Source organism: Eretmochelys imbricata, chromosome 3, assembly GCF_965152235.1.
Source record: "Eretmochelys imbricata isolate rEreImb1 chromosome 3, rEreImb1.hap1, whole genome shotgun sequence".
NCBI classification, from domain to species: domain Eukaryota; kingdom Metazoa; phylum Chordata; order Testudines; family Cheloniidae; genus Eretmochelys; species Eretmochelys imbricata.
The window spans coordinates 110,358,925-110,429,514 of NC_135574.1; the positions used below are offsets into that span (position 1 = coordinate 110,358,925).

Below are 70,590 nucleotides of genomic sequence, written 5' to 3' on the forward strand. Positions count from 1 at the left end.
CCACTCTAGGGCTCTGGCTTAATACATGGGGGTCCTTTCCCCAGTAACACTTGAGAGGCTGTGCTGTAGCAGCTCTGCAGAACAGCCATTTCTGTCTGACAACAAAGAGTGCAGCCAGCCACACACATTCTGATGCTTCCATTTGTTTAGGCATACGTTTGGAAGTGCCTTTCCCACCTACTTACCCTATTCTGAAACACAATCCCACACATCATGTTTAGGATCAAAACACCTATTCCTGGGGCTTGACTTTATTAAACAAGTTGATTTTAATGCTCAAAAAAATCACCACCTGCAAAGTGCATTCACATCCAGCACCTACCATGCAGGGTATTGCTATTGACTTTTAAGATTTGCTTTCTGTGGCTAAACTTGAGAATAAAACTTGTTCAGAAGTAATACATATCATGACGATCGCACTGACAGTGATGTCAATGGGAGTTTTGCCATTGACATCAAGAGGAATGGGTTCAAGTAATCCCTTTATAAATACTATGCTCAAAACTATGCCCCCCAAAATAGTGCCTTTTCCTGAGGAGTACCAGAGAAAAGAAAAAAGAAAAACAAATTCCCTTAGCTGAATATGTTAAAAAATACAGTTCTGTTCATTTACCCATGAGAACAGAAATGCTGAGAGTTAGAAACTCTTACCCAAGTTTTGCTCTCAGCTACATGGATGCAATTCCTATTAAGCAGACTTTTGTCCATTTCCATTTTAAAGGCTGATATCTGCTTGCCAGATATGTGCTTTCTCTACAGTCCTTATGCTTTTACTTATATATTCATGATTTCCCATTACATAGCTCCGCTGTTTTTTTGATTAGTGGAATGGGGTTATTTTGCTTTAAATTCTTCATTAGCTTTGAAACATCTCACTGCAATTTAGTGAGAAGGAATAAAAGGAGAGAGGAACAGAGGTTTTATGGCAATTTTCTTTTTACTATATCAAATCAACAATTTTCCCAATTCCAGAACAGTAAAGTCAGTGTGTAATCCTGTAAAGTAGAGATGAAAAAACCCTACAGTGGTAGGTGCTAAAGTCCATTCTTTTGTCAGGGAAAGAGTATTCCCTACAGTACCTTTCCTAGTGCTTGTGCTTCTTCTGAGATTGGGTTTCTACCAGTTCCCTTGGCATTGTATTCCAGACACACAAAGGTCTCACATTTCCCAGCACCATGCACCACGAACATCACTGTTTTCCTGGGCACCTGGCTCCCACCAGGGGTTTTATTGCATGAGGAGTGTGTGCAGGTGTCTGATTGTAAGCTCTTGAGGGCAGGGACTGTGTTTCTTTGGTAACTTTTGCAGTACATAGAACACAGTTTGAAAAAACTAACGAGATGTTGAAACTAGATGTATTTGTTACGACTTAATTGCAGTAGCACCTAGAGGCCCCAGCCAAGATCACGGCCCCATTCTGAGCTATACAAACATAGAGTGATCCCCGAGGAGCTTACATTCTTAACAGGTAAGACAGACAAAGGGTGGCAAAGGAAGCAGCAGTAGGGAATTTATTTACCAGTGGTCACACAACCTGTCTGCAACAGAGCCAAGAATAGAATACAGAGCTCCTGACATCCAGTCCCCTATTCACTAGACCACGCTGCCAATTAACTTTGTTAGTTAGTGTTCCCTATTTCTTCCTTGGTCACATTTTTTGGTCTCAGAAGGAAAACTATTCGTGAAGTCACAAAGCACAGGCACATTAAGCAAGTCCCTCTGAGGGGCTGAATGCCTCTTACAAAGATATTGAGGGGAGTTCAGAGCACTTGGGGTCTTGCAATATTTGGCCATAGGAATAAATATGTGTATTAGTATCTATCCTAATATTAATATTGAGATATCATTATTAACCTGAAGTTGTAAATGGCCCAGGTTCATTCAGCAAATTCCATTTGCTTCTTCAACTAAACTAGATAAAATAATACGAGGGCTTTATTTCTACCTGGGCATCAAATACTTGATGTGCCAATTCTAACTGACGTCTGTTTTCCCCAATGATACCTTCCAGTGATGATGGCCTATATGAGCTTTTGCATTGGTTTTCCCTCTTTGTCCTTGTACACTACTTTGATTTATTTTGCCCACTTTAAAATAACTACTGCAGTTTATCAATTCTTAATTCCCTTCTTAGGAGTTATTCTCTTCTAAATATAGTCTAGCCATAAAGGTGTTACTATCAAGAGGAAATATACAAGCATATTAACAGCAGCAATGCCCTCATCCTTTCACCCAAATTGCATAAACAGTTTAGTTGTGGAAATGGCCGATGATCCAATCAGCACAAGAACACATTTCAAATTAGAATTTTAATAGGTAAGCATTAGATACAGGCTTATCATGTCATTATGCAGCTGGGAAAATGGAATATTTTGAAACCTTTGCTTTCTTGTCGCTGTAGCCTTTTGCAATGGGCTCTTTATTATTTAAATGTCTGGTGCTTACTAATTGCATTTGACAGGCAGGACTTTCAATTAGTGTTACCTAGTAGAGTGCCTTTCAATAAGGAGGCAGGAATCAATGCTCTGGGGACAATATGACAACTGGGTATGTTACAGATTATGTACTGTGGGTCTACAACCCCGGGGAACTCTTCGTGCCATTTACTAGTACATTTTTGGCAGGCTGGTTTCATCTATCTAATCTATTTACGTAATCCACCTACTATATGTCCCCATCACTACTGCATGTGAGTGTCTCATCAGTATTTAAAAATACTTGCCTGGGTCAGCAAGAGGTAGAGAATGGGTGGGGGAGCAGCAAAGAATTGACCCACTTCTCTTACTCACTGGACACCATAGCTAAGCCAGCATGGGTAGGTTGTAATTTACTGCTGGTATAGGCCAGTGGCAAATAACTACCTCCTAAGAGCAAATGAGAAGAAGAGGAGGAATTAGGAATCAGGTATGAGTTACTGCAATATGGTGTCTCCCCAGGGCTGTGCCTAAAGTCACATTCTAGCCTTAAGCATATGCCCCTAGCTGAGTTGCATTATGGCATACTCTTGTGCTCCTTGAGTAGGATGGGCATCATCAACACCCTTTAGTTCACAAGGTCAGGCACATAGATAGAAAACCCATTCTTGTTCCAGTCAGACCACGGGAGACTAGAAATAAACAATTATGGTTCCAATGGCTACTGTCCGCTCTTAAGTACAAATAACAAACATGTGAGCAAAACTTATGGAAGTGTCATAAGGCTTTTATTTAACATCGGGCTATAGTTTCATCCTGTATCTAACTGGTGACATACATTATTTCAAAACAAAAATCTGAAATAAAGTGATGATCAAATACATACATTTAAAATAACTTCCAGTGGCTTCTTCACATCTGAGGGCATCTGAGGGGTAGAAGATAAAGCAAAATATATTATGATGGACATTCTCTGTGAACAGTGCCCAGCATATTGTAACAGTGAGATCGCTAACAAGTCTCCAGTAGTAGGATTTCCTTATAATTAAGGTCACATGTGTCTCTCAACACCTCTTTATCATGGAATAAATCTCTATATAGACAAATCGTTTTTCTAAAAATAACTGGAAAAGGGATTTAGCTCAGCCATCTGCCTCTAGAAATTAGTTTCTTAATTTTTGTGTCCTCAACAAGCGACTCTCCCACCCAATCAGACCCTCAGTGGAGGAATTTCTCCACTTCCTCCCCTCAAGGTCATGAGTTGCAGCACCTATTTTTGGCTGAGTGGGGCATGTTTGGACTCTGGAGCCTAGTGGCGTCCTTCCCAGTTTTAGCTAATGGGACAGCAATGTCTGAGCAGCAGTGGAAGCACTTGTCTTCCACAGGAGCAAGAGACAGCTGGTATTGCAGAACTTCCAGGCAACGCCAAATAGGGGAATGAGATGGACACTGCACCTGGGGACTCTAAACTGGGCAAGAGCCTGCATATAGGCTCACCAGGCCAGCTCCCATATCTTCTGCTTTAACTCAATTTTCCTTATTGTTATTTATCTTGCCGAGGCACCAAGAGGCCCTAATCAAGGATTGTGGCAGTGTTAGGCACTGTACAGACAAGGAAAACAAAAACAGTTCCTGCACCAGAAATCTTACAATCTAGGATAATCTAATAAACCAGGAGTTCTGCCTTGCAGTAGATTAAATATGTATAAGTGGAACTTTTCCCCACCTTTATGCACAGCATCTAGAGTACACTCAGCACCATAACAAAGTACAGCAGTAAATTTTACTAAATGACATTAACTATAAACCTAAACGAGAGAGAAAGGGCAGCTCTTGCCTAATTAATTGAATTTAACTTGCTGTTTGTTACAAAAACAGAACTGCAAAAATCAATTTCCTTCTTCTTTTTCTCAGTCAGACCATTTCATTATAAACGTCTTTGTAAACACACCAAAACAGAAGGCTCTACCTGAAATGGTCAAACAACCCTGACTACCCAAGCCAGAAAAAAACCAAAAACCACACTGTTGACTTTTATTTCTTTATATAGCACTTCTGAATTGCTCCACCTTCTTCTTACCACAGTCTTGCCATCTTGCATGGCTGTATCTTGTGATATTTGTCCCAGCTCCTGGAGTCACATGAGTATCTCACCTTTCACTTTGCAAAGTAAGTTCCTAGCCCTCCTGGTTGCAGTGAAAAGTTTGAAAACAAGAACCCCAAAGGCTAAAAAACAGAAGGCAAATAAAAATTAACTAAATTAATTATTGTTTTTAAAGCTCATGATTTCCCACACACTCTCTCTCTCTCACTCACACACGAATTTGGGGGGCCTGACTTATGAATTTTGAATGCTTGGGGTTGGCAACTCTGTGATGAATCTCTCCCCTCCTCCAATCAGCTTTTCAACCACTAAGGTTTGCATGAGCAGCGAAGAGGCCCAAATTTCTGATAGAAATCATCTTCGGCACGAACCAGAGCTTCCTCATCTATGTAGACAGCTGGTCTCCTGGAGGCCACAAAGTACTGCACTTTCCTCAGGTTCCATCCCATCACATACTTTAACCAGCCACAGATGGCAGCTGTGGACCTGCCCACACCAGCATTGCAATGCACGTAGACGATATGTCCATTCTCTAGCAGCCCGTGCAGGAGACAGACAGCCTGAGGCAACATCTGTATTCTTCCTAGGATTAAAAACAAGGCACATTCCCATGAACACAAGGGAGGATCACTGTTAACAATATGTTTCTCTATTCTGCTGTACTGTGAAGTCATAGTGGCAGGCAAAGAGAAATCTATTAAAGCTAGTTTCTCTTCTTTCTCTGGTAAGAGAATATAAATGTCTACATAGGTTTTCTGGACTGTCAGAAATTAAGTACCCTTTTGCACAGGCTAGGCCTAAGATTCCCAAAAGTGAATAGTGATTTTGGGTGTCCACATTGAGATACCTTACAAAGGCTCAATTTTAAAAGGGTGAATGCGAAGCACTTCCTAAAAATCTGGCCTACATGTGAAACTGTAGTGTCAGTTTTCCCAAATGACCTTCAACCCTCACATTTTGCTAAGTAATAGGTCCAGGTAATACGAAAGTCCACATAACTTGGATCCAGGACCTATTTGGCAACAAATGGTGATCTGCACTAAAATGTGTGTAATAAATCAGTGGTTCTCAACCTTTCTAGACTACTGTATCCCTTTCAGGAGTCTGATTTGTCTTGCGTACCCCAAGTTTCACCTCACTTAAAAACTACTTGCTTACAAAATCAGACAAAAATTCAGAAGTGGCACAGCACACTATTACTGAAAAATTGCTTACTTTCTCATTTTACCATATAATTATAAAATAAATTGATTGGAATATAAATATTGTACTTACATTTCAGTGTGATACTTGCGCCTGTTCTTCATTTGTGAGCCTTGTCTGAAGCCCGAGCCCCACCACCCCGGGCTGATGCAGGTAACTTAGCTTTGTGGGGGCCCCCTGTGGCCTGGAACCCCAGGCAATTGCCTTACTTGCCACCTCCCTAATGCTGGCCCTGCACCTGCACCACCCCCATACCTGTCCCATGCCCCCCTGGGGGTTGCAACCCCCAGGTTGAGAAACACTGATCTAGATGAGTTGAGTACCCCCTGGAAGACCTCTGCATACCCACAGAGATATACATACCCTGGTTGTGAACCACCAAAGATTACTTTTATATGGCCCACTGTCCCATACAGACTGAGTTGAGACAACCAATTTTATTTCACAGACCACCATAGATTATGTTAAAACAGTGGAGCCAGAAGTGAAATGCTTTAGTCATACAGTGTTTGCGAAGCCATCCAGATTCTCTTTCATTTCATGTCTCATACAAAGAATAATAAAAAAAAATAGCAACTTATATGAGAAGTATAAATGTTTCAACCAATTTAGAGGCAGAATCGGTCCACAGAGGCATAAGGAAAATAGGTACTAACTTGATTTATGTAATAGTAGGGTTACTTTAGATGAAATATACTTTAATTAATGTATTCAATTAATTCATTGTCAAATTGAATTCAGTGCCAAAGATGGTGTTTGTCATCAGTTCAGATATGGAGGCTGTATAGTATTTAATCTGAACACTGTTTCCTCCCCGCAAAAATCAACTTTTAACTGACCTATAAATGTATTCTTATATTTCCAATTTCAAACAAGAATATGGAAAGAACACTTCACATTTTATCCAAAACGATGGGGACAAGAGCATCTCCATAAACCCATGTCTCAGTCTCAATTTTAGAAATGTGCAAAATTAGCAGCTGCGGTAAATTAAGCCTTCCCAAGTCTCTCCTATGAAAATGCTATATTTTGCCATCATAGTACATTAGCAATCTATTGGAACATTCTGTGTAGAGCACAGACATACCTTTCGTATCATGTTCAATTCTGAACATTAAGTAACAAAGAAATCCTCCTAATCACACACCTCTCTCTACTTATATGTTTTTAGGGCCTATAAATGGCAAAACTTCTACTGGCAAATTAGAGTGTATGCGGGCGGGGGAGGGGGTGGATTTGGTACTGCTGGAACCATGAGCTTCTCAGGACCCATTTTCTTCAATTATGTGCATATGCTGGCATCTCCTATAGCCCTCTGTTGAGGGTCACTAGGTCTTTAGGCAAGGAGGACTAGATGGGATTTCCTTTGAAACTCATCAACATTGCCCTTTAATTTCTATCAAGCACATGGTTATGCAATGCAAAACAATCTTTTCCCCTCAAGGGTTGAGAAATCCCAGTCCCTATCAGTCCAAGGAGTGAGACTGCAAGAATCAAACCCTCGCTTTTCCCCCTGGCATAGCTGAGCATTAACACAAAGCCAATCCATATTTTTTATTTCATTTTTCTTCCAAGTCTCCTGCCTCTCTTGATGCATATAACTGACATGACAGTTCTCTCTCTGTGACACCAATATTTCACTATAATTAAAAATTATCCTATATATTTTCCAGTATTGCAAACCACTCAAGTTTTCCAACCTCCTGCTTATCCATGGTTTCTTATCACTTAATCTATTTTTTAATCAATGTACCAAGGATTGTAACAGCCAAATAACATATCCTAATTTACGTTACAATTTGGCGTGCTATGCGTATCCTATATGATTACAAATTATTATATGTGACAATACAGTGGCTCGATAGACTGGCACACAACTGCAAAGAGAGTGGTGTACTAAGGGAACCAGAGTAGGTTACCTAGCACTGCTTATTTGGTTAAAACCAGCAGTTATGGCAATTTCATTTTCTTGATGTGCAAGCCAATGGTCATCAACCTGATGAATTTGCATTCTCACTAAATCAGTGCTGAAAGAAAAGGTTTTCAAACAGTCACCAATTTTCGGAGGGGGATGGGGATATACCGAGAGAGGAAGATATAGATCAGAAATCGTTTGGATGACCTCTCTGCATATGACAAAGTGTACAGAATTCATTAGGGACAACACACCAAAGTTACCAATTACAATCACAGTAATAATAAACAAAAGTTATTCAGAAAACAACAACACTAAAGCAATGTCATCATGTCATTGAGAGGTTTTGCTATTATTTATCCAGTTGTAAGACAGGTCTGAACATTACCTTCAGTGCTCATGTCTGGGGTTGGCATCCAGACATAAGCGAGACCTTCCTCTTTATACAGTTTCATAAGCACCTCTGGGCTCATGGGTTCTGGATAGCGGTTACAGCCCCAGGAATTCTGAACAACATCCCACTCGGTCTGGAAGTTCATTACAGCCGTAACACCCAATTCGTGTTTTAGCTTGATGGTCACATGCTCCACGTGCCGAGGGCAACTTCCCAGCCAGATGTTTGGCAGAATCCTAGCATTGAAAAAAATTGTAGCGTAGCTCATTAAGCACTTTCAACAAAAGAACTCCCCCACCCCTGCACAAAACTCACATTTTCTGTCAGCTGAAAAGGCATTCCGGTTCAAAACATCAGCACGTGAGATACATTGTTAAACACACCCGTTTTGTGTCCGGTGATAAACAGCTTCTCGTTTCATTACCATTTAACGAGTAATGTACTTTAAGAACCGAACTCTAAACCCAGTGCATGCAGCCAAATTCACTTCACCTGTGTAGACTGCAGCCCTAGCAAAACCATGGCCTAATTAGCAGCACAGGTCTCAAAGACACCACTCATTCAATCCTGCAGCTGAAGCTTACTAGCAGCGTTGATGAGAATAAGGGAACTCAGAAGACTCACACAATCTCTATACAGAAAGAAACCCAACAGGCTCACAAAATTCAGATGTTACAGTAACAAATTGTAAGCCATATAACTATTGTTGTTTTATAGCTACTGCCATCGCAGCGGGCAAATCAGATCAGGTTAAGTCACCACCAGCCTAAGCCATATTTTCTGTGGTCGTCAAAAGAGTTTGGATTACTTCGTCCCCACGTGCCTCTGCAATTCTGGAGTCCAGGCAGGACCAGCTACAGAAATGTGAACTATGTTTGGGCTCCCTGGAAGAACCAGAAGAACCTCAAGAGGATTGGATAATTTGTATAAATAGCCACACGTTTTGGTACTTAGACAAACCAAACCTCCAAACCTTCTGTGGTTTTCCCATCTCTAATGATCATAAAAACTATTATATGCCTTAGCAAGCTTTGGTACATAAACAAACTGAAACACAGAAGTGGGTGCCTAATTTACACATGCAATTAATGTGATTGCATTCCCAATAGAGTATTTATATTTTTAAATCATCAGCTACACATCTACCTGGCCTCTGGCACGTACAAATATCCTATTTGCACAGGCAGTTACAGTAACCACACATGCAAAATAGGCACACAGTTGCACATGTAATTTTGCAAATCAGGCCCTTAATTATTCACAGGAAAAAATATGGCATCTTTAAGAGTCAGCTTCCATGACTCCTTTCAATCTATGATAAAAGTAAGTATAGCCCACTGTGAGTGTGTGTTACAAGTCCCACTTTGCACCAATCCACAGCAGATATGAATGGTTACAGCTCCCACCTAGAGAGCCTTGGCCCTTTAGTTCAAGCTATAGCCACTCATGCTTTCAGCTCTGGTTTCATCCCCAGTGTGTTGGCCAAGACAGCAGCTGTCACATAAGTACTTCAAAAATGAAATAGGCCAAGGATGTACTGCCCACAGCTTTTTGCAAATTCTAAGCATTTGGGGTCAGACTGTAGAGTCCTTGCTCCCCCAAAGAGCATATATTCACATGAGTAGTCTCATTAAATTCTAATGCGAATACCCCCCAGCCCCTAAATTTGATGGTGCTACCCTCAGGAATAAATGGTCACTAATAGGAGTAAAGGCTCTGCAAATGGACTTTTGATCATGATTACATCCATCAGACTAGCCAAATTCAGTGTCAGCAGTTTGTTTTCCTTATAATTGTATTGCGCTAGCACCCACAATATGCTAGGTACCCATTAAACACATGGGAACATACAATCCCTGCCTTGAAGAGGTTACAATCAAGGCACCTCTCTTAATATGAAGATGAAGAGTGTGATTTTAAAATTCTGTATTTACAGCAGGGCCCCATCTCCCCAGTTTACAGAGAACTAATAAAAACGGTTCATTGGGGCACATTTATTAGGCAGGTTTCAGAGTGGTACCCGTGTTAGTCTATACCAGCAAAAAAAAATAAGGAGTACTTGTGGCACCTTAGAGACTAACAAATTTATTTGGGCATAAGCTTTGGTGGGCTAAAACCCACTTCATCAGATGCATGCAGTGGAAAATACAGTAGGAATATATATACACACAGAGAACATGAAAAAAGTGGGGGTTGCCATACCAACTGTAACAAGACTAATCAATTAAGGTGGGCTATTATCAGCTGGAGAAAAAAAACTTTTGTAGTGATAATTAGGATGGCCCATTTCAAACAGTTGACAAGAAGATGTGAGTAACAGTAGGGGGAAAATTAGCATGGGGAAATAGTTTTTACTTTGTGTAATGACCCATTCACTCCCAGTCAATGCCCCTCTGCCATGTACATTGGCCAAACCAGACAATCTCTACGCAAAAGAATAAATGGACACAAATCAGATGTCAAAAATTATAACATTCAAAAACCAGTCGGAGAACACTTCAACCTCCCTGGTCACTCATTTAAGACCTAAAAGTTGCAATTTTCCAACAAAAAAAACTTCAAAAACAGACTCCAACAAGAAACTGCAGAATTGGAATTAATTTGCAAACTGGACACCATTAAATTCGGCTTGAATAAAGACTGGGAGTGGATGGGTCATTACACAAAGTAAAAACTATTTCCCCATGCTAATTTTTCCCCTACTGTTACTCACGCCTTCTTGTCAACTGTTTGAAATGGGCCATCCTGATTATCATTACAAAAGTTTTCATTTCTCCTGCTGATAATAGCCCACCTTAATTGATTAGTCTCGGTACAGTTGGTATGGCAACACCCATGGTCAGGATTACAGTCCTTTAATTTCTAAAACTACACAAACCTACCATAGTCACTGCTACACCACCCCACCTTCCACTCACATAAGAGATATTGTATAGAAAAGGGGGCCTGGTCAGGACTTGCTTACACATTCGAGATCTGCCACTATCATCATGGCCCCTTAGGGCCCTTGGTTATCAGTATAAATTGAAGCAGCTAATTTTCACTGAGGACCAGATCAGTGCCTGGATGACCCCACGATTGGGAGAGCAAAATAGTGGTTTAATGCCACCTCTGTGGCTCCTCTCCCTATACCAAGCTGCGCTGAGTGCCCGTTGGCCACAGCGTTTCATGGTACAGGATGAGAAGCCAACTGTGTTCTCTGAGGACAAGAGCACCTTGTATTTTTCTTCACAGTTTTCCTGAGAGTTCAGTATATTCATATAATAAACCCCCAATGTTTTATGATTTGGGAATCAACTAACGTACAGAGTTATCATCTCTTCCAAGGGACAGAAGTGTAGATTCTAGCAGATGATTTAACCAGGAGGGACTAGAGTCCTTAGACCAATAATGCAATACAAAAATTGGGCTACAGAGAAAACACTACCTTAGAGATCGTTTCCTATGCTTATCCAGCATACATGCAGATGAAAATCTGTGGGTGCAACATATTCTGTATCCAGATTATCTACTAGGTGCTTTGAGACTGTCCACCAGAACTTTTGGACCTTCTAGAGTCCCCATTGTACTTCAGTTCACAATTAGTGAATCGTCTGGTGGCTTTACCATTGAACATCATCATATTTCCATTCAATGGAATGGAGGAAAATGGCAGTACACAGAGCAGAATCAAGACTAGGGCTGTCACCTGCCTGGATTTAGACCAAATGACTCTTATAAACTGGTTCCTTGAGACCAGCTCCAGGAGTTTTGCCACTGAAGTCAACAGGATCAGGATTTGCTCTGGTCTTCCCTCTTCTGTTTACCAGTAATGGCCATAAAGCCTTGGTATACAGTGCATGCATTACTTAATTGGGTTTAATTGTTCTTTTATCAGGACGACATTCATTATAGATAACGTGCACTGCACAGTGACACCAAGCAGATTTGTTTATTTAGTCAATTTATTTTAGAGATCTAATTATGATTATTTCATTCTTTGGTGCCTGGGCTTTCATTCAGCTTTATCAAGTTCATTCCTTTATTTTCTCTTCACTTAAAAGAGGGTTTCAGTTCAAATACAATCTGCAGAAATTGATGAACAGTTCAGTAATTGTATTCTATATATTTATGCCAGATATTCCTCACTTATCAACGGTTTCACTGTATGATAGATAATGGAAGTTAAAGAATTGTAATGCTGGGGGTGTAATGCTAGGGGGTGATACTTTCAAATTTTCACTTCCCTTACCAAAAAAGTATGCCCTTTTTAAAAAAAATGAACTTGTTTCCTTCTGGATGTTGCCACTTTATTTCACTAGGTAATCAGGTTTGGACTAGACTAGTACCAGGGGTGAGCAACCTCTTCATTTTCAGCTTTGAGCTGCTCAACAGTTGCTGCCTTCCAGCTCCAGAAGTAATTACTTTTCAATGGTAGATTAAGTAACCTTTCCATATAGTTTGAAAAACATTTACAGATTAAAGGGGATATGTAAATGAAAGATCATTTCAACCATTAATCCCCTTCTCTTCCTAAAAAAGCAATGAGCCAAAAAGAGTATGACACACTGGTTTTTTAAAGTGGAATTATAGGTATAATATGTCAATGTAAAAATGTTGTTTGCCATATTGTCGTAGCTGTGTTGGTACCAGGACATTAGAGAGACCAGGTGGGACAGACAATATCTTTTATTGGACCAACTCCCGTTGGTGGAAGAAACAGGGTCTGTGTCTCATCTCTTTCACCAACAGAAGAGGCTCCAATAAAAGTTATTACCTCACCCACCTTGTCTCTCACTGTAAAAATGGCCCTTTCTTACTCAATGTATCTGTGCACTGTGTGTTATTAAGGCCTGGTCTACACTAGAACTAGGTCAAAGGAAGCTGCCTTAGGTCGACCTGTTAATGTATGGGTCTACACTACTGGGTCCTTTATGTCAACTTAAGTCGCCTCTGATGTTGACTTCTGTAATCCACCTCTGCAGGGCTTAGTTTGATTTTCATGGGCCGACGGCGAGGTAGTATAGATGCAGCGTTTTGTAATTCGACTTAATTGGCCTCCAGGTGGTGTCCCACAATGCTCATCTGTGACTGCTCTGGAGATCATTCTCAACTCTGCTGCACTGCAGCCAGGTACACAGGAAACAGCCCCTCCCCTGCTAAAGCCCCAGGAGTTTTTGATTTCCCATTTCCTGTTTGATCAGCATTGGGAGCATGCCAGCTTGAGCACAGCTGATCATGGAGACTACATGCCCCAAATGTGCTCTGGCCTGGTCTGCACAGGAGGTGATGGATCTCATCGCTGTGTGGGGAGAAGAGACTGTACAGGCAGAGCTCCGATCCAGCAGAAGAAACGCTGACATCTATGCAAAGATCGCTCATGGAATGAGGGAGAAGGGCTACAAGAGAGAGACACAGCAGTGCCATGTGAAAATAAAAGAACTTTGCCAAGCGTACCAGAAGGCAAGGGAGGCGAACAGTTGTTTTGGTGCTGAACCCTACATATGCCAGTTCTACAACGAGCTGCATGCGATTCTCGGGCGTGACCCCCACAAGCAACGTGGACACCTCACAGATGTGTGAGTCTAGGGACAACAAGGAGGATGATATGGTGGATAAGGAAGAGGAGAAGAAGGAGAATGGGAGGCAGGCGAGTGGTGGATCCATTCTCCCCGAAAGCCAGGAAATATTTTTAACCTTGGAGTCTTGTGGGTCGCGGGACATCACAATCGACTTCATTAATTCGGGGGCTTGAGATCAAATTAGATAAAGTTGACTTAATTTTGTAGTGTAGACAAGGGCTAAGACTAAAACATTATATAGGGACTCAGAAGACGTGCTCAAATCCCAGCTCAGACACAGACACCCTGTGTGACTTTGGGCAAGTCACTTAGGGTCCAGTGACTAAGAGCTTGTTTACACGTTACTTCAGGCCACACCAGAGAGGTGTAAATGCTAGTCTGCATGAGCCTGTCATGTACTGACTGGCCTGTGTGGACCCTAAAAGTTCCCCAGTGCATGCCAATGTAGTCCTGTTTCAAAAAGTCTACCTTTGTGTAAACTAAGGAACTTCTAGTGCAGGAATTCTCAAACTTCATTGCACCGTGACCCACAACTGACAACACAAATTACTACATGACCCCAGGAGTGAGGACCAAAGCTTGAGCCCATCCAAGTCCCACCACCCTGGGAAGGAGGGCTGAAGCTCAAGGGCTTCAGACCCAGGCTGGAGGCCTGTAACCTGAGCCCTGCCACCCAGGGCTGAAGCCCTCGGGCTTCAGCTTTGGCCCTGAGCGGTGGGGAGTGGGCTTTGTCTTTGGCCCTGGCAAGTCTAACGCCAGCCCTGGTGACCCCATTCAACCGGGGTCCCAACACACAGTTTGAGAACTGCTGTTCTAGTAGATGGCAGGAGGGTCCACATGGGCCGGTAAGTGCAGGACACACTAGTGAGGACTAACATTAATACCCCCTTGGTGCAGACTAAAGCATCCTTTTGACTTGTAAAATGAGGCAACCAATCTGGAATCATCACTCATAAAAAACAAACATGGAACCTTGTGAAGTCACTTGTACAGTTGCTTTTCTGACTGTCTTCACACTTTAATTATTTTCAATGATGCAAACACATATCGTGCTTGGATGATTCTCCTCCAAGACTCTTTTAGTCTTGATTAATTATGGCTGAAACCACATATTTATTTCATATAATCAATACATATGCAATAGTTTGCTCACCCATACAGCCATACTGTGTCTGGAGCAGTGAAAGATTAGTGTCCTGATACTTTTTTGCAGAGTGGATTGCCACTTTCAAGCTAAAAATATATCCACCAAAGAGCCACACCACTGTGCCTTTCAACCCCAGATCTCTACCTGCAGCCTAAAGCCAATCTAGCATTTCTGGTCTTGTAGAAAACAGCATGATTCAAACCTTCAAGGTCTGCTTATACCTATGGCTGACAGCGTCAGTCAAGGAACAGTACTTTGTCGGAGTCAAAGTACTTCACACAGGTAATTGGCCATAAAGTCACTCTCAACCTGCAATTTGTTTATATTGCTGATCTCATTCAGATCAGTCAGTACATTATTTTGAACACAAGGCAGTGGATTCTTCCTCAGAGGCCCACTCAAGATGTAATCTAATGTAATCAAAACTTGAAATTCACTTCACTTGGCCACTCAGACACTGCACTACCACCTCACATGGATTAAGGAAGATCAAAATAAGAATCCGAGGATGCCAAGAGGAATACTAATATATACAGATAAAAAGGGCATCATCATTCACCTGAGGTGACAAAGAAAACAGTCTTCAGGTTGACCGGCCCTTCCCTCAAGGCTTTTAGTCCCTGAAAGGCTAAGGATGCAGCTCTGAGTGCATTTCTGAATCTTTCCCTGATGATGTTGCAAAACTCTTTCATCCTACCTTTGCCTTCTACCTAGTGATATGTCTTTTCTGTGTTACGTCACATCACAGCAAAGTGCAACATCACCACCACAACATCAACACCCACAGCTATCATCATCTGTGAGCTCCCTCCTTTGCAGTGACCTTCTTTAACACCTATAGGCAGTTGTTCTTATGAACCTTCCTGCCTCCCGCCTGAGTACCTAATTGTTCTTATTGCTTCTGGGCCTTCCGAGCTCCCTCTCCCTGAAAACCTATGTGAGAGTAACAGTAGTTTGCTTGCTAGTGTCCAGATAGGGTCCTTGCATCTTGTCATGATGATGATTATGATGATAAAGGAGAACATATTCAAAGCAATCTAGAAAAAATACTTAGAAAATAACCTAATCTGCTGGGCTATTAGTTTTAACAACTACCTCAGGAACAGCAGAGTTAGGTCAACACTGAGTGCTTTTGAACATCTTATCCTAAAATGTATGGAGCACTCTGTTTTTGCAGGTGTTTCAATCTTTCCAACCCTATACAACTGAGATGCACAAGAAGCTGACAGATTAGTTTCACTTTCTTCTCACAAATTAAATGGCAGATCTCTGGTATATTTTACTCTGTTAATCAAATTGTATTGTAGCACAGTATCTCAGAGATCACAGATGACTTAGACCTACAGTGCTGGATTACAACCTCAGTTACACCTGTGTATAACCTGAGTAACTCTACTACTGTTAATGGAGTTATTACAGATTTACATCAGTGTAGCTAAATCCATTGGGTCTAGTCCATGATCATCTCAATGAAGACTCTCCCCTATGGTATATTACTTCCTACTTTATCCATCTGAGTTTTAAATGATTCTAGTGATTAGGCTTCCACTACTCATCTTCTTCTGTTGTTTGTTTGTTGCAGCTCTATTCCAAAATGTAATTCCGCATACCCAGCAGACTTAGAAAGACTGATTGAGAGGGTATGATGACTGACCTACTTTCTCATAGCTAGATGTCCTCTCCCTCCAATCAAGGACTGAAACACTCTATGCTGTGGTTTGACTTGGAATGCCACTGCCTGCACTACACCTATTCTGTGGATACATGGAGGAATTCAGTCTCCAAGACTCTCAGTCAACATTTTTCACAAGAAAAAGGGGTAAAATCTGCAAAAGACTGAGAATTATTCTGGATAGTCAGGACTAGAGAAGTTTGTTAAGAATTCCACAGGTACCAAACATAGCTGAACAAATAGGCAGAACAGTGGCGGTAATACACCTTGGAATAAATAATATGAACTACTCTAATACATCAATCTGATGAAGTTCAACAAGGACAAGGGCAGAGTCCTGCACTTAGGACGGAAGAATCCCATACACCACTACAGACTAGGGACCGAATGGCTCGGCAGCAGTTCTGCAGAAAAGGACGTAGGGGTTACAGTGGACGAGAAGCTGGATATGAGTCAACAGTGTGCCCTTGTTGCCAAGAAGGCCAATGGCATTTTGGGATGTATATGTAGGGGCATTGCTAGCAGATCGAGGGACGTGATCATTCCCCTCTATTTGACATTGGTGAGGCCTCATCTGGAGTACTGTATCCAGTTTTGGGCCCCACACTATAAGAAGGATGTGGAAAAATTGGAAAATGTCCAGCAGAGGGCAACAAAAATGATTAGGGGACTGGAACACATGATTTATGAGGAGAGGCTGAGGGAACTGGGATTGTTTAATCTGCGGAAGAGAAGAATGAGGGGGGATTTGATAGCTGCTTTCAACTACCTGAAAGGGGGTTCCAAAGAGGATGGATCTAGACTGTTCTCAGAGGTAGCAGATGACAGAACGAGCAGTAATGGTCTCAAGTTGCAGTGGGGGAGGTTTAGGTTGGATATTAGGAAAAACTTTTTCACTAGGAGAGTGGTGAAACACTGGAATGCGTTACCTAGGGAGGTGGTGGAAACTCCTTCCTTAGAAGTTTTTAAGGTCAGGCTTGACAAAGCCCTGGCTGGGATGATTTAGTTGGGGATTGGTCCTGCTTTGAGCAGGGGGTTGGACTAGATGACCTCCGGAGGTCCCTTCCAACCCTGATATTCTCTGATTCTCTGATTCTATGATCAATGGGTTCTAAATAAACTAGAATCAACCAGGAAAGAAAACAATGTGTCACTGTGGATGGCTCAATGAAATCATTATTCCAAGTGGAGGTCAGAAAGCAACATTAGACTATACAAATAACTGCATTTAAAGTAATACTAAAAATATGGTAGCGCCATTATACATATCAATAGTAAACTCACATCTGGAGTCCACCATTCAATCCTGGTCATCCCATTTCTAAAGAGATACAGGAAAAATGGAAAAGGAGATAAAAATGATTGGCATCATGAAAAGATTTCCATATGAGGGAGACTGAAAATAATAGCCCTATTTAGAGGTAGACAGACCATTACATAGAGACAAATAAGAAAGCACGTGGCAGAGGTATATAAAACAATGACTGGAATAGAGAAGGCCAATTGGCAAGGCCTCCGGGGAAGGGAGGGTGAAAGGGACATTTTGCCCTGGGCCCTCCATTTGAGTGGTGCTGCAACCTAGTGCGCAGGGTCACATTGCCACTTGGGTTTGGCCCAAGGGTCTCTCCATCATGATGGAAGGGCAGCCAGACCAAACCCAAATAACCCCGCGCACCTGGTCACAATGTCCTGAACGGGGAACTGGGCCTAGCCCTGTGGGACAGGAGCTGAGCCACCACTGCAGAGTGAATATGGTGCAAACTTGCTCTCCAACTTCCCCTTCCCCCCTCCCTCACTTCTCCTCAGTGATAATTTTTTTGGGGAGAGGAGGGAAGAGGGGCTCAGTTTCAGATTTTGTCTCAGGCCCCTCCAAACCTCTGTGCAGCCCCATCAATTGGATAATCCTATTAATCCTTTCATAATACATGAGGAAAGGGATATTCAATTAAATTGAAAGGCAGCACATTTAAAACAGATAAAAACTTTGGGGGTTTGGGGGGTTGTGCACAGGATAATCAACCTGTGGAACTCATTGCCAAAGGCTAAGAGTTTATCAGGATTCAAAAAAAGGATTAGACAGTTTTATGTAATATACTTGAATCCTCCCATTATACATATAATAAAAATATAAAGGATATAAACATTCATGATTCAGGCATAAACAAACTATTAAGAAGAAGAAAATCCTCTTATATGATGGTTATTTCACATATTTCCTTCCTTTCATCTTCCTCTGAAGTATCTGGTACTGGTCACTGAAGGATACTTCACTATCTGGATCACTGGTCTGATCTGGTGTGAGAATTCCTGTGTAATTTACTTTACATGAAAATAAAAAACAAATCAAAATAACTCCTTATCTGATGAAACAGTGGAGTAGAATTGACAGATTGAGGCCCAGCTTTTTCAAAGCGGCAATTGTTTACTCTGCAGACCTGACCCATTCTGCTGGTGACTTACTGATAAAGTTCTCCCACAGACCAGTCAGATCAAGTTTTACAATGAGAGCCTTGACTTGAATAGGATTGAGCGAACTGATGCACTGAACTACTGACAGCATGAGCAGAAACACTACTGACTGGAGTAAGAGAAGAAGATACAAGGATTTGCCAGCACTATGATCTAATCATTGAAAACTATGATCTAATAGACAGGCATGATAACATCAATTTTATCAATAAAGACACATAGAATGGCCATAACCTGAGCAAAAGCCAACACAGGAAAAAAGCTGATTAATGGGGAAAACATACACTGCTGAAATGACATAGCAGCAACGTTATTAAGGCTACTTACGCTCCAGAACAAAAGTTTACTTTTATCTAATGCCACAAGCAGAAGGAATATAATTTGGTGATTAGAAATTCATCCCAGTTTACTATTAAAGCTGTAAGGTTTATTTTTAAGTATAGAATTCAACTGCAGGTTTTTAAATTAGGAGAATTAAATAGACTACAATATAGTTCCAATGGTTTGGAGCTTTTTCGCTTCTCATTATCTGTGGCACCCTGATGAAAAGTAATTAAGCTCTGGCAAATTTTCTTCTTAGATGTAATTTGGACTACTTATCCGGGATTCTCAGGTGGGAGTAGACTTGGCAACTGAATGGAAACACCTGTTTTTATCACTGCAGAACAACACAGTTTATCAGTCTGCAAAATTTCTGAAGCCCTTGAACACTGGTTGATATGCTTAATAAACGCTTATTTATTCAGTGTTCACAAATTTATTTATGAAATATGGCACCAAAGAGCCTGGTTCACTGATCTGCAAGATGAACAAGGCATTAAGCCAATCAACCTTAAGTTAACAATAGAATCAAATGAAAACAAAGGCTAAGATATAAAAATAATACCGTGCTGATAACTGAGACATGAGGCTATGCTGACATCAAGGTGCTAAGCAACTCATGAAGGTGCAGCGCACCCTCAGCTTATATTGATTTGAAGAGAGGAAGAATATGTTAGAAAATTGCAGAAATGGAAACAAAGTACTTATTCCCGATTACCATTTTAAATGGCATTCACAGGTCAAACCTGCAGCCCCCACTGCACCAATGATACAAAAAGGAAGGAAAACTGCCCTAGCAAGGTTGCTAGGGATTCTCCTTTATACCACTCCCTGATGCATCTCCCAAATATAAGATGTGGAAGGAGGCATGACCAGAGTGCAGTATGCTCCAGTCATCCTGGGTTGATGGAATTACCCCTAAGGGGCAGTTACTGATGGCATGAATTAAAGCATCCCAGTAGCTATACTCTTTTATGTCACAACCTGAATCTGGTTTATCCCAAGGAAAGAGGAAGTGTAAAGGTAGATTTAAGCCAGCTTTGCTCCTCTGCCCCAATCAGAGCTTAGCTGGACCCAAGGATCTGGCCCAATGTTTTTTAAGCCTCTAAAAGCAGAGGGCACACTCCACTGAATTCAATTGAGACATTCCTGCTTGTCAAACCAATTAATTTGGCCCTACAAAATAAGTTAGTAAAATAAAAACATAAATAAACAAAATCAAAACCCTTAGACGGTTTCTTTATATCTCATAAGGCTGTGTTATAAAACGGTATATGGTAGAATAAAACTACTTTGATTCTGTCTTCTTTTCTGGGAATGTCCTAGCACAACTTGCCATGGTCATGCAATACTTTAAGTATGTGACCACCCTCAACTTTGGAAAATTAAGTGTTCTCTTCCACATCACCTGATATGTAAGCTATGTTATGTGAGGCTGCATTTTGCATTTGTGCATTGTGCAATTGTGGAAAATCTTGTTCCAGATGGTTATTTATATACACTCCAGTGTCTTATAGGAGTTGACGTCCAAAGTTAGCCCTGTGAAATTTGCAGTCAAATTTTACCTTCTAACGTGCATGCTCATTGATTCTGAGGAGATGTTTGCATACTATATACAGCAGAAACCAGAATTTGGTCCTGATTTTTCCCTCACTTTCACTGGTATAAACCGTGCGTAACTCCACTGAAGTAAATGGCATGTCACTGGTGAAAAGCCAGGGTGAAAGAAGAATCGGGTCCAGTGAGCTCATGCCAAATGATCTGAGAAGTTAGTCATGAAGATGGCTTCTCATTTGGCTTCAGAGAATTAGTATTTAAATGCTCTGATTACAGAACACTGCTTAGTGCATTGGTTGCCAACAGTTACTTGCTACATATGTCTTCATCACATTGCCAGCATTCAAATTTGTTTTGAATTAGAACTAATAATCATGAATGTGAGGTACAACAGGGGGTGCTTAACTAAGCCAGATAGAAATGAGCCATGAATCTGTTGGCACCAGGAACCAGGTTTTCTAACATTAGTGCTTAACGATGGGACTGATGCCACTACCAGCACCTTTAAAGTTAAAATGCCTTACAAAATTCATCCCCTAAGGGTGAACTTTAAGTAAACAGTTCAGAAGACTCAGGCATTGCTGGTGAAAATGTCTTATTTCATCTTTGTGCTAAGTTAACTTCACAGTGGCTGGTTCGAAATCTGAACTTCCCAAACAATGAGCTACTCCCCAAAATCCTACTGCTGTGATCCATTGGGTACACATTAGAAACAAGCCCTGAAGATGAAAATTGTGTAACTGAAAATTAACTTATTTTGGTTGAGAGTTGGCTTTGTGGGCTACTGCCAGTGTATAAATATGAAGGTGACAAAGTCTCTGCTGGACATGAAGAGCCTGGAGCTCTCTGGAGGAAGCACATTCAGAATTTGTGGTATGTGAAGAGGATGGAAATAGCCCACTTAATAAGAAAAGGGGGACTTGTGGCACCTTAGAGACTAACCAATTTATTTGAGCATAGGCTTTCATGATGCATCCGATGAAGTGAGCTGTAGCTCACGAAAGCTTATGCTCAAATAAATTGGTTAGTCTCTACGGTGCCACAAGTCCTCCTTTTCTTTTCGTGACTAACACGGCTGCTACTCTGAAGCCCGCTTAATGTCACTCAAAGGCAACCCCTCGGACAGGTTTATTTGTAGTTAAAATGTCTTAGAACTGCACAGTGAATTGTAAGAATTGTTAAGAAAGCTAGAGACATGCTAGAGAATTACAGATGGGAGCATTAGGCCTTATAAATACTAATAGAAAAAATCTGAAAAAACTCATCTGACCACAGTGAGAACTCCAAAAAGTTTTAAGACAAGGTAACCCCAAAGCACAATCATAGGGACAATCATAGGGACAAGATGGCAGGACAAGGACAAGGCATAGGGACAAGATGGCAGGACACTTCAATTGTATATAATGTACCAATCAATTGCTACATTATAAACCCAGGAAGAGCAATATTGACAGGGACGGTGTGCTGCCAAAACTTTAACATGGGACTGCCTCAGTCAGCCATACAAGTCATTCTCTGAGTAAATACTCTTCTCTCAACTTTAAATAAACAAACATATTTTATACTTTTAAGCACTAGCTGAGCGACACCTCCAGCACTCATGGGAACACTCACTTTAAGAACTCCATTTTCCAACCTACCACCTAGCCTATCACCAGAGATGACTGGATACCCAACTAGCTATTCCATAGCCAGAGGCCATAAAATGTCCTACATGCCACTACCACCATCACCACTGCAGCTGTCACATAGGGAAGCTACTTACAGGAGCCTCCATGAGGTGCTGGGGAGGGGGAAGCATGGTGGATTAAGAAGTATTGGGCTGGGTTATGTGGGGAGGGACTGGTGGATTTGAGGTGGGGTGGAATTGATGGAGTTGAGTGGTTTTCTCCTGACTCTTAGAGGAGGCCCTCAGGTGGTGTGTGTTGCAGGGAGAAGATGAGTACTTTTGCAGCTGTGAGGATTGGTTTGAGAATAAGGCATCAGGCTCCCTCCCACTACCAGGTCTTGAAACTCTGGTCTAGACAGACAGCAGTGAGGAGAAAGGTGGGCTGCAGGACTCACGCTCAATGCAACAGAAGAGCCCTGTCTCTTCCTTTAAAGAGCTTAGTCTATTTAGCTTAATGAAGAGAAGGTTAAGGAATGACTTGATTACAATCTGTAAGTACCTACGTGAGGAACAAATATTTAATAATGGACTCTTCAGTCTAGCAGAGAAAGCTATAACATGATCCAATGGCTCAAAGTTGAGGCTAGACAAATTCAGACTGGAAGTAAGGTGTAAATTCTTAACAGAGTGTGTGATTAACTTTTGGAACAATTTATGAAGGATCATGTTGTATTCTCAACCACTGATCTAGCCTGAGCTCCTATATAACACAGACCATAGAACTTCTAAGAATTATTTGGGGGAAATTCTATGGTCTGTGTTATACAGGAGGTCAGACTAGATCAGTGGTACTCAACCAGAGGTACATGAACCCTTAGGGGTACACAGAGGTCTTCCAGGGGTACATCAATTCATCTAGATATCTACCTAGTTTTACAACAGGCTATACATAAAATGCACTAGCCAAGTCAGTACAAACTGAAATTTCATAGACAATTATTTGTTTATATTGCTCTATATACTATATACTGACGTGTAAGTACAATATTTATATTCCAATTGATTTATTCTATCATTATATGGTAAAAATGAGAACGTAAGCAATGTTTCAGTAATAGTGTGCTGTGACACTTGTATTTATATGTCTGAATTTGTAAGCAAATAGTTAAGTGAGGTGAAACTTGGGAGTACACAAGACAAATCAGACTCCTGAAAGGGGTGCAGTAGTCTGGAAAGGTTGAGAGCCACTGGACTAGATGATCACAATGGCCTCTTCTGGTCTTGGAATCTATGACTCTCTTCTGGCCCTGGAGCAGTAGGAAGGGAGATAATGTGAGATGTACTCTGAGAGGTGGTATGGGAAGGGAATTTTCCCCAGCAGTAGCAGGAGGCTCAGTCCTAGCTTCAAAGAGGGCTAAGTGCAGTAACGAGTAGAGCTTTTTCCAGTGGCAGAGAGACCTCAAGAGGAGATGTGTCTAGTCTTTTTCAGCCAGGACTGACAATCATACTATGGAGTCCTGAGAAAGCTTTGGAAGTCAAGGAGGGAAAATAATTAGTTTGACTAGAACTTTTAGGAAGCTGGCCTACAGCAGTTTGTTTCTATGGGAGCATAAAGTTAACAAGCACTGGGAAGGGAGGAGTGGTTGTCTGGTTTTTTGAAAACTACTTTTTACTTAAATTTACTTTGTTGCCTAGGATTATGATTTCATCTGCTTTGAAATAGAAACTGTGGGCACTTTGATAAAGGTACTAAAAGTGACCGACTGTAGTTTATGTAAGTACCTCTAGATCCCCTGCCAAACATTATTATGGTAACTCTGTAAAGTGTTACTCAGCCCTGGATAACAGATAGCCTTACTTCCTACACCACAAGTGTAGTAGGGAAACTGGGTTTGTTTGTTATTTTCTCTGTCTCCTGTGGTGGAAATGTTACCAACTGGAGAGTGGTGAAAATGCCTCTCTGGGGCTAACCATAAAGGATATGAGCTGTTACAGCCCACAACTACAGTGCCTTTGATCCATAGCTCAAACTGTGGCAACTGAGGCTTTCAGCTCTAGAGATCCCTGGTTCAATCCCCCATGTGTAGACCAGGAAGTGGACATCACAGAAGCACCTCAGCGTTACGGTAAGTTCAGCAATAAAGGATCTAGCCTTCTTTAGTGCTATGTTGTGCTCATGGTGAAATTCACACAAATGTGAAGGGTCCACATAAGACTTTCCACATCTTTGAAGACTGTTACAGAGGGAGGGGGCACCAAAGGAGCAGCACACTGGGAAACTCTGCACACCCTACCTGGTGAAGAGCGAGGTATTTTCCCACAAAGGCTCTGAATATGCCAGTTTTGGGGTTGGCTAGAGATACACATATCCAGTGGCCCAAAACTGCAGGGCAGAGAGTCAGTTCATGGCCACACTCACCAACAGACTCTATGGATGAATGTGGCTATCTCACTGTTCCTCCTTCCTTCTTCACTCAACACCTGTACAAAGTCCAAATACTTGGGCTGTGTGTTTGAAGGGGTAAATTTCACCCTTAAAGAGCACACTTAAAAAGAACTACAACTACTAACATTTATCACTTTCACAATCTTATTTGCATTTCACTTTTCGCCACATTAAAAATTAAATTCGTGCTTTCATTGCATTTCCTCCCTCTTCTCCGTTTTTTCTCCCTGGATGTTTATAATCATTTTCAAATTATGCAGCCTTACCACAGGAAAAAAAATAAAAATAAAAAAAGTACCCTAAGACATTTCATTCTAATTTGCAACTCTTTTTTGGTCTGGGTTTTTCCCTCCACTAATAAAAAGGATTTGAAATCCATATTTCACATAGATTGGCAACCTGCATGACACTCTGCTCAATTTTTGTCATGGTTCACTGAGGACTTTCACAATAATAAGAGTTATGCACCTAACTCCTTGAATTTGAAATGAAATTTTCCACTGCACAGCATTAAAGCAAAAAATGAAAGATTTTCAGTTAGAGCCCTTTTCCATGTTCTCTAGGAAGACAGCAGCAGTTCATCTGTTTTGTTTTGTTTTCTTCTGCAGAAATAAAACAAAACTCTAGCAAATATAGCAGCAACTCTGTAATATTTATTTATTCTCAGGAAATAAAACAGTAATGTTTCTGAAACTAAACTTCAGGGAAACTAAAGGAGATATTCAGGTTTCATATCTAATAGCTTTTTTGTTTACAGTTAAAATATGATCCTTCACACTTTTTTACACAGAGGAACCTTGTTGAATTCATCTTTCAAACATCAAGGGTTTTTAAGCTGCAAACCTGAATCTATATTTGTTGTCTGTTTTATAAATTCCTAAGGCATGAGGAAAAAGAAAAGGAGTACTTGTGGCACCTTAGAGACTAACCAATTTATTTGAGCATAAGCTTTCGTGATGCATCGGATGCATCCGATGAAGTGAGCTGTAGCTCACGAAAGCTTATGCTCAAATAAATTGGTTAGTCTCTAAGGTGCCACAAGTACTCCTTTTCTTTTTGCAAATACAGACTAACACGGCTGTTACTCTGAAATAAGGCATGAGGGAAATTTTGCAGGTTAGCTGTAGTTCATCAGTTTTTAGAGATATTCTCTACTCTAGTTCTATAGTTACAATAGCTAAGTAATGTTTGCTTATTTTATGTAGGGCATTTTGGGTCAGAACCACAAAGGAACTGAAGTGCCTAAAGCCCAGTTGAAGGTACTATTGAGAGCCACAACACCCCCCCCCCCCATTCAGTTGCTGCCCAATGCTGTAGATGCCTAAACTTATCTTGGCACCTAAATTTTTGCTGTAAAAATTCTGTAGGGGCCTAAGTTTCTACCTCTGAGCATAAGCACTGCTTCCTCCCCCAAGACATCCAGACACCTATCACCTGCCTAAGCCTCAGCATAGTCTACAAACCAGGGAATAACAGGGGTGTTCCCTCCTCCTCTCCCACTGGGCTCTTTTGGATAGAGTTGGGCGTGTGCACAAGAAATGGCTTAGGTGCCTACACAGCTGACTCCAGGAGATCGGCTCCTGGCTGTGATGGAAGCAGAGAGGGGCAGGGTTTAGGATTCACCCCTCTCATCAGCTTGTTAGGTGGCTCCCCATCTAGCATGCTGGCTTTTTTGGATGATTCTTAGATGCCTATCTCTTCCCATTCTTTTTACAGGAAGTCTGGGCACCTAATTCAGGCTTTGCAGATCCCATTTTTTGTTCGAGTCATTTTCTAGGCACTTAAAATTTAAGCATTGCAACGCTGAGTGTTGCAACACCTATTTCCCTTTATGAATCTGGGCTTCTGTAATTTAGAAGATACCTGTTTCAGAAATACAGTATGCACCTAACAAAAACATCATAGCAAAAAAACTAAGTCAGTTTGTAATCATATCAGCTTGTTGATTACGGTCAATCAGTTTCCAAGAAAGAATAGTCCTGCATTCTAGCCTTGAAGCAGTTTCCCCACAGTGCTGGCTGTGAGTGAAAATGACTCCGATTTTGGAATCGTAATCAATTTCATTCACAGCTGGCAATGCAGGCAAACTGCTTCTGTATAGCAGCACAAGGCTACTCTGTCTCTGACAGTTTGGACCTTAAAGAATAAAAATGGCAGTAAAAAGGGAAAAAACAAACAATCAGAAGAAAAATAGAGTGAGGAACAGAGAGACAACTAACAAAGAAAGAGGAAAGTAGAAACTACAAGAGTAATGACCAAACCCAATTTTTCCTCTAACTGTGGTATCTCACCTAATATTTGATTCATTGGACCATCAAGAGTTGCCTTTTGACAGCCCACAGGGTGAAAACAGTGCAAATCAGTTTGTTTACACCTGCAGTTTCCTTGCCAAGAGGGTTCCTGTTCTTGCCTCTGCTTTTTTCCCTGAAGAAATGGTATCAGTGTCTATTTTCCTTAAGAAATAAGGAGATCTTATGCAGCAACACAGCTATGTGAATTTCCATTTCAAAGAGCAGCAATGTTTTTAAGCAACTGTTACGCATTGGCAGCTAATTTAGGAAAATATCCATTTTGACATCACCAGCCAATCTCAGCTCACTGTGGTTTTAGGGAGGGCAGATCATTCTACCCTGCATAGTGACTCACTCACAACCATCTCTCTAAGGCCTTGTCTACACTGCAGAGTTTTGTCAGCAAAAGGCAGCTTTTGGCGACAAAAGAGTGGAGGTGTACACACTGCAGTGTCACTTTTGGCAACAAAACTCTTCACTCTCACAGCGCTTTAACGTGGCTGTGTAGTGTAGTGTAGTGGCTATGGAGTCGTGGCACCAGCATTGGGAGAGAGCTCTCCCAGCGCTGTAAAAAACCCACCCCCATGGGGGGAATAGCTACCAGCTCTAGGAGTGTGGGTTCCAGCGCTGATGCACTGTCTACACTGCCACTTTACAGCGCAGAAACTTGCAGCACTTGGGGGGGTGTTTTTTCACACCCCCTGAGCGAGAAAGTTGCAGCGCTGTAAAGTGGCAGTGTAGACAAGGCCTCTGTCTTTCTCCTCTTGCTCCCAGATCTACAAGATAATAAAAGCTACACTGCCTTTTCAGAGCAAGCCCAAACCAAGCCAATCCCATTTCGGAGGCATCACCTTCTGCCAATCACCAAGCCAAAAACAAGCCACACACTTCAATGACAAAGCTACGTAAAGAAAAGCAACAGGCTACTTAATTTAAATGAATGGGCAATTACATACACAAAAAAGCCAATACAGGCTTGTTAAAACAGAAATTCCCCCTCCCCGCCAGAAAGCCCCAAAACAAGCAACAGGCTACTTAAAGAAATGAATAGGCAATTAGAGTAACAAAGAAGCCAATATACGCTTTGCTGGGAGCTGCCTTTGGCAAGTAAAGATCTAGTAGGATGTCCATGGAACCATGGAATTGAGAAACCTGCATCACGTGACACAGTACCTGCCCCATGAGGCATTGCAAACCCTTCCCAAAGCACCCTGCAGCCAGTTGCACAGTGGGATAGCTACCCACAGTGCACTGCTCTCTGTGTCGACGCAAGAGCTGCTAGTGTGGATGCACTCTGTTGACACAAGGAGCACAGCATGGACATGGAAAAGCAGTTTAATTAAAACGCTTTAACTAAAGTGGCATAACTTTTGGGAACAAAACTCTGCAGTGTAGACATAGCCTAGTTAATCTACTCAATCAGATAGCCAGTTCCCTTTCACACACACATACAGCAGAACAAAATCCAAACAAAAAACAAAACAAAACAGGAAACTACGAGGAGGGGTGCTAAACCTCATCGCTCACTCATTTTACATTTTACATTGTTACTGCCCATTCCCTACTCCTGGGGTTGTAGATTGCGTGGTTAGATTGTAAGCTCTTTTTAGCAAAGGCCTTGCCTTCGTATCTATCTGTCAAGCACCCAGCATACTGTTGGTGCTGTACAAATAGCCAGCTGCTTCTGTGAAATAAAAGCATTATTTTTAATACAATCCTATGCATCTTTTCCTTCCCCCAATACCACCACTTCTAGTTCAGCTGAGCTGACTATCAGCTATTTTCAATGTGTCTCGACGACTTGTCTTGCTCACCAACAGAAGCTGGTCCAATAAATGATACTACCTCACGTACCAGGGCAATTACACAAAATAAATCATAAAATGTCATTGGAAAAAATTCCAGTTGTACATCAAGAATAATTCCAACTGCTCCATGTCCAAAGGTAGGCAAAATCCCAATATAAAATCTCAGGTTTACTGGACTACGAATATATGAATAATGCAAGCAACATACATGGTACTTTCCTGGAAAGAGGAGAAAGGAAAACAAAATATCCCCAAACCAGGTGAACATTAATCATACTGATGGCTATCACTTAATAAATACCTTGACATAAAAAAATAATTAATGGCTGCCAAAGTTGGCAAGGTTTTTAAACAGACCCATTTGTTGTCACAACCGTTTTTCTCCCATTTCATCATGTTTATACAGACAATCTATCATTCTTTGGTAGTTAATTCCACTGTGTCACTCCAATGTCTAGAAAATATTTTGTGTCCCACTGATACCACAGTACACAATAAATCTGACAGAGTACTAGAGAGTGGCCATTCTTCAGGTTTAATAGAAGACATAATGCAGATAATGATAATAATGGTAGTTTAACAACTGATGAGAGTCAAGCAAAAATCCTACTCTGAAATTACTCCACCACTGGACAATCCTAAACCAAATTGCCCTATGATCTTCTAGTCAATCAAAATTATAATATCTGCTCTGTAATACCAGACTGCTTATAATTGTGGTATTCACCAGAAGTGTGTCTAGAGTACAGGACTGAGCGCCACGAGTCCCAACTTCCTTCCCCATTCTGACACTGACTTGCTATGTGACAGTGGACAAGTCTACGGCTATGTGGATAAGCACTTCTTGTTTGCATTCAGAAAACAAAATAAGTGGCTTGCCCACTTTCGTTCATCTGTCAAACAAGCTGCTTCACAGGAATGTTGTAAGGCTTAAATAATGTTTAGAATTGTTTCAACATCAGTCAGGTATAAGGTGGTATCAAAATAGAAACCACTATCCTTAAATAGTTTCTCTGAAATTATTTTTAATTGTATTTTGTTATTTATATATTTTTGTTATGCAGTATTAGAATTAAAATTGGTCTTATTCTCAAATTTTCAGTAGCCTGTGAATGTTAGTTAACAACTATAACTAGGCTTGGCAGAATTAAATGATAATATCAATGTTTATTTTTAAGCATTTTTTAAATGTTTACAGTAGCACAAAAGTATGGGATTTATGGTTTTTTTTTTCAATTTTTTATCTATTTATATTTTCACAGTTGTGGGAAATTGGGGGGGGGGATGTCAGACAATTATTTAATGACAGTAGATGCAAAGTTAAAGCTTTATAATAGTTAAAACACAAACTGTCAACTTCATGTCAAGATACACAAAGTAAATATCCTTAAATCAAACTCTAATAAGTTCTTAAGTAACATGTTTCTTATTTTGCCTATCTGTAAATTGAGACTAAATGGAAATATTTTTTCGTTTGTGTGCATATGGTAAAATTGACATTTACCAATAAAAATCTAATCCTTCCATGCCAACTATAACTGTATGTTTATGCATCCATACATATCGTGTACACATATAGTATACTAAAGTTAAAGAATGGTTAGAACAGGCATCATAATGAAACTAGCCAGTAGTTTAGTGGCAAGGCAATGCACTGCCACGCAGAAGGTGCAAATTTAGGTCCTAAACGCCAAAAGAGTTTCCTCCATTGCTCTTGAGCAACCTCCTCTGACTGACCTTTCTAGTTAAATCAGATCCAGATGTTGAAGTTGACTGGTTGTCCCAATGTCTAACCAATATCAGGGGCTGGTGGGAAGGGGCAGTAGCCAACAGTGCCCTTTTCCATTTATGACTTGTTTTTCTAGATGGAGACTCCCCACCCACCCCCACACCCCCCTTCTCCTATATCTTTTGTCAACTCCGAGGCTTTTTGCAATGTGTTCTCCAAGGAACAACACTTGAAGACCAGTCAGAAATGTCAGAAAGTACAGAATACAGCTCCCTGCTTCTTCAACAGTACTTCGCTCAGGCAGCATATTACACCTATGCCCCTTGACCTGCACTGGCTTCCCATACATTTCTGGTTGCAATTCAAGAGGCTGGTTTGAATCTATAAAAAGGTTGGGCCTTGCTTATCTTAGAAACTGTTAGACTGCTTGTGCAATACCACAGAAGTTGAAATCAGCTGAGTTATCTGAGCTAGCAGTCCTCAGGTTTACACCTGAGAAAGTTGAGGACAAGGTGTTCTCAGTGAGGGGATCCCTTGTCTCTGAAACTTGTTTTCTCTCTCCCCCAGTCTGAATTTGCTTACCTTCAAGCCACACTGCAATGCCTATCTATTTAGCTAGGCTTTGGGGTGGGGGGGGGGGGCTGCGGGAAGTTAATGAGGAGGGAGATTTAGAGCACTTTGATCTAGTCCTCTTCGACACAGGTCTAGATCAAAGGACAGTAGCAGATTATTAATGCATGTCAGCAGGGGCCACATGAATGGTTAGACTGTTGCAGGCTAGCTGGGGGCAGATTCACACCCCAGCTTGCTGTGAACTAACTGTTTGTGAAGACAAGCCCCTAGGCTCTGTGGGAAAAGGCTGACAGTGGGAAGTTAATGAGAAAGGAGAGTTTCAATTTGGGTAGGTTAGGGAAGGTCTTTCATTGGTGAGTTTTGATTTGTATGTGTTTGGAACAAAATTTTGTTCATGTACCATAGCTGGGGATAGGCACAATTTTAAAGACATTTAAATAAATGAGCCCAGCATATACAGATAAGGTTCTGTTCCCATAATGTGGTCATCTTTCTCATTCCTCTCATGCACACACACACGTATTTTTTAAAATAACTACGTTATAAATTGTTTAAAAACTATCTCCTGCATTTAATCTCTCTCCCTGACAGCAGATATCAGTAATGTCATCATACATCTCCAGATGAAGGAGAGAAATTGATATGACACCAAACACAGATATACACGGCACACATAAATAAAGTGACTTTTTAAACTATTCTCTAAAGGTTATTTCTATTGTTAAGTAAACAAGAGAACAGATGTAAACAAGTTTAAGATTGTGGCTCACAATAATTAGATAAAGCTCAAATTTCATCAAGCCTTCACTTCAAATGTCCTGGCTCTGGATGATTTTTGTATCACAAATATGGTTTAAATTACTTTTTTGAATTTAATTTATAAATGATTCGCTAAAATTATTGGCTTTTTTTGTATCAGTCATATCCCATTCTTGCTCCCTTAAAATCACTAGCAAAGCACCTATTAACTTAAATGGGGAAGGAGCAGGTCCTTAGTGACCTTTTACAACTACCCCAATCTTGTTCCTTATTTTTAATGAGAACCTGGGTCTTGGATTTTTATGTTTTTTTTTTTACTTGCGGTGGAAGGGGTGACTCTTTTGCTCTGTAGCTCATTATTTCTTAGTCCTGTTATTGATGCTGTTGCTCTACAGCAGTGATTCTCAAGTGTGGCCATGGTAGCCGCAGATGGTCACCACAACGCAGCCACATGTGCGGCCACCATAACTTTTGGGGTCCCAGAGCCCCTTCCCTACGCTCTCTGCCATGTCACTGGCTCGGCTCCCTCCAGCGGCAGCCCAAGTCCATGGTGGGCCTGGTGATGTTTCATTATAGTGTAGTAGGGCTGCTGCCTTTGGCTGTGGGAGGGAACCAGCCCTGAAAGAGAGAAGTATTGAACAATTCCTTTTCAAGAACATTTTGAAATAAAAAAAGTTCACTGACATTTACAACAGGTAACTTTAGTGGTATTAGTAGTAGTACATATTATTCTTTAAATTGAAAAGATTTTATTTGCATGACATTTCCAAATAACCACGACTATGTTGTTACTTGTTTAATATTTTAACTGGACAGAACCTTCACTTACATTCTACACTGACTGAAATAACTCCATGGTATTTAAAGTACATATAATGCCCATAAAACCCTGCCTGCCCCTGCCAAATAATGGGGTTCCATGACTAGTCTTGCTCAGTGACTTCCCTATCTCATCTGCTCATTTAAAAATCAAACATTCACTTTTTCCCCAAATTCAACCTGACACTAAAAATCAGGTTATGTTTTTTCTGCCTCTCCAGTTATCACCATTAGTAAAAATATTGCAATCACAGCTCAGCTGAAAATTTCTGGATGTTGTCTGAGGCTTTACAGAACCATGTTCGCTCTTCCATAGCTTTACTAGCTCTGTAATGCACAGAGTGGTAAAAATATGTTTCCCCATCAGATTAAACCAACAGACGTCAAAGATAAACAAGGAGCAGATATTCTGAATAAGAACATTTTTTCATGAAGAAAGGTTACTCACCTCAAGTAACTGGAGTTCTTTGAGATGTGTGGTCCCACTCAGCACTCACTATGGGTGTGCTCCATGTGCCTGAGACTGAAAGATTTTTCACTAGCAGTGTCCGCTGGTCTGTGCCTGTGCCCGCTCATGCTCCAAACTGGGGACAAAAGAGGCGACACGGCCTGCCTGCCTGCCTCTCCGGTTCTTACTGTATTGTGGATTATAGTAAGGTTCCAAAGCAGAGAGGAAGGAGGGCGAGTCATGGAATACATATAGGGACCACACATCTTGAAGAACTCCAGATACTATAAAGTAAGAAACCTTTCTTTCTTCTTCAAGTGCAGGTCCCTATGAGCATTCACTGTGTGTGACTCACAAACAGTATCCCATCGAGGAGGAAGGTGTGAAGAACTATGCTGCATCACAGATCACAGACCCGCTGCTCCAAAGGAAACCTCTGGCTGAAGCTTGCATAAGGGGGTAATGCTTAGTAAAAATACCTACAGAGCCCCATGTGGCCACCTGCAGATCTCCAAGAGAGGAATTCCTTGCAGCAAATCCACAAAGGTAGCGTCTGCTCTGTGGGGGAGGGGTGACCATTTGTCATAGCTAACAGGATGCCACCTGAAATGCACACAAGTCTTTGCAATGAAATTGCTTCTCCTTTCATTTGCTAGGCATCACTACATTGCAACGTTAAGGTTGTTTGGGTGCCTTAATTGTGCATTCTCATACTTAACGTATTTGGGTTTCTTTTAAGTATAACCTTAACTGTAAGTTTTCTGGATTTGTTATGCTTAGTTTTGGACAGCTCTGTAAAGTTTTTAACCTTAAATTACTGATCAGTACTCTCACTCTGTGGAAGTTTGCCACTGACTTCAATGAAAGTAGGCTTGAACTCAAAATCTCTCCATTACGCAGACATATCTGATTTTTACCTGCTATGGGGCAGTTAATTTGCATTAAGCTTTACTGAGGGACTGTAAATTTAGCCTTCTGAGTTGCTTCTCTGTGTATGTGAATGAGTCGTTACTTTCTGTTCCACACAAATTCCCATTTGCCACCATATGGTCTAAGTCTCTATCCATCCTTTCAGTACAGATTTCCTCTTTAGCTGCCTGGATTGAACGAGCCCTTGAGAATTCCATTGTTTCTTTTTTACCTGGAATAGTGAATGGCTTGATGGCCAGCAATATTAAAATAGAAGTCAGTTGTGTGCTTCATCTCATCAGTGTGTCCAGAGACTTCGATCCAGTGTCCTATTGGCAGGCAGTAAACTCCATCTACCAAGTTGCTTTCATTGTAGACACAGCAGCGGTCATGATGGGGCCCATTACCTGAAACAGAAGCAGCAACATAACAGCTTGTGAATCAATACTGTTTACATGGAATCAAAGTAGATGTGAATTTAAATATGAATTTAAGGTCTTTGGAACAGGGACTGTGTTGCAGGGTTGCTGGCCTCATAAATGAAGTAGATCTAGCTCTCCTCTGCCAGAACAGGTGCTTCCACTTGCCCAAGTAAGAGGGTTGGGAAGCACCTGATGCTATAAAGAAAAAGGGAGAATCAGAGACAGTGAATCAGAGCTTCCTGAGTGAGAGTCAGGAAGGGCAGATGAGAACTGCCAGAGCCAGAAGGTGTTTCCTGGGGAAAGGCTGAAAGCAAGGAGAGCAGCAAGAGAGGCTTTCACACTGACATCCCAAACCAGAGAGGGGAGGAGGCTGAAGATGGGAGGAGCAGCAGAGGGAGTTGCCTGCTAGCTTTAAGTCAGAGAGCTGGAACCAAGGGCCAGAGAGAACTGAAGGTAGGGGAACCATTGGAGGGGCTCACTCACTGACATCTCCAGGGCTGGAGCCCTGGACCCAGAGAAATCATGAGAAGCCCATGGGGAGTGACGGATGCTCCCCTGGTAAAGATGCTCTCCCAGCAGAGCAGCTGTGGGGTTCCTCCTGGGAAGAGCAAGGTTGCACACTTGTTAGAAGACCTATGGTCGCTGTCCTGGTACAAGAACAGGAGAGGATTGACAGAGTCTGGGCATGGCCGAAGGTGCCGGTGCATGGTATGTGGGGCACCCAGGGACAAGATGTCTTGAATTGCAATGACTGCTTGGACTGTGTGTGGGACATGGAATACATCTGAGATTTTGCTGGGGATTCAATGAACTGTGTTTTGGTAATAAACCAGCCCCAAGGGGGGGGGGGTATTATTTAATCAAGAGAGCCTACATTGGATTTACTGGGAATACTGAAAGGCAAAATTGGGGCAGGTTTGCCTGCTGTGCCGCAGCCTGAAGAAAGGGGACGGTCCAGTGGGGTTGCTCCCATTTACTAAATGTTTGCAGAACACCCAGCATAATACAATTCGTATCACCCAATCTGACTGGCCTTAGGCACAACCACAAAATAAAAGCTTAGCAACCACCATCACTGAAACCTTTTTACAGAAGAAATAATAAGCGCTGTAGAGGATCCCAAATCATCACCAGGATACTTCCAAGCACTTAAAGGTTGCAAAATAGATAGATGAAACCGTTTGTTTTTCAAATGTATGTCTCTTCTCTGCTAATACCTGAGTTCAATGCTCTGCATTTCCCCTGCAACTTTTAAGGACATCGCTAGTACCTAAAAGAAGGCCTCATCTACAATAAGAGACTTTTCCTAAAATTTTCCACTGTTGCTATCGTCAGTTCAGCTCCCCACATGGTAAAGAAATCTAGAATAGACAACGCACCAGGTTTTAAGTACCATGTTGTGTAGGCCTGCTCTCAGCAGGGTGCTTAAATGCTGGGAGCCCTGTCCACACTTGCACTTCCACTACTGCAGTACAGAGCCACAACAAAAACACAACTTCCTTTCTACATTTACACATTTGTGGTGTTGTCAACTGTTGCAAGGCAAACAGAAAACTCAAGTCTTGACAGATAAAGAGCCTTTCCAGTTCATTGTTACAATGCTTTCACTTGTCATTTTTAAAGGTTAGTGTCAGAAGGCTAAATTATGCCTCTTCCTGCAGGGGGATGCTAGAAAGGGGAGATGGCTAAAAGGACCCAAATCAGGGTTCAACACAATCCAAATTCCAACACTGGAAAGCATACGGAGGTGTACTAGCTAGTTCCGCCAGCAGTGTAAGTGGTCCCAGAAACTGGGTGAGACACAAGAAAGCAGTATGGCAGCTCAAGGAAAAGCAGTGGCTATGTCTGTTATAGGGGTATAACACAGGATGCTCCCCACACCACACAAGAAGCATCACAACTTTAAAAGGTACTGTGTCTCCAACGGCTGCTGCTGGGAGTGCATCTTGCCTCAGCCTCACAAGAGGCATAATTAAGCTCCTGTTATGACCATGAGGTGGGAATCTCAAATTGTTGTTTTAAAAAAACGCTTTACGTTAGACATACAATATGTGGCTCAATCAATAATATAAAGCAATAGATAATTCTCTCTCACAAATGCAACAACATTCAAGTAATCATCCTTAAAGTATAAAATCACATACTGATATCCATTTACTTTCTCTGTTATTGGACTGGTATAATGACCGATCTGTCACTATCCTTCTGATACAAAGATCAATTCTCAGAACTACAGATCAAATCTACAGTTAAAGAAAGATGAAAACACTGTTTTTTCTATTAAAGAATTAGTATGGAGCATAAGAAAGTTATAAATATAATTAGGGTTTCTATCTTGACGCTTATTTGATGGTATTGCACAATCGGCTAGGGTCTAATAAGGTCTAATAACAAACAGAGAATATCTCAGTTCAGTGAAATTGTGTTTTTTAAAAAGTATAATTTATAGGGGCAAAAAAAGGAAAATATTTCAGTAGACTCCCTGCAGCTGTAAAAAATGAGACTGAATAACTAAGAGGTAAGAGGGAACAGAACGGTTGCTTGTGTAGCTAGATAATTAAGCAGATGTACACTACTTTCAATGTACTAGTGCTTACTGAGTGATGGTGTCTTAATCATGGGGAGTGAACACATATGTGAGACAAATAAATGTTATAGGAAATCTACTGTGAAGAGAGCTCAGGAGAAATACTAATGCAAATGATTAGGATTAACATTGAATAGTTCTTTATTTTCTACATTGCATGCAGAACTTTTTCCCCTAATTATGGGTTATTATTTTAATATAAAATAAGGAATGTAAAAGCACAAGAGAGAAAAACACTTCTCCCTCCCATGTTGCTTAAATATTATATTCCATATGCAACAACACAATGCAATTTCCATTAAAATATTGTAATTGAGACAAGCTTATAGCTTTAAACATTATGACTCTTGTCCTTATGCATATTTTTATTTCATATCTTTCATTGTGTTTGTGCTTTTAAATAATATTTCAAGACAGCAGAGGACATCAAAAGTACCCTCAAAGTAGAAAAACAATGACATTTATGAACACACACAAATAAACCAGCTGAATACATGATGGTTAGGGCTATCATTGGTAAGCAACAGCTTCCTTTTCTTTTTAAGTTTATTTACAAAACTTATTTAAACTGGAAGGTTAATGGCCCCAGTCCTGCAAACATGGAACAACTTTCCTGTATAACGACTACTAGTGATCCAATAAAGGTAACAGAACTTAGCCTGAAACTTGCATCAAACCTACTCAGGATAACTTTCTGAAGTCCATTTTTACAATGTGAACAACTCTAAATAAAACATTTTTCTTTAGAAATTCCAAAACATTCCTTTGACATTCTGAAGAATTTATACATATAAAGCGTATAATGTTACATTCATTAGAATAAATAAATGATTACTAACTACTGTCCACTAAATAGCCACATTGATTGCCTTCTTCAACAGCTTCGGCCGCCCTTCTCAATGCTTACTTTTCTCATCTTATCACTCTTCTTCACCGATTCATCCTAACTCTCCATATCACTATATCATTTCCCTCCCCACCCCTCTCCTGCTTCAGTTTACTCTACAACCTTTACTCTTCTTTCATATTAACTGAGTCATGCCTTCCCTCCCCAAGTCTAACACCACATTCCAGCTCTTCCTCTTGCGCTCTTTTCCCTCACCTCTGGCAATATCTGCTCCAACTCTACACTGGTCTTTTCACTTTCCTCCTTTCTCCCTCTTGCTCTTATTCCTCCCCCTTTCTCCATTGAATTCTGTGCCATTACACAATGCAGAATTTGCACAAAGTTAATGTTCCCCACAGAATTTTATTTTTGTATTTTTATTTTTTCATGCAGAATTTGCTACTGCTCTCCCCGCCCCCCATAGAAGGATGGAGTTGGCACTGCTGAAGAGTGAGGAAGAGGATGCAGGTGTGGGACAGCATTGCCAGTGCCAGGCACGAGACATGGAGGTGGTGGGCACCCAAGAGCTTGGAGGCGGCAGCTGTGGCTGCTGTTGCTCAGGCTCATCCCAGCTGTGCTGGAGGCTCCCATGGGCACAAAAGACATCCGGTGAGGAGGGGAATCTGGCTGGCAGGGGAGAGGAGCTGTGCCCTGCGGCTTGGCTCCCCCTCCTCAGGGGGACACTGTCAGGCAGAGGAAATGGGCACCAGGGCACATCCAACACGGTGATTGGGCGCAAGCTGTGCTCCTCAGGCCGCTTTCCTGAGGGCACCAGGCAGCTGGGTGTATGATTCCTTCTCCCCCAGGGACAGTGTGGGTCTCTGAGAGGCTGTGGGACAGCTTGGCCACTGTCTGCCTCCACCTTCGCATGGGCTAACGGCCAGGGAGCCCTTCAAGCTGAGAACTCACTCCCCTGCCTCAAAACGCAACTTAAGGGGCACTAGGAAGTGGTCCAATGTCAGCTTTCCAAGGTGTTGGGCACCCACAACCCCCATCACACACAGCGGGTGGGAATCAGTACACGTAGCCACCTGCGTTTGGACATTTTGCTCTCAGTCTCCTATTCCCTTTATGCTCTCTTTTTGTCCCATTCCCTCAATTAAAAACAAACAGTCTTAATTAGTTAAAGGTACGAGTATAAGGAAGTCCGATTTCCTGGACTCACAATGCTAAGTATCCTTAGCACTATAAAAAAGTTAATATGCTCAATGGGCTTTAACATTGTCCCCTAAAAGACTGCACAGCATTCTGCAGAGGTACAGAAATATCATTGTCCATTTTAAATACTGGGAAACAAGAACACAGAAAGCTTAAGTGGCCTCCTGCCCAAGGTCACACAGCAAGTGAGTGTCCCCAGAGAGAACCCTGGAGTTCCTGGTTCCTAGCTTGGTGCTCATTTAACAAGACTGCATTTGCCTCACTGCTTATATCGAAGTCTTTGCTTTTCTTTTACCAAGCACTGAGATTGGCTTCCATAGAGTTTATCTTCTGAGGGAAACAGGCATAGAGGAAATTTTTTCTTGGATTGTAAACTTTGTGCACCAGTTTTGACCATTAATTTACTCAAAGTGACTTAGAGATAATGGACAATGAACTTTGGCCATTTGAACAACATTTTCTGAACCATACTCTGATCATAGTGAAAATCTACTTATGAGGCCTCCACTATAAGGCTTCACTGATAATACAGATTATTTTACTTCATTTTATTTTCTTTAATAGTCTTGAGATCATTTTTACATTTTATATTTGATTATTTTGAGGAGATCCTCATGAAATTCTTTTGTTAAATATTTTTGTGGTATTTTTTATTTTTGTGTTATTTCAGTTTATTCACCTGGGTGGGTGGGTCCTGCTTCCCATGCAGATTGGGGTGGGAGGCCCTGCACTCACCCTGCTCTGCTGGTTGAGTACAGTTTCAGACTCGGGGCTGCAACTTGAATCTTTTTTGTTGTCTGTATTATTACAGACATATTTGCTGACAGGTATTTTGAAATAAATTATCAAAATAATTGAAACTAGCATGATTATAGTGTATTATTTTGACAAATAAAATATGCAGAATTTTGAAGAATTTTAAAATATTGTGCACAGAATTTTTAGACACAGAATTCCCCCAGGAGTAACCCCTCTGTCTCTCTTTAGTGCAGTCTGGAGTTGCTCAAGTTCCTTTTATTTTCCTGTTCCCTTTGGGGCTCCTGCTTTATTCTTTAGCAAGCAGACACAACCTGTGATGTTGCTCTCTCTCACTTCCTCCATCTTTCTTCTTACTGGCTTTCCCCCTACATGGCAGCCAGTCAAAGGAGAAGGCAGCAACAGAAGCAATATTCCCATTCATCATGCTCTCAATAGCAGAAGCACTGGCTTCCTGCTCTCCCATTTCTAACTCTTTTCCCTCCTTCCCCTTGAGGTTTATACCATCTGCTGACTAAATTTCCCCTGTCTCCTCATCCTACTTCCTCTTTAGCTTGGATTCCTGGTCCTCCTTTTCCTCTCTTCCCAATCCTCCATCTTAATTCTTGATGACTTCAACCGCCATGTTAATGATCCTTTCAACTTTGCCATCATTCACTTCCTTTCCCACATGGCACTGGATCTACAACCATACACAAAACTGTAGCCACTCCTTCAACTTATAAAAAGAAAAGGAGTACTTGTGGCACCTTAGAGACTAACAAATTTATTTGAGCATAAGCTTTCGTGAGCTACAGCTTATAGTGTTCATTAGGCATTGGTCCTTCTCTTCTGTCACTTCCAAGTAGCTTCCTTTCTCTGATCACTATTTATCATTGAAAGAGGTGGAGGAGTAAACAATCAAATAAAAAAGAAGCAAGTTTTCATTTGGGTTTTATTTTTTAAACAAACACCTTCCATTCATATAGTGCATTTCATTCAAAATTACACCAATTATTTTAGTAGCAATTTTTCATGCACACCATACACACGTCAGTCATTCCACCCCCCGTTGAAATACAGCAACAACATACAGTGCACAGCAAGACAACAATTTGAAACAGGAAGGGAAGAAAACTACCATATCCAATTGAAACCAAAGCTAAGAAAGTAGGGTAGGTGGAATGAAGTTACCCAATCAATATTGAGCCAGGACACTGAGGTTTACATCCTCAGGGTCATTACAATTACATATAAAAATTGCCATGAGACCTTAATTATTGCGAGTGATCAGGATTGCACCTGTAAGTCTAATCCAAAAGATGCCACCTCCCCCAGAGGTACCTCCTAAAACATGCTTGTTTCACAAGATAAGTACAGAATACAAGGTCAAGGGGGTATATATAAAACAAAAAACTACTGAATCAGTTTATATGACGTCTTTACTTTCACAAATTATTGGGCTGCCTCAAATTATTTAGATACTGTAAAGTGGCAATGCAAGGAAAAAGTTCTAGCTACACAGCTACATAAACAAGTTTGAAGAAAAAGAAGTGAGATAGCAATTTATAATTCATAAACTACTTTTAATAGCATTTAGCATTCATGTTTCTTATTATTGAAATGGCTCTGGAGGATAAAAACTAAAAAGCTGTGGCCCCATAGGGAGCAGAACTGTTGACACATTCTGTTGGACTTTGTCACAAATAGCTCTACTTGGTGAAAAACCCACAACTAGAAGATGTATCTGGCTACAACTGGTGAAGAAACCACTTGTGGTGATTCAAACCATCTGCTCAGGTGGCCTGCTAAGTCATTCTGTACACCCCACACATAAGATGCTTCTAGATCTACTGAGCTGGCAATACAGAGCTCCCTGAGTTGGGCTTCTTCCTGACAGAGTGGGGAAGAGTGGGCTCCCCGCTGCTTGTTGAGGTAAAACATTGCTGTTAAGTTGTCTGTGAAGACTAACAGCCTGCTTCCCCTGATGTGCAATAGAAATACTTGGCACAGCTTTCAGTTCTCTGGCACTGATGTGTAAAGCTAAGTTCTCTGAAGACCAGAGACCCAGCAGAGAACTAAAATGGGCTCCCCATCCAAGGACCGAAGCATCTGGCCCTAGCATGAAAGCTGGTTGTGGGTGGACAAATGGAATGCCTATCTAGGGATTTGAGAACATGGGAGGGCATTCTTACCACAGAGTCCAATTGATGGCAGTTTGGTGGGTAAACAGATGCCAGCCAGCCCGACAGAGTTCTGAGCCACAGTCTGACGTAGTGAACCACATAGGTGCAAGAGGCCATGTGACCCAGAAGCCTCAAACAGTTTGGTGCTGTTGTGACCAGCAGACCTATGACAATTGATCGAATTGCCTGGAACATGGAAGAAAGGCCCTGGCTTGAGATGATTCCAGTGCAGCCCCTATAAACTCTATCCTCTGGACTGGAAAGAGAGGATATTTTTGTGTGTTGATTAACTTTCCCAGATCATTGACTGGATCAGGGTAATGCTATGCACTTGCTATTTAGACCAGCCTTTGACAAGCCAGTCATCTAGATAGGGATAAACCTACACTCCTGATCTTAGAAGGAATGCAGCCACTACTGCCATGACTGAGAGCTGCTGACGGGGTAAGAGGTAACTTAGTCACAGTTTATAAGTACCTACACAGGGAACAAATATTTAATAATGGGCTCTTCAATCTAGCAGACCTAAGGTATAACAGAATCCAGTAGCTGGAAGTTGTAGCTAGACAAATTTAGACTGGAAATAAGGCATAGGTTTTTAATTGTGAGGTGCGACTGGGTCGGGCCAGATGGCTACAGGAGAGTAACAGAAGGCAGATATATTAGCCCCAGGTTAAGTAGGTCCCTTTTCCCTGGGTAAGGTAACAGGGAAGGTTTTTTTTTTTTTTTTTTGCAGGCAATATGATGTTTACTGGGGTTAGTTTCAAGCAAGCTATACATATAAAATCCTAACTATACATATAAAATGATGGGGTCTATGACAGGGTCGGGCTGGATGGCTACAGGAGAGTAACAGAAGGCAGATATATTAGCCCCAGGTTAAGTAGGTCCCTTTTCCCTGGGTAAGGTAACAGGGAAGGTTCCAGAACAATCAGGAACCTTCTGGAGACAATTAAGACAGGCTGATTAGAACACCTGCAGCCAATCAAGAAGCTGTTAGAATCAATTAAGGTAGGCTAATCAGGGCACCTGGGTTTTAAAAAGGCGCTCACTTCAGTTTGTGGTGTGCGTGTGAGCAGTTGGGAGCAAGAGACACTAGTTGCTGAGAGTGAGAATGTGGACTGTTGGAGGACTGAGGTGTACAAGCATTATCAGACACCAGGAAGAAGGTCCTATGGTGAGGATAAAGAAGGTGTTGGGAGAAGGCCATGGGGAAGTAGCCCAGGGAATTGTAGCTGTCGCACAGCTGTTCCAGGAGGCACTCTAGACAGCTGCATTCCACAGGGCCCTGGGCTGGAACCCGGAGTAGAGGGCGGGCCCGGGTTCCCCCCAAACCTCCCAACTCCAGGTCAGACACAGGAGTCGTTGACCTGGACTGTGGGTTCAGAAGAACGGCCAAGCTGAGGGCTGCCGTGAAGCTCCAAGGTGAGCAAATCCGCCAATAAGCGCAAGACCCACCAAGGTAGAGGAGGAACTTTGTCACAGAGGGTAATTAACTACTGGAATAATTTACCAATGATTGTGATGGATTCTCTATCACTGGCAATTTTTTAAATCAAGATTTAATTTTTTTCTAAAAGATCTGCTCTAGATATTATTTTGCGGGGGTTCTGTGGCCTGTGTTTTACAAGAAGTCAGTCTAGACGATCACAGTGGTCCCTTCTGGCCTTGGAAACTATGAATAATCACAAAGTCAGTATTATGCAATTTAAAGTTCCTGCATGTTTTAATCCCCAGCATTTGTTTTTCACCTTTTTTCCCTTCTACAACCAGTGTTAAAAAAAATTACATCAAAGTTTACACTCACCCTTCTATCCTTAGGGTAAAACAAACACAAATACCCAGAGGAAAAAACGCCACACACAACTAAAAGGATAGATTTTTTAAAAGCTCAGGCCACTTTATAAATGGATCTTTTTCTTTAATCTTGATCGTATTGATTTTTTTCCCTGGGAACAAATGTTGGTTTAATTTTTGAGAAGAAGGCAAACTTAAAAAAAGTTGTGAAATAAAACCCAGCCTGTAAAATGCTCTTCCAGTATTTAATCCATCTACAGACCTCTCTAACCAGTCACATATGCCTTTCTAATTAAAGAACAAAGAATCTGGATGAGTTTATGAGCAGATAAAGGTTTGACTAACATACATCCTCCCTAAGCCCCACTGTGCTGCCGACCAGGAGCCGCCTGCGTTAAGTGCTTCCCGGGCAGAGCTTGCACCTCTCATCCACTCCCAAACCCCAATATTCTTCCCCAGCCCAGAGCCCCCTCCTGCACCCAAACTCTCTCCCAGACCCGTCACTCCCTCCTGCACCCCAACCCCCTGCCCCCTCCTGCACCCAAACTCCCTCCCAGAGCCCATATCCCTCACCCTCTTCTGCACCCCAACACTCTGCACCATCCCAGAGCCCCCTCCTGCACCAAATGCCCTCCCAGAGCCCTCACCCCCTCCTGCACCCCAACCCCCTGCCCCAGGCTCAGCCCAGAGCCCCCTCCCACACACCAACCCCCTGCCCCAGCTTGGTGAAAGTGAGTGAGGGTGAGGGACAGTGAGCAACGGAGGAAGGGGGAGAAACGGAGTGAGTGGGGCAGGGCAGATCCTGGGTTGATGTTAAATTCAGAAAGTGATCTTGTACAAAAAAGGTTGGAGACCACTGCATTACAATGATGAAAACCCTCAAAGTTCTATTTTGGGCCTAATTCATTGTGTTATCTGTATGTTCTACCGTATGGTGTCTATCAGCAGTTACTACAATTGGACTTCCACTGATACACATACAGTCATCAAAATTTACTTATCCTTTACACCAGAGCCTGTTATGAAAGTCTCCCTGCTGTCTAATTGTTTGAGTGAAATTCAATCTTAGATGGCTTGGAATAAGCTCTGCCTCAACACAACCAAGACTGAATTGCTATTGATTTCTATAAGATAGAGGTATGGGAAGGTTGAACTTCCATCACCTGAATTTAGATGGGTCAGATATTTTGGCAGTTGATCCTGCTAGGAATTCTTAGGGTCACTTCAGACTCATGTCTTTCTGATGTCAACATATGAAAATTTAAATCAATGAAAATTCAGATGTGGTTTTGATTTCACACAGCTGATGAATGTTGCCAAGATAAAACACTTGCTTTCTACATCTCATACAGAGATTCTAATTCCTGAGTTGAATAGAGAGACTTAATTATTATGCTTTTTAATGCTGGCCTTCCTGCTGTTTCTATACAGTCTTTCCAATAGGTTCAGAAGCAGCAGCTAGCTTTTTCACACTGGTTAAGTATGATGACAGTATTATTCATTTCCCACACATACTGCACTTCTAGATCAGTAGTTTGTTTAAATACATCTCTTTTCATAAGCTAGTACCATGTGATTAGTTTGAACTAACCACACAGTACATCCTGGCATGATCTTTTACAGGAAAGATAAAGAGAATTTGGGCTTGGGACTTTTGAGATGACAAAAGAATGAAATTAACAAATTTCCTGTCACTTGAGGGACTTCAGAGAGTAAAAGTCATGTCAATTTCAATCCTTCACTGACTTATAAGAGATATCAGTAAAGTACAAGGATGGTATAGTGTGCACATTTGTATCATACACACTTAGTGATGTTTGTTTTTTGACCATCTTTGAGGTAGAATGTTAAGTCTGTTGCAGCACTCTGTTTACAGACCTGATATTTTATCAGGGGGATAAGTTATAATAGTAAATGTTACTCAGGGGTACACTGGGTTTAGGACTGAATCCCGTCAATCGTGATAGCCTCCTTTTTAAGGATAAACAATCACCACCACTACCACCTGGAATCAGAACTTAAAGACTTACAAGACATACTGATATATAGTAAACCGATATGAAGCAATCAATGAAAATTAGTTCCCAACCATGTCATAACTAAGTCACAGTGATATTTTAGGTGAACAAGATAAAACACTATATGCTATTGTAAGCTGACAATGTGGTTGCACAAATTTACTGAGAAATGGTGTTTAAATGCAGTCACATAAAAAAAGGAAAGTATGAGGCTGATTTCAAATTGATTCCTATTTACTCATATCAACAATGTTTCCTCACACCTGAAAGGCATTAATATTGCTAACATGTTCTCTCTCTGAACAAAGCAATGGGTTCTCAGTAAATCATTGTATATTACACAATTAGTCAACATCAATATCCAGTTATACTTAATATTCCACCCCTTACATTACTCATTTAACAATAAGTTTGGTGTAGGAGGAGAGAATAAAGTCCTACATTGCCTTAAAAAACAAAATGAATTATGCTATTAATTAAACTTCTATGTAGCTGCCTTCTGCAAGGATTGAGGAGGTATTTGTTATAGACAAGTAAAATAGTGACACCTAGTGGAAGTAATAATCAGTAAGTAAAACATCTATATAGAAACTTCTCAACCCAGTCCATCACAAGGATTGAGAAGTTCATTTTTTATTTTTAATTTACAGCTGTTTTCCCCCACCCAGGGGATCAACACATTAGTTTGGGGGTAGGAGGAGATATGCATTTCACCAGAAAGGAATAATAGGGCAGGGAAGGAAGAATTATTTGCCTGAAATTCTGCATCCGATGAAGTGAGCTGTAGCTCACGAAAGCTTATGCTGAAATAAATTGGTTAGTCTCTAAGGTGCCACAAGTACTCCTTTTCTTTTTGCAAATACAGACTAACATGGCTGTTACTCTGAAATCTGCTTCCTTACAGATATCATGAAGGATTCTTACTTGTGCTCTACTGCTGCCCTCAAGGATTAAAATAAAAGGAGATTTTAAGACACAAATGGCAATTAGGCATCTAACTGCCATTCACTTCTTTGAAAAGTCTCCCCCTTTCAGAGTTCTACTAGCCTTCTGCTACAGCACTGAGAGAAGAAGAAACCTGCACAAACTGTAGATTTAAATAAAATGTCATGATCTAGAGTCACTAATGACAGGTTTCAGAGTAACAGCCGTGTTAGTCTGTATTCGCAAAAAGAAAAGGAGTACTTGTGGCACCTTCATCAGATGAAGTGAGCTGTAGCTCATGAAAGCTTATGCTGAAATAAATTGGTTAGTCTCTAAGGTGCCACAAGTACTCCTTAGAGTCACTAAATTCAACTGTTAACACAATGCCATGAGTAAATTAATGAGAAGCTCTTTATAAACGGCACACACCCAGAGTTCTGCAAGCTCAGAAAGAATCCCAGAGGTCACACCTTCGCACATCTTCTTTTGTAACATTCAATCAGCCATGACAGCATGTGTGCTGATCCCTCACAGCCAAGAGCGAAGACCACCTGCCCCAAGCAGTGTTTATTTTCTTTTTTGTTTTGAGTGGGCAAAAAATTGGAGGGGAACTACAAAAATCAATAAAATAATAGAAGGTAAAGAAGAGGAAAGATGGGAATGAAAAAGTTGAAAAGGAAGAAGAGGTCATAAAAGAAAAGCACATGGCAACCATATAACAGGGAGAAGTTCAAGAGGATTCACCAGTCCATCACAAGGGAGACTACAGTAAGTTCGGGAACCATTTCTTGATGTAGTCATTTGCTTAAATACTGAGAAGAAAAGAAAACCAAAACTAGTCTTTGAAAATGTTTTTGGCATACTGCAATTTTATCTAGAAGTTACCCATTAACCCAAAATGGAATGGAAAGCAAATCCCTGCATGATGACTGGTTGAGGGACATAATTAGGCTATCCAAATGTAGTGACTTGTACTATGGCCAGGGCTTGAGCAACTTAACAAGACACCTACTAAGAAGTGGACACAAAATATTGGGAACCACAACAACAGGATCCAGAGAAAAAGTAGAGCACTAATCACAGGAGCACTCCCTACTTGGGACTGATCATTCATACGGAGTAAGATAGGGAGCAGAGGACCGATAAGAGATATGGACTAAACACACCTACAAGTGGGAAGCAAGAAGTCTCACTGGAGTCTGAAGAAGAGCAACAATTAAACCCACAGGCATGGCTGTTCTCAGTGTTTTTAAAGCATCCAGCATGTAGGCACTAACACCAGCATCTTGACACTTAACCAATTAGTTTAATGTGAAAGAGTACACTTCTCTTCAGTAGCCAACAGAGCTGTGTTTTAAAAGCTGAAGAATCCACTACCATTTATGGAGAGTTTTTTATTACATACTGACAGAAGTAGTAGTATGTTTTAATGGAAAGAGCTAAAGCATAGGTCTGAAAGTTGCCAACCTTGCTTGATGGTTCCTGCGCTAGAAAAAAAAAGTGTGCTCACCATAAATATGGTTTGCTTTATTTAAGCTGTAATGTGCCATATGACCACTACTATTTTCAGACCATTAAATGCTCAAGCGACTTGAAAATTATGAATATATTTTACTTCAGTTATTTTTCCCCACTATTTATATCCATTTATTAGCCAACACTAACTGTATGTCTAACTGAAATTACAAAACTTTTTGAACTGCTTTCAGAAGATGTACATCTCCCAAGCGAGAAAAATCCAACTTCAGTTGCCTAACCCAACTTGGCAGGGGCTGGGATGATGCAGAGGCAGCAGACTCGGCCCCAAGCTTTGTAGCATAATTGTTTTTAAATTGAATTGTTTTTCAAGATTTGCCATAAGGCATCAGCTGTTCCTGAAAGCAAGAAAAATGAGATATCGTCAAGATTTCATTTGGAATCCAGAGAATCCCTAGAAAACAAAAGTGGGAAGATTAATGTGAACAAGATTAATTATTTTGGGGAAAACAAAATGTGTTTAAGTGCTTTGAGTGTATATTATGTCATTTTATAGTAAACACACCCTGCCCATTCTCTACTGTTTAAATAAGTGAATTCACTGAAAAAAATCTGTATTAGTATGATTTTAAGACTGAGGCTATAAACACAAATAAGACTATTTGTTTGTGGTAGCAGCCACAATATGCTGGCATTTACAAATAGAAAAGGGCACAATCCCTGCTCTGAGGAGCTTACGATACAAAGGCAGACAAACAGTGTAGAAGCTGTATAGGATACATAGTTATGGGCAAATATATTATATATAAATAAATTTATATGAAACTTTTTCTAAACTACCCCTCAAGCTTATCATGGTCAGCCATCAATTTTTCCATAGGCGTCTTGGCAGACATGTATCTTCAGGAGGGACTTTAACACAGAGAGGGTAAGGGCCATAACAAGCAAGCTCAGCCAAGTAATATACCTGCAGTAGCCTTCCTTTGGCCATGATGCATATAGATTTGTGGTCTAAGCACAAATCTATCTAATTCTAGCTTTGATGCTGGCTGTCTCACTGGCTTGGAAGAACCATGATCTCTCTGCCTCAGTTTCTTCATCTGTAAAATAGTGATACCTACTTATCCTGCAGGAATATTTATGAGGATTAGTTATCTTTGTAATATACTTTGAAGATGTAAATATGTATTATACACAGTATTTTTGATGTATATTTTAAGGAACATTATCAGATTAAAATCCTATTTCAAAATAGTTTTCTTACTTAAAGCTGTCAATGTGTAACAACTAAGCATTACGTCATAATTGATGTGATATAACATGTTACACACACAACTGGATGGAAATCCCTTTAGTTGCATAGGAGTGCCTACGCCCAGATATTTGTAACAAATATAATTCTGCCTACTCCTATAGCACCCCCACTATTGATTGTGAGTATGCCTTCAGAGGTGCAGATATTCTAATAACTGTTATAAATGTTTTCCTGAGGATTGGTTCATTTTCACCTTAAACACAGATGGTACTGACCATCCGACACATGTTGATTTATATTTTATAAACCTTTTTTTAAAGAAAAGAATCCAGATGTTTTCAAACTGTAATTTTTACAATCGAATACAGAGGATCACAGGCATAATAGTCAAAGTTTTTAATTGATCCATCTTTGACAGTGTCTTGCAGTCCTTTTTTTAAATATTGGAAGGGGAAAACCTCTTGTTAAGCTCCCTTCCACACTTATAATCAAGAACAATGATATCCAGGAATCTGAGAGTTAAAGATCTAACCATTTTTGGTGACTGAGAACAGAGGAACCACTCAGATGAGTACCATAAAACCTCAGCAGTACGCTGACAATCCACAGGCTGTTTTCTTCCTTTGCAGCCAGGCAGGAAGTTCAGATTGCTGAATACTCACAATGATAAAGAATAAAATTCCATACAGGTTAGTCCTGAAGGAATATTTATGGCAAAATTAGAATATACTCAGTACACCACCCATTAAACAAGCACCCATAGATTAACAGAAGCTTTTATATTGTGATATGTCTGAACTGGACAGCAACTGGGCCTCCATGGTTACATGTAAATTGGTTCAAAACATTTTCACAATGTAAAAGAGAAAGGGGAGAAACATTTCCCAATAAGTACAGGTTAGCTTCACTGCAGCTAAATTCTATGGGGAAGCTGAATGATGTTTTAACAACACAAAAGGGGTTTTCACTCACTCTAGCTAAACTGGGCTCTTCTGACCAAAATCAGTCACCCAAAAGCCTCACTTGCACATTTCTTGCATGTGCCCTGGGTCCTATCCTGATTATTAGCAGTCAATCATTGTAAGAGTATCTGACACAATTTGTGATAAAGTTGCCCTCACGTTCCAGCTTCTCTTCTCATTCAAGCTACAGAATAATAACTTCAGACTGACACCAAAGCAAGTTTGAAACACGTATCTTTATTGCTGCTCATATACTGTGTAACCTTAGAGTGGAAGTCTGCCGGGACTTCCTACACACCTTCATTACACACCATCATTGATAAGGTAACGTGTTATTTTGGACATTGCCCCTTCTAGAAAAGGGCCTCATTTACTGCTTCTTTGGATGGATGAGAGATTTTGATTTCGTAAGTTCACCTTTCCTGGACTTCTGCAAAAGAAAGAAATTGTCAAAACAGGCTGAGTATGTCTAATTCAGTTGTCATATATAACAAATTTCATTAGTCACATGTCCTAAGTATATCATAACATCAAATGATGTTTTCAAAGACACAGATTGTTAGCTGTATATTCTTTTTAAATTTATTTTGCTTTCCTTTGTATGTAATTATGGCATGTCTTCCTCCATAACCTGTATGTGCAGACGACTGAAATTTTATATGTATCCTCCCTACTGTGCGAAGCACAGCTGTATGGTCACTTGCTTTGTCTGTGCACAGAATTAAACTTTAGTAGTAGTCGTTTATACATTTTAAAATACAAGTGGCTCCTTATTTAAAAAGATAATATCCTTTAATTCATCTTTTCCCCCTTACACTAAGTCTCAAGCGCCCATCGCTGAGGAGGCACAGAATCGGATCTTTAGCAGATTAAGCAAACTACTAAGTGCCCATTCTCTCGCGTCCAAGATATTACAGTGAAATTCACTGAAATAGTCTAAGGCAATGGTTCTCAAACTGTGGGTCATAACCCAAAAGTGGGTCATGATCCCATTTTAATAGGGTCACCAGGGCTAGCTTTAGACTTGCTAGGGCCTGGGGTTGAAGCCAAAGCCCGAGCCCCTCACCCAGGGCTGAAGCCAGAGCTTCGGCTCAGGCTCACGCTTCAATCGTCTTGTCCCCCCCCACCCCCATGGTCATGTAGTAATTTTTGTTGTCAAAAGGGGGTCGCAGTGCAATGAAATTTGAGAACCGCTGGTCAACACTACACAGTTAGGTCGACATAAGGACGCTTATGACGACCTAATTATATCAGTGTCTACACTACAGCTTCCCTCCCACCGATACAAGTGCACTACTACACTGACAAAATAACTCCACCCTCCCCAAGAGGCTTAAGGCTTATGTTGGTGTAGTTAGGGTGACACACTGTCTGTGTAGACACTGCATCCCTTACATCTGCTGTCTTGTCAATTTTACTGCAGGAGCCATAAAATTGAAAAGAAACCCTCGGCTCCCCCAGGAGATGGGGCAGCTTTGGATCCTGCTCTTGGCTGGAAGCTGGGGTGACTTTGGACCCCACTCCCGGCTGGGTACTGGGGCGAGAAGCCCAAGCAACTCCCCCACCCATTCCCCTGTGATCAGAGGCCCTGGGCTGCTTGCCCCTGCTCCAAATGGGGAACTAGGGGGTAGAGGGGGAAGTAGGAAGAAGCCCACTGGAAGCCCATGGGGCTGACCTGAGAGACCTGGCTCTCAGCTCCCCACACTGCCCCTCTTAGGTCAGTGGAAGTTCTCCTGGTGAGGACAGACCTCACCAACATAAGGAGGGTAGTGTGGACATGCACCACTGCAGGTTTGTATTGTAGATATACCCTAAGGGAAGTGAAAGTCCCTTTAAAATCTAGATTGCCTAAAGCATTAGAAAATGGTGTAGGGAACAATCATGAATTGGCAGGAGACTGGTGATGTAATATGTTTTTTCCAATTCTTCCTTTGATTATTTTAACCAAAAAGGTCACCAGCTACAAAGGCCACCATGCCAGTTCAGATGTTGAGTTCATTTTAAAAATTTTAATGAATCCTGGGATTGAAGCAGGAATTACTGGGTGTAATTCTATGGCCTCTGTTGTGTCAGACTAGATGATCAGAATCTTCCCTTGTTGCATTAAAACTCTAGGAATGCACAATATGGAAGAAAGAATATATGGAAGAATGACCAATGGAATTGTTTTCTGGTAGTCTTAAAAATCTAGAAAAGAGGATGCTTTATCTGACTTTTTACTGTTACCAATTTAAAAGGAACAAGATTGCAAGTAACTGAAATTCTAGAAAATCCTCTGTGTATACATAATTCAACTTTTCTGTGTTTACAAGAAAAAAGTGAAAGTTACAATTCTAATACCTTCAAGAAGATGATCACCAAAATCCTTCCACTTTAGAAAGAAAACCCACATTTTGCAAGCAATCAGATGGTTGATAAAGGCAGAAAGGCTTTACTACTACCATACCAGGTATTTTCTGGATTCCTCACATGTACACGGTAAAGACAGAATCCTTAAAATTCCCTGTAAAGTAAATGATCTGATAGGAAAGAAAGCTCCTACTGTATTTGTCTGGACCCTGAACCAATCTCAGAGTTTGGCATAATATACAAGAGAAAAATACTGAAAAGCTTACCACCTCTGAACTAAACTTTCCTTGACAAGAAAAATAAAGCTGCAATTTTGCTCCAAAGAAAGCTGAGCCAGCTACATTGACATACTTATATATTTTTGGGGCAGACTGCTGTAACCCTGTTGGATAAAATCTGAGCCACAGTGACAGTTTTATTAGAACGGGGCTCTACATAAATACTGATTACCAAGGAAGTAGACTTATTTGGATCAAACACAGAGCTTAGTGATTTACTATGCAACTATAATCCCACCTTTTATCAGTGTCTGGCTTCTTCAGCTCTTCAAGGAAGAGCCTATTTCTATAAAAACACCTAGCACATTTTGGGTGCTATCACCACACAAATAATAATTACAAAATGATGAAACAATTCAGTCAAATGATTGTTTGACTGAAAGCTATATTTTGGATATGCCACGGTTCTAATTAGCAGTTTGACTTGTTATGTTATGTGAGGTAGCAAATTTTACACCATGTGCTGATTTCCTTCTGTAAAAGGCAAACTTTGTGATAAAGCTCTTAACAGGTTTTCTCTTGGCCTTTGTACTGGACACACACTGAATACTTTGTGGTGTACAGTAGAAGGTGTTTTTCCATTATACAAGTGGTTGCACATGGTACCCTTTCTTGACATCTTTCATAGACAGTATAATTCAATAAATGAAATTTAACTTCTTCACCGCAGAACAGCTTGTTCCCAGGTGCAAAACAAGAGCGTATGACACACGCACCAATAAAGGGATTACAGAGTGCTGATGCCCGCCCCAAATCCTGTACTTCTTCCCTCTCCTTCCTTATTACTAGACACTTAGCCCTGGGCACCTCTACACTACAGTGGCGCAGTTGTGCCCCCACAAGGCTGCCTGTATGAAGGGAAGGGGGTTTTCCGTCGCTGGAGTTAACCCATAGGCGATTGGAAGAATTCTTCCAGCAGCGACCGAGCCACCTCAACACCCTTCGTGCGTGGCTCAGCTGACACCGCTCGCAGCCCGGGGCGAAACAGTGAGGTCAAGCTAGTCTTTAGGTGCAGATTAAGCCTTAGGTTAGAAATCGGCTGCTGGGCGCTCGCCCCACGCCGGAGCTGAGCGGGGGATCGTGCAGGCAGAGGGGGAGCAGCGGGAGGACGCCCAGAGCCCGGTGCGGGTGCGCTGCGGGCGGAGACTCCAAGCTCCCTAGAACCGAAGCGCAGCGGGAGCGACACGGCGGCGGGCAGCCCCCCTCCCACGAAGCGGCTGCTCTCCGCGCGGCCCCGGCTGGCTGAGCCTCCCCCCGCCCCTCCACGGGCCCAGCAGCAGCAGCAGCCCGGGGCAGGGGCCAACAGAGCGCGCGGGGGGAGGGGCGAGGGAGGGGAACCCGGCGGCCGCGCCCCGCCGCTACCTTCCCAGACGGTGTCGGCGCCCCGGCGCTGCAGGAACTTGTACCAGAAGGTGCCCGCGGCCTCCTCGTCCGGCAGCGCCGCCTCCGCCAACCACAGCGCGGGCTCCTGGGCCGGGAGCGGGGCCGCCGGGCGCGCGGGCCTCATGGGCAGCGCGCGCTGCGGGTCCCACTGGCCCAGCTCCGGCCGCGAGCCGGCCACCATGAGCACCACGTCCCCCTCGGTCAGCCCGGCCGGCAGCACCACCCCGAAGCGGAACAACATGGCAGCGTCACCTCCCGGCCGCCCGAGGGACCATACGGCCCCCGCTTACTTCCGCGTTCTGTCGTCATCACGTAAACGCGTAGCGAACGGGGGCGAGGCACGAAAGGGGCGGGGAGCTAGCACGCGACTCGCCGAGCCACGGGGCGCCGCGGCCCATGCGCATGCGCGGGCAGGGTGCGGAGGGCAGGGTGATGGAGAAGGGAGCCCTGGGCGGCGGCGGTGGCAGGTTGCTGAGCGGTGCCACCGCGGGAAGCGGCGCTGGGGGGGTCAGGCGCTGTCGGAGCGCAGTTTAGCTCTGTGAAATTGTGGCTGCTGCCAGCCCTCTCTGCAACAGATACTGAGCTGCAGCCTTCTCTGTGGGTGCAGCCGGGTGCCCACCCCCAGGGGAGGGCTAACACCTTCCTCGCTCTGGGAGAGTTCAGTCCCGGCACTGGCTACCCTGCAGAAGTTATCAACAGGAGGGGGCCGCAAGAGGGACAACACAGTTCAGCTCTGCTCCTACTGGTCATCTTTACTAGCAAACCAAACAACAGTCTGGTAAAGGACAGAGACCAATACAGAACGCCTAGTATTTGCATTACTCGCACTATGTCTTCTGGAAAAATCCTGTGTTACTCATCAGCCACACCATTGTTGGCATCCTTCTATCTCCCCCTCAAGGCTCGCAGGTTGGGATATAGCTTTTAGAATGTGTTAGGCTCATATATATTTAAGGAGGTTTTAACCCCTTTTCCTTACTTCTTTGAACCTCCACACCCCACTACTTTGGGGTGCCCCATTTTCCATAGGTGAACTTGTGAGTTCCCCTTATTAACATTTACATCACCTTATCATCATAGTAACAGGCAGTTTACCTTAAGGAAGTCTCTAACGTTTCACCCTAGCTACTAATGGTCATCTCTTGTAGACACAATTATCCAAACACAGTTATTTTCAAAATATCAGTATATCACAAACAGCCACAAGCTCAGCAAGTTTATTATTAACTTACTTATGCTAATTTAACTTTTTAATATAGCTAATTTATCCTAAGATCTAATTTGGCTAAACTAAGTATTTTACAAGCCTGAGACTTACACATGAATTAATATTTATATTTCATCCCTGTGTCTTCAATATATCTGCTATATTTTATCTTTGGTTACTGACCACATAGCTAAAGCATTTCAACAAAGGTTTGAGCAAGCACAAACAAATAATCCTATTCATTTCCTCATATAGAAAGATGTTGGTTTTGTAACCAGCTACCCCTTTAAATATAGCATTGCTCACATTACTGTTTATACTATAGAATCTGTTAGACTCCAGTAGAGGTTAGGTCCCCATTGTGCTATGTCAGGTTTCAGAGTAACAGCCGTGTTAGTCTGTATTCACAAAAAGAAAAGGAGTACTTGTGGCACCTTAGAGACTAACCAATTTATTTCAGCATAAGCTTTCGTGAGCTACAGCTGTAGCTCACGAAAGCTTATGCTGAAATAAATTGGTTAGTCTCTAAGGTGCCACAAGTACTCCTTTTCTTATTGTGCTATGTGCTGTACACACAAATAAAGAGATAGTGTCTACACTGACTAGCTTAGAGTTTAAGGCCCCAATCTTGCAAACACCTACTCAAACTAGAAGTGTTTGCAAGATTGGTGCCTGTGGGGAATGTTAAGTAATGTGTTCAGTTATTGTTATTTTGTATATGGAGTTATAGGGAAAGTGAAGCTTGTGGTTGGACATAAGACAGTGAGGTAACATCTGAGGTCTCTGTAAATGCATTTTGATTGCTAGGAACCATCTTAGAATGTTCAGCTGAATTCCAGCAGGCATGGGCAAGGACAATTGGAAGAGAGAAAGTATAAACTGAGCACTTTATATATAATCTGTCCTGTACCTAAAACACGCACTCTTTTAGGAGGAATGCAAATATATTTTTCTAATTTATATGTTTGTTTTTTAGATGCATAAATTAATTGGACAGCACTACCCAGAATCAAAGAAAGATTCTTTACTGAAAATTTCAACAACTATTATCTCTTTTTTTAAAGAAACACCACAAAGTGAACTCAGGGGTTTAAAGTGTGATGTTAAAATGATTGTGCTAATAATAGGAAACTGAAGCTAATGAACTGCCTAGACCAATTAATGAGGCACAGACCCAACTCCTGTAATTAAAGTCTAATTGCATGACTTAACTATTTCAGATCTCTGTTTGCTCTAATCTAATGAAACCACAGTAACAGAGAAAAGTAGAGAATTTAGCTTTTATATGCGATGTCTGGGGGAAGACTATTAAGCAAATTAAGAAGCTGGTTATCACATAAAACTTCGTTGATAAAGAGAGAAACATTGTTTTGGCGCTATTGAATAGCAGAAATAACAACTCCAGAGGTTGCTGTAACTGTTTGGTGCTGGTTTATGATGTAAGAGTATATTTTGTGCAGGATAGATTATAAAAATTATGACAAGAATATCCATTTTAGTAAGTGCACTTAATCTTGAGATTTATACTGTGATATTAGATAAGCAATCCCTTGTGTTTAGCTCTATTAGTATTATTTAAAAGGAAGCATAGGGTAGTATGAATATGCAGTAACATTTTTATAGAGTAAATAATTTGCTACTGTTGTCAGTATGTATTTGATTTTCCAGAAGCCTATATCTGTAATGAAATGCCAAATCTAACATAGACATTGCAGGACTGTTAAAATCACTATGAAAATATTCCAGCCCATTTGAATTTTGCATGTAACAGTGCATGTAAGTCATAGCAAGAGCTGATGATAAAACTTTCCCCTTAAGAGTCTATCTCAAGACTTAAATCAAATCCTAACGGCTTTAATCAAACTGAATTATTTTTACATTATATTGACTTAACTGATGTAATGGCAAAGACCATCTGAGCTCATTAGGCTCAGCTGTGCAAAGCTTATGTGATGTTACTGGCTATTTGTGAAGATGTAAGAAATTATTGAATAAATTATGACAGGTTTCAGAGTAACAGCCGTGTTAGTCTGTATTCGCAAAAAGAAAAGGAGTACTTGTGGCACCTTAGAGACTAACCAATTTATTTGAGCATGAGCTTTCGTGAGCTACAGCTCACTTCATCGGATGCATACCGTGGAAACTGCAGCAGACATTATATACACACAGAGATCATGAAACAATACCTCCTCCCACCCCACTGTCCTGCTGGTAATAGCTTATCTAAAGTGATCATCAAGTTGGGCCATTTCCAGCACAAATCCAGGTTTTCTCACCCTCCACCCCCCCACACACAAACTCACTCTCCTGCTGGTAATAGCCCATCCAAAGTGACAAGTTTGTGTGTGTAGGGGGGTGGGGGGGTGAGAAAACCTGGATTTGTGCTGGAAATGGCCCGCCTTGATTATCATGCACATTGTAGGGAGAGTGGTCACTTTGGATGAGCTATTACCAGCAGGATAGTGAGTTTGTGTGTGGAGGGGTGGAGGGTGAGAAAACCTGGATTTGTGCTGGAAATGGCCCAACTTGATGATCACTTTAGATAAGCTATTATCAGCAGGACAGTGGGGTGGGAGGAGATATTGTTTCATGATCTCTGTGTGTATATAAAGTCTGCTGCAGTTTCCACGGTATGCATCCGATGAAGTGAGCTGTAGCTCACGAAAGCTCATGCTCAAATAAATTGGTTAGTCTCTAAGGTGCCACAAGTACTCCTTTTCTTTTTGAATAAATTATACTCTGTGTCTGCATGTGCTATTTTATAAAGGATTATAGTACTATAAAGACATTTGCTATCTTGTTTTGAAGGCTTTAATCATGAGGCTAGCATTTACCACAGTTACAGGAACACAGTGAGATGTCTTGGAGGTGCTAATACTCTCTTTTCTTTTTAACATCTAATCTAGTCTAAAGATTAAATGGCAGCAATAACTTTGCTCATCTAATTTAAAACAGTTACACTGTTACCATATAGAAGCACACTGCGGTATTCAGCGTAAAACATGAATTGCTAAAAACCTTTCCCTTGTGCAGTATTATTTATAATTTATATAAAATAACATTCACCTTTTTAACATTGCCTTTATGACCTTTTTCACACAATCACACCAGTTTGTAGTTCTTACTTATAGTTTCTTGATATTTGTTTTTACTAGTGATTTTATGAAAAGATAGTACTTAATGCTATATAGACCTGATCAAAGCCAATTGATGTCAATGAAAGGACGCCCCATTGGACTTAAATGGGTATTGGAGGATGACCAAAAACAAAATAGTAATTACTTATTCATAACACAGCATGTTGAAATACATGGTTCAGTACTAGTAAAGCTGGTGATGATCAAACAATCTGAAAGTATTTAATAATGCCAGGGCTGAGTGTACTCTTAGTACTTGAACTTAGATACCACAGGGGGTCTACAAAAGACTACCTCATTTGGGAGTGGGATGGAGGCCAGAGTTATAACTCTCATCCCCGCCTGCGTTGGCCAATATAGCTTACCCCATGTAGGGATGAGAAGAGTTGTATGTTAATTGCAAAAGCAGCCTTGAGTCTAGGAGATCTTTCCAGTCAAGTATTTCCCTACAAGTGTCACTACAGTAATGGGCAAAAAAGGTGGGAACGATACATTATAAAGACAGGTTTCAGAGTAACAGCCGTGTTAGTCTGTATTCGCAAAAAGAAAAGGAGTGCTTGTGGCACCTTAGAGACTAACCAATTTATTTGAGCATGAGCTTTCATGAGCTACAGCTCACTTCATCGGTGAGCTGTAGCTCACGAGAGCTTATGCTCAAATAAATTGGTTAGTCTCTAAGGTGCCACAAAGTACTCCTTTTCTTTTTACATTATAAAGACTCTCAATACAGAAAGAAGTTATAAACACCATAGACCATTAAAAAATGTCTGCAAAGGCAATACTGTCTAGTGGTTTCAAGTAGGGACGGTGTGAGGACTCAGAACTCTGGGGTTTTACTCTTGGCTCTGCTACACACCTGCTATGTGAACTTTGGCAAAATTTTACTTCTCTGTATCTTCATTTACCCATCAGTACAATAGCTATCAATTACATATTGTTCTTACAGAAGTCACAGCCCAGAAGGAGAGGATCTAGGGGGGCTTTAAGCCACTTTTACATACTCCCATCCTGGGCTGTTTTGGGTGTTGGGCATGCCCTCTGCTGTAACTTAAAAGCCCAGAGGGCCTGTACAAGCTCTGAAGGCTTTCCCAAGTACCATGTGGGCTACAGAACTGCCCAGAATCAGTGCAGCACTGCATGATGCAAACTCATTCTCCAAGATGTCCTCCTGCAAAGACGTCCTTATTTCTTTCTTCTGCAGTGCTTGCACTGAGGCAATTCTTCCTTGACCGAGTACAGGGCTTTTAGGGCCCCCTTACACTACTCTGACCCTTTAACCTCATATGAAGGGGCTGGAATGGGGGTGAGGATCTCACTCACAGGGTTTATACATAATACGTATCTACCTCAGAGGGGTGTTGAGCAGGGTGGATAAAAATCAATTTAAAAAAATCTGATTTTTTTAATTTAAATCAGATTTTTTTAATACAATGTTTTTTGAGGAAAAAAATTATCTAAAGATAGTTTTAATTAAGATACATTATAGCTCAAAGATATCTCATCACGTAATAGGGATTAAAAATTCTAATTCTATAGTATGAGAATACATTAATATAATGTTTAAGAAAAGTTTTGTAAATGAATTCCAATAGTTCATGGATTAGGGACCCAATCTTATGGGGTTCCAGGGGCTTCTGTATAGATTATTTAGGTTAATCTTTCTATCTACACACTGGGACTCAGTGCTCAGTCTAGAAGATACCATCAGAGATGCTCAATTTTGCAATTCTCAAATTGTGGATTTGGGTCTCCAGAAATAACATGCTTGTTAACAGCAGAAATCTTTTAAAATAAATAATATATAGAGGGGAGAGATAACAGACCTCTACCCTATTGTCCCTCAGCAAATTTGTGTACATAGAGTCAATCCCTGACCACTCTCTAAAAGTGCAAAGTTTCAAAAAGGTCGATAAATAGAAGATTGTTGGAGGCGGAATAGATCTGGACAAGGAGAAGCAGTCTGGAGATAAATGTGAGAAGGGAGGGACAAGCAGTAGAAACAAAAGTGAAACTATTTGAGCAGCATATTCCAGAAGTCTTGAAGTCTTTCTGAGTGTAGCCTTCATTGATTTGAGATCTAACATACCATTCTCTCACGAGAAGGGAAAACCTATAATGGCAGCAGGCCATAAAAGAGATCCAGTTTGGGAATATTTTAATGAAGTTCCGCTACCTGTGGGTAAGACAGGCATGTGTGCAAAATGCAAACAGCGCAACAAAGAAATGCAAGGCCTAGTTGCCCGAGTGAAACAACATCATGAGAAATGTTCCTTCTCAGGCAGAAGCTGCGTTGAAGATGATGAAAGGAACATGTGTGAACATGCAGGATCTTCAGGTTGGTAAACTTTTTTATTTCATACTTCTTAAGGACTGCCGGTCTTCCTTCTGGACTAAAGAGCCTTTTCAGCTTGGAAAAGAGGAGACTGAGGGGGGATATGATAGAGGTATATAAAATCATGAGTGGTGTGGAGAAAGTGAACAAGGAAAAGTTATTTACTTGTTCCCATAATATAAGGAGTAGGGGCCACCAAATGAAATTAATGGGCAGCAGGTTTAAAACAAATAAAAGGAAGTTCTTCTTCCACAGGTTGACTGTGCTCTGAGTGAACTCCTTGCCTGAGGAGGTTGTGAAGGCTAGAACTATAACAGGGTTTAAAAGAGAACTGTATAAATTCATGGAGTTTAAGTCCATTAATGGCTATTAGCTAGGATGGGTAAGGAATGGTGTCCCTAGCCTCTGTTTGTCAGAGTGTGGAGATGGATGGCAGGAGAGAGATCACTTGATCTTCGCCTGTTTTATTACTGATCCTGTTGAAATTTGGAAGGAACTGAGTAAGATCTTAAAAAGAGAAATATGCAATGACAGAATTAAATTACAAGCATTAAAAAACAAATGGGACAAGCACCATCTCCAGCTCATTTTCTTGCAAATATTCTCCGTACTTGGTACCATGGTCAAACAACTGCTGAAGAAGAGGAGTTGGCTATGACATGGACATACAGCAATCATCCCTCCATACTGCCAACTATAATAAACTTCAGAGCTAAGGGTGAACCATTCAAGAAATATGTGTTTGCTGATAGAAAAGGAATACTTGTGGCACCTTAGAGACTAACCAATTTATTTGAGCATAAGCTTTCGTGAGCTACAGTTCACTTCATCGGATGCATAAAGTGGAAAATGCAGTGAGGATGTTTTATACACACAGACCATGAAAAAATGGGTGTTTATCACTTCAAAAGGTTTTCTCTCCCCCCACCCCACTCTCCTGCTGGTAATAGCTTATCTAAAGTGATCACTCTCCTTACAATGTGTATGATAATCAAGGTGGGCCATTTCCAGCACAAATCCAGGGTTTAACAAGAATGTCTGAGGAACAGTGTGGGGGGGGGAGAAGGTAGGAAAAAACAAGGGGAAATAGGTTACCTTGCATAATGACTTAACCATTCCCAGTTAAAGCCTAAGTTAGGCCTATTGAAGCCTAAATTAAATTGTATCCAATTTGCAAATGAACTCCAATTCAGCATTCTCTCGCTGGAGTCTGGTTTTGAAGTTTTTCTGTTGTAATATTGCAGCTTTCATGTCTGTAATCGCGTGACCAGAGAGATTGAAGTGTTCTCCGACTGGTTTATGAATGTTATAGTTCTTGACATCTGATTTGTGTCCATTATGCTCAAATAAATTGGTTAGTCTCTAAGGTGCCACAAGTACTCCTTTTCTTTTTGCGAATACAGACTAACACGGCTGCTACTCTGAAACCTGTGTTTGCTGATGATGTTTTAAAGAAAGTCACATCAGTGAACTGGAGGAAGTCACTCAAGCACTTGGATTCAGAGACTGTTGAAGTGATCATCTCACTTTTAACAGCAGTAGCTTCTTCTGCTGGTGTAGAAAGAATATTTTCTTCCTTTGAACTAATTCATTCCAAACTGAGAAATCGTTTGGGACCTGAAAAAGCAGGAAAGTTTGTTTTTCTTTTCCAGATTATGAACAAACAGGAAAATGAACATGAAGACAACTGAGTTAGCTGCAGAAGCCATGTTGCAGAAGCCATGTTGCAGAAGTTCTCATGTTGACCTGGCTGACGTATTTAAAAAAAAATTTACTATTTCATTTAACTATTTTAGTTAAAAACAACTTTAACAAAAACAAACCTGATTTTAAAAAACTTGAATGTTTAACTAAATTCAAAAATTCATATACTTGTTTTGTTAAAATATGTTTGCTGTTGAAGAAAAAAATCCAGAATACATAATGTTGTTTAAATTAAATAAAACAATTTAAATGTCTGTCTGGTCATGTTCTCCTCCTAATACAGCATAGCAAGAAAATCCTCCAAATATTAATGATTAACCTGTTGAACTGGAGATAGTTCACCTCCCAATGACTTCATAAATATCTGCTTCAGTTACCTTTGGTAAATGAAATAACCAAACAATCATTCATTTCCTGATATAGCTGTAAAACTAATCTGAAAAGTTTTCAAAATAAATCACTTTAAAAATGTAGAGTGTGTACCTTCTAAGAATGAAACCTATATCTATCTCTGAATTGTGAGATATCCCTTCCCCCAAGTGACACAGCTGGGGACAGGGCGAGGGAAGCAGACCGGGCTGCTCCCATCCCCCCACTAATCCCCCAGGCCACTCTGGGCCTGTGGGGCCCCCCAAAGTGCCTCCCCACAGCTCCTGCCTCCCAGACCCTGGGGGGGGGAGGCCTGCTTTATCGCATTGTATGCGAACCCGTGTTATATTGGGTCACGTTTTATCGGGGTAGAGGTGTATATATTAAGGTTATAACAACGAACAAGAATGCACTTTTATGTAGAAATCCATGATTAAAACGAGTCTTCTTGACTAGTGGTTTAAATCAATTTGATTTAAATCAAATCCACCCTGGTGTTGAGACTTACTTAGGTTTGCAAAGTACTTTGAGGTCCTCAGGTGAAAGGTGCTGCATAACAGTAAGTGCAAATTATTATTGCAAAGTCAATCTAATTATAACAACTGGGGTCTTAGAAGAAAAAAGATTCAGTTTGAAATGAGGCACAAAACAAAAGAACAACATATATGGCTGTATTTGACATCAAAACACTATTCCATTAGAGGAGGGAGTGGGTGACCCAAAATTAATGTGACATACACAATATGAGTGTTTACAAAGAAAAAATGTTTCCTTTGTAGAGACAAACCTAATATAACCCTTTCATTTTTCAAAAGCAAATACTCACAATCCATAGTAACAGACCTGCAATGGTACCCAATTAATGTAGTATCTGTAACAGTGCATCGTTGTAGTCTATCCTTAGAAATATCCTTAGAAATGAATGCACTTTAGCAACTTCTACCAGGTGGCAGAAAATTCCTATATTTTACCTTCCTGGCACTTGCTTTAAGAAAGAGTTACTGCTCAGTTTTCACTATTACGTGGGGTTCTCTGTTGTAAATGCATTATGCATGACTAAATGTTATACCAATAAAATAAAAACCAGCAGGATCTTATTAAAGGGAAAAGGCAAAATACCACATTTATTGTGAATACAGAAAGAATCATAGTAAGCAGTTAGTTATAGCTATAACATTCCATTCAATCTCATATTTATTCACACATTCATTCATACAAACACACACACACAGGTTCTGCAAGGTTGTTATCATAGTTACCAGCCTTAGAGTTGCTCATGCCAAGCCACTGGCCAGGTGGCCTGGACATGAGGAGGGAGCAGGGCCTTGTCAGATGCTCATCTGATGCTCCTGGAAGTTGGTTTGCAGAATCAGACCCCAAAGTTCTCACTTTTTAGAGTCTATTTTTATAGGAATTTCTTCCTATGCCAGTCTATGGGAATTGCTTCATCATGCTGTTGCTGAATCAATCAGCAGATAGCACATTCCTGACGGCTCCAAGATGTTATCTTGTTCTTTGGTTCTCCCATTCTTGAGGCTGTTGGGTGGATTCCAGTCTGCCCTCCGGGGGGGTCCTCTGGTTATTTCCACTTGATGCCTTCTTCAGCCGATGGACACTGGATTCTTAGGCTGGCACCTCCCTGATCATTCAGTTATTATCCACACCAAGCATCCATCCACATACATCCTCTATCTCTATTTTAATCACAATTGTTAATACAACAAAAGGGCGGGGAGTCTCTGGGTGCTGTTTCTGTTGTTAGAGTATTGCTTTGAGTCTCTCTCTCTGTGAATTGCTTTGAGAACAGAGTCTGTCTTAGAATGTACTAACACAGGTAGCAGCTTGCAAGTTTCACACATAGAGGGAGAGAAACAGTACCAAAAACCAAGAGACCTCTTAATTAGTAATACCCTGGAATTTGAACTATGGGGAATCAAACTCATTTGTGATTTTAATACAGAACTTCTTTAATATGATCCAACATAACAACACTTGAAGTCCAAGCAGCAGAGGGCAAAACATTAGGCACTGATTAATCTGGAAGATCTGAGTTTCACTTAAGTAATATTAATTGTGCTTCATTTGCCTTCTTTAGAATATTGGTGGCCGCAATTTTTTGTCTTGAATTCAGGAACAAACCAAAATCCCCACTGTTGTATAAAAGGGGAGGAGAGGCATGGGAGTGCCATGGTCAGTTTCCAAGCAACTATGGGAAACAGAGTGAAATTAGAAAAGAAGATTTTCACTATACTCTCTAGCACCCGATGTTATGCTTTTAGCATAGCTACAGCTCCGTAGTTTTATTGGAAGTTATAATGGTATCAGAAAAATGAAAGAATCATAGAATCATAGAATATCAGGGTTGGAAGGGACCCCTGAAGGTCATCTAGTCCAACCCCCTGCTCGAAGCAGGACCAATTCCCAGTTAAATCATCCCAGCCAGGGCTTTGTCAAGCCTGACCTTAAAAACTTCCAAGGAAGGAGATTCCACCACCTCCCTAGGCAACGCATTCCAGTGTTTCACCACCCTCTTAGTGAAAAAGTTTTTCCTAATATCCAATCTAAACCTCCCCCACTGCAACTTGAGGCCATTACTCCTCGTTCTGTCATCTGCTACCATTGAGAACAGTCTAGAGCCATCCTCTTTGGAGCCCCCTTTCAGGTAGTTGAAAGCAGCTATCAAATCCCCCCTCATTCTTCTCTTCTGCAGGCTAAACAATCCCAGCTCCCCCAGCCTCTCCTCATAAGTCATGTGTTCTAGACCCCTAATCATTTTTGTTGCCCTTCGCTGGACTCTCTCCAATTTATCCACATCCTTCTTGTAGTGTGGGGCCCAAAACTGGACACAGTACTCCAGATGAGGCCTCACCAATGTCGAATAGAGGGGGACGATCACGTCCCTCGATCTGCTCGCTATGCCCCTACTTATACATCCCAAAATGCCATTGGCCTTCTTGGCAACAAGGGCACACTGCTGACTCATATCCAGCTTCTCGTCCACTGTCACCCCTAGGTCCTTTTCCGCAGAACTGCTGCCTAGCCATTCGGTCCCTAGTCTGTAGCGGTGCATTGGATTCTTCCGTCCTAAGTGCAGGACCCTGCACTTATCCTTATTGAACCTCATCAGATTTCTTTTGGCCCAATCCTCCAATTTGTCTAGGTCCTTCTGTATCCTATCCCTCCCCTCCAGCGTATCTACCACTCCTCCCAGTTTAGTATCGTCCGCAAATTTGCTGAGAGTGCAATCCACACCATCCTCCAGATCATTTATGAAGATATTGAACAAAACCGGCCCCAGGACCGACCCCTGGGGCACTCCACTTGACACCGGCTGCCAACTAGACATGGAGCCATTGATCACTACCCGTTGAGCCCGACAATCTAGCCAGCTTTCTACCCACCCTATAGTGCATTCATCCAGCCCATACTTCCTTAACTTGCTGACAAGAATACTGTGGGAGACCGTGTCAAAAGCTTTGCTAAAGTCAAGAAACAATACATCCACTGCTTTCCCTTCATCCACAGAACCAGTAATCTCATGATAAAAGGCGATTAGATTAGTCAGGCATGACCTTCCCTTGGTGAATCCATGCTGGCTGTTCCTGATCACTTTCCTCTCATGCAAGTACTTCAAGATTGATTCTTTGAGGACCTGCTCCATGATTTTTCCAGGGACTGAGGTGAGGCTGACTGGCCTGTAGTTCCCAGGATCCTCCTTCTTCCCTTTTTTAAAGATTGGCACTACATTAGCCTTTTTCCAGTCATCTGGGACTTCCCCGGTTCGCCACGAGTTTTCAAAGATAATGGCCAATGGCTCTGCAATCACAGCCGCCAATTCCTTCAGCAGAAAAGAGATTATGTATAGATGGGCATATGCAATTAATATAGCAGATGTAACCCATTTCCTGTTAAAAAATTAAAGTTAATAACAGTAATAATAGTAATAGTGGGAGGGGGAGAACAGTCAGGCTTTTCATAACCCTGTACTTCTTGGATCATTTAACTGTGTTTCCATCAACCTTTGTAAAAAGGGGAGGAAATGGTGTGGAGGAGGGAAATATAGCTGGATTGGTTTATCATCATTATTATTAAACATACAGTGCCCAGGTGCTCTTTGGCGTGCAACATAAAAAAATTAAATCATGTTTGGAGATGGTGCAGGTGGGCTCTCATTTCACCCCTTGACAACCTCCTCCAGTTTTGTAAAAATCTAGGCATCTAACCTTCTCCTATTGTTGTCTCCTTTATATTGACACAGGAGAGCGACCAAGCACCTTGTAGCAAAGTTCGCTATGGAAGGAGAAAAAGGCAAAATAGAAGAAAATTGGATTTGTGATTAAAAAACTGGGATTAGAAAGCACCCATCACACCTGAAAAGCAAATCTAATTGGCATCCATTCAGAAGTGAACAGATAGGTACTTTGAATACACTCTTATCCTTAGAAGGTTATTCCTGTGTCAAGACAAAGGCCACTGGAGGAGCATCCAGAGAAGTTATGGAGATATCATACTATATCCTGAATCTTTTATTTCCACAGTTGAACAGCAAGCCATGACCACACTAAGGTTGATTACATGTTTCTCTAAGTCAAGCTGTCAAAGATGAGGCCTAAAGGAATTGGATATAGCTTTTGCTAATTTGAGTATTTCACTACAGTTATCAAAATAAGACTATAAATTGATAAGTATCCAATAGCATTTAGTATTTCTGTATTTAAAAAAATCACAAGTTTTATTCCATAATCTAGAGGTGAATGGAATTATCATGTAATATTATATATTTAAATAAACTTTAATATTATTTCTGTACCAGTGTACTGAACACATTCCTTCATCATCTTGACTCCGTGTATTCAGCAATTCTGCAGCCACAGAATTGTGCTGCAGAATTTCATCTTTCATTTAAACAAAAATTCTGGGGCATATCCTCAGCAGGGATAAATCAGCATAGCTCTTTTTTAACTCAACGGACTTACATAACATAGAATAATACCTGCTGAGGAATCAACACAGTTTCTATTCTGTGGCTGCAAAGAAAAACTTGAAAATATGAACCGAGTGTAAACCAAATGCAGTGATGGTCTGATGGAGTTTGCAGACAGCCTAAAACAATAGTTCTGGGAGGCATGACTTGCCCCATTTATATCAATAGACGATTAATACTGAAATTTAAAGATGACAGTCTGTGGTATACTGAAAAATGAAAATGTAGGAAGAGTATAAAGTAAACTGAACAACAAAACAAATAACACAGGAGCTACTGCACTGACTATATTATTCTTTTTCATATTTAATTCAATACAAAACCTATATTATAGGATTATCTGAAGCAGTCACAGATGGAATCTAGCAATCTTGTGACTGAATTTAGGCAGTAACTCTTTCAGAAATTATGATTCGATGCAGGAAGTATTGTTTGAAATTTTTGGCCTGTATTATGCAGGAGAACAGATTGGATTAACACAAAGTTCCTAATGTCTTTAAAACCCATTAATTTAAGTCCACTTGTAACATAGAACCTGTGGCTTTGGTTATCATACTAAAAACATTAATGACATCTCATAGGATCTCATAGCCGATATTCTGATTTTGAAGTCCTTTATGCACAGGTTTCTATGAATTCCCCGGAAAAATCCTTACAGCTTCAAATTTAACAGGAATGGTTTGTGGCAGTAGACAATTTTTGAATCAAATCTGAGGTTGTTCAAACATGCCACTGAGAAGGGGCCATGGAAACTAGCAGAAAAGGGCCAGAGTCAGTAAAATTGCATGGCTCTTTAAGGGAAGTTGAGGGAATGATGTGGAGGAGACCCACAAGAAAAGGATATAAATATGCACAACTATAGAAACAGGGAGCCACTGGTGTGGACTTACTCTGCATTACTCTGCTAATTCCCCTTTTTTGCCCACCTGGTTCATCTGGGCAACTGGCTGTGTTCCCAATAACAGCCACTAAGGATACCTAGAGGGAGTTTTTGCTGCTTCAATCAACATCAACAATATTCACTGAGCTTTATGTCTATATTCAGCATAAACATTATATACATACACATATATACATATACATATATACATACACACTGTACACACACACACACAAACGCTTCATATTTTGCAAAAATAGGTAAAATTACCTTTCTTAATGACATATGGCATGTCTTAAATATTCTTCTATTTAAATATTCTCTGCCTAGAGAAGCTCAAGATTTAATCCTTGTTTATTTAGAATCTCTCAATTTTATATACCATATAAAATAATTATATATAATGTGTATATATGCACACAGCATATTTACATATACAGTAGACAATATGCATAGCCTCAACAGGAACTGAACAATTATTTGACTTATATAGCAAAAAGGATTCAGGAATAAAAATCATCTCAAAATATTTGAAAGATTAAAACTAAATTAACAATTAAAGGATCATTTGTTTTCAGATCAAACTTACCCCAGGCCTGCCTTTCAGCCTGCAATTTTGCAGGTGCAATTATATGCATTCACAATATAGGTGGTGTAGATTAGTGGTTCTCAAAGCCGGTCCGCCGCTTGTTCAGGGAAAGCCCCTGGCGGGCTGGACGGGTTTGTTTACCTGCCATGTCCACAGGTTCAGCCGATCGCGGCTCCCACTGGCCGTGGTTCGCCACTCCATGCCAATGTTTTTTTTGCCCCAGTGGAATTACTCCTGGTTTACATTGGTACAAGATTAGAATGAGGTCTAGATAGAAGAAGAGCAGAATAAGGAGTGACAATGACAAACTAGGGACTAGTGCCAGCAAGTGGAAACAGAAATAGCTGAGCAAGCTAGGGGAAGCCATAAACAGCTGATCAGTTTGACACTAAGGGATAGATCCTGGTCTATGCTATGTCCCCCTCAAACTACCACTAGCTGGGATCTGAGATTACCCCTGGCACGGGGGAATCCCTGCATGATGTGGAGCCTCTGATGTTCATCCTGCTTATTTCCATCTTGGAACAATAATAATTTAGTAACAAATTCTAAGAATGAATCAGACAAATGATAAACAGTATCCACAGATCTAGTCCCATTAGGGAAGAGATAAGGGACTTCAGCAGTGAAGCCCTGGATGAAGTAGGTACTACCTTCTCCTAAAAGGGATGATCCTCTCACACAGGAGAGTTGGGGCAGAAGAGGGGCTTTTATACTCAGTTCTAGAGCACTAGACTGAGAAACAATCTTGCCCCAATAATGGTTAATCACTGAAAATAATTCTGTGGCTCATGTTGCCAGCCATCACTCTTCCAGTGCAGATT

At 41.2% G+C, this 70,590-nt stretch overlaps 1 protein-coding gene across 4 annotated transcripts; it reads right to left on the minus strand.

Moving 5' to 3' along the window:
• Positions 1 to 3,195: 3,195 nt before the first annotated feature.
• On the minus strand, positions 3,196 to 54,863 carry EPM2A (EPM2A glucan phosphatase, laforin). 4 transcript variants are annotated; one of them, XM_077813166.1, is made up of 5 exons: positions 54,588 to 54,718; positions 49,305 to 50,984; positions 34,381 to 34,555; positions 8,025 to 8,266; positions 3,196 to 5,101 (listed from the first exon to the last, which is right to left on the minus strand). In XM_077813166.1, exons 2-5 carry the CDS (start codon positions 49,435 to 49,437, stop codon positions 4,827 to 4,829), a joined length of 825 nt encoding a protein of 274 aa, XP_077669292.1. In that variant the 5' UTR covers positions 49,438 to 50,984; positions 54,588 to 54,718; the 3' UTR covers positions 3,196 to 4,826. The 4 variants fall into 4 exon arrangements, with proteins under 4 accessions (XP_077669292.1, XP_077669290.1, XP_077669291.1 ...); XM_077813164.1 differs by having other exon boundaries at positions 54,544 to 54,683; XM_077813165.1 differs by having other exon boundaries at positions 49,305 to 53,057; positions 54,544 to 54,667.
• Positions 54,864 to 70,590: the final 15,727 nt, after the last annotated feature.

Bases quoted from the DNA above. Each gene is read 5' to 3' on its own strand.
- EPM2A (XM_077813163.1), bottom strand. From the start codon at position 54,805: ATGTTGTTCCGCTTCGGGGTGGTGCTGCCGGCCGGGCTGACCGAGGGG. The intron at 8,267-34,380 runs GTAAAAAAGAAA...TTTCAATGCTAG, and splicing joins CAAGCCATTCACTATTCCAG to GATTCTGCCAAACATCTGGC. The intron at 5,102-8,024 runs GTAATGTTCAGA...TTTTAATCCTAG, and splicing joins CCCAGACATGAGCACTGAAG to GAAGAATACAGATGTTGCCT.